The 65,627-nt window shown below is 38.5% G+C and overlaps 2 protein-coding genes across 29 annotated transcripts; one reads left to right on the top strand and one right to left on the bottom strand.

Annotated features, from left to right (window-relative positions):
- The first annotated feature begins 13,196 nt into the window (after positions 1–13,196).
- PCM1 (pericentriolar material 1) lies at positions 13,197–54,044 on the top strand. Of its 28 annotated transcripts, none has more exons than XM_033059865.2 (40): positions 13,197–13,437; positions 16,534–16,652; positions 17,276–17,521; positions 18,647–18,919; positions 19,447–19,617; positions 21,110–21,298; positions 22,969–23,146; positions 24,111–24,220; positions 25,544–25,760; positions 26,988–27,183; positions 27,493–27,669; positions 28,177–28,334; positions 28,549–28,763; positions 30,279–30,430; positions 30,512–30,641; positions 31,336–31,470; positions 31,926–32,119; positions 33,263–33,460; positions 34,363–34,585; positions 34,704–34,849; positions 35,766–35,956; positions 37,104–37,290; positions 37,926–38,284; positions 38,844–39,002; positions 39,776–39,832; positions 40,911–41,083; positions 41,164–41,292; positions 41,868–41,985; positions 42,280–42,417; positions 42,670–42,803; positions 43,753–43,887; positions 44,429–44,626; positions 46,856–46,915; positions 48,093–48,231; positions 48,805–48,950; positions 49,861–49,936; positions 50,861–51,111; positions 51,353–51,445; positions 51,555–51,678; positions 52,833–54,044. In XM_033059865.2, the coding sequence occupies exons 2-40, from the start codon at positions 16,557–16,559 to the stop codon at positions 52,856–52,858; spliced, it is 6,297 nt and encodes a 2,098-aa protein (XP_032915756.1). In that variant the 5' UTR covers positions 13,197–13,437; positions 16,534–16,556; the 3' UTR covers positions 52,859–54,044. The 28 variants fall into 28 exon arrangements, with proteins under 28 accessions (XP_032915756.1, XP_032915764.1, XP_032915763.1 ...); XM_033059873.2 differs by lacking the exon at positions 13,197–13,437 and adding an exon at positions 13,445–13,695 and having other exon boundaries at positions 27,003–27,183; positions 31,929–32,119; positions 37,107–37,290; positions 37,929–38,284; XM_033059872.2 differs by lacking the exon at positions 13,197–13,437 and adding an exon at positions 13,445–13,695 and having other exon boundaries at positions 27,003–27,183.
- A 2,728-nt stretch (positions 54,045–56,772) lies between these two features.
- LOC116996835 (general transcription factor IIE subunit 1-like) lies at positions 56,773–61,226 on the bottom strand. Its single transcript, XM_033060857.1, has 5 exons — positions 61,141–61,226; positions 59,787–60,262; positions 58,320–58,521; positions 57,567–57,787; positions 56,773–57,178 (listed from the first exon to the last, which is right to left on the bottom strand). The coding sequence occupies exons 1-5, from the start codon at positions 61,224–61,226 to the stop codon at positions 56,784–56,786; spliced, it is 1,380 nt and encodes a 459-aa protein (XP_032916748.1). The 3' UTR covers positions 56,773–56,783.
- Positions 61,227–65,627: the final 4,401 nt, after the last annotated feature.

Genomic DNA, 65,627 nt, shown 5'->3' with positions numbered 1-65,627 from the left:
TATGCCTAAAGGAATGTGCTGGAAGAAAAGAAGTCTTAAGGAAATTCTGAACAATAGCCACTAATGAGATTTAAATTCCGCAATATAAATACAGAATCACAGAATGCCATGGGTCGGAAAGGACCTTAAAGACTACCTAGCTCCAAACCCCCTTCTGTGGGCAGGGACACCCTCCACTAGACCAGGCTGCTCAAAGCCACATCCAGCCTGGCCTCAAACACTCCCATCTTAAATTTCTCTGTCCCACCACCCTCACAGCAAAGAATTTATTTTAATATCTAATCTAAACATACTCCATCTCAGTTTAAAGTCCTTCTCCCTTGTCCTGTCACTGCATACCTTTGTCAGTGGTCTCTCTCCACCTTTTTTCAGAATCACAGAATGTTCTAAGTTGGAAGGGACACACAAGGATCATCGAGTCTGGCTCTCAAGTGAATGGCCCACACAGGGATCAAACCTGCAACCATGGCATTATTAGCACCCACACTCAGACCAACTGAGCTACTCTCAAGGTTTTGTATTGCCTTATTGAATACTAATACTTGTTGCAAACTCCCTCAGAATAATTTCTGGTTCATTATTTGGAATCTGGTTACCTGGCAGTACTTCTCCTTACCCACTACATTACATCCACTAATTAAATTCATATTCTGAATTTCAAATCTTTATTAATTACAGTAAATTACTCCTGAGGAACCTACAATAAGAATCATTCAAATATTCAAAATCATTCAGCAAATAATTTTTACTGAGAATCTTACTATGACTAATGACTATTACAAGAAGTTGTCCCTCCTTATTCATGGTGTTCATAGTGTGACTCCTAACTAATAGTTACTCAGTGGGTGGGCTCTGAATTTAAAAAGTGGAAAAAAGGCACGGTATTTTACAGCTGGATTTTTTAACAATAAATAAATCAAATTAAGAAAATAAAATTTTAAAAAATATTAAGGCTTATAGGTAGATTTTTCCATCACTTGAGGGCTTTAAACAAAGACTAGATGGCTAAAATACATGACTAGGGTTCAGCTAAACAAGAATTATATACAGTGTCAAGTCAGAGATTTGTGTTATTCAAGAAGTCTATGTGCTACCCATCATCAGAATGGTTTTGGAAAAATAAACATACTAAATAAAAGATTTTCAAAGGATATACAAATGGACATCACATAAGCACGAAAGGAAGAGAGAAATGTCTTTTTAGACCAGTTGAATACATTCCATACTGAAAACTGGCAAATGTTTGTGAGAGACTGGAGGAGATGGCTGGCTCAAAAAATTTCAAGCTCCTGTGTGGGGAAAGAGGCAGACCAAGTCTTGCCCCGGCAAGGCAACTCTCTGCTCTACATACCACATCCCTGGGGTCTGTATCCCAGCCCCCACAGAGGCTGCCAATCCCTGGCACACCAGAGACCATGCTCCACACCTGCCCCTGGAGCCCCTAACTCAGCTCCTGAGCAGCTACCAGACCAGAAGTCCTGCCTGGGGAAGGGCCCAGGAAAGCCAAAATGCACCCAAGCCAGAGCACAAGGCACACATATTGTCTTGACCCTACCTCCCTGGGGTTTTGATCAGCTGAAACACTGCTGGAACCAGGAGCAGTAGCTATATTTGTATCTCTTCTCCCTTTTGCTTTTTTCTTCCCTAATTCCCTCTTCTCAAAGTTTCCATAATTTAAAATCGGGTGGGTTGGAGTTTCCTTGGTTGATTGGGCTCAGAGTTTGCTAAGTAACTGCTTTGTGAAATGTTTTATGTTGATTGAATGTTGTTTTCAACTTTTCGCCAAAGTTCCCTGATTTTCTGAAGTTTGACTGTAAAGTTTCTGTTGTTTGGAACTCTTGAAGAATATCTGCTGATGTTTTCTGGCACACATCTGACTCAGAGTACATAAAAGAATCTTCATCCCTTTTAAGAAATTCACTGAGATCTGAGGTTCTACAATGCCAGAGACCTTAATGAGGTCAATAAATACTGGATGTTCACACAGATATTTACATTTGCCTTTCTTTGAAGAGTTTGCAGAAAAGTGAAGGAAAACATCGCAAGGATCATTAATAACCCTTCTATCATTTTTTCATAGAATATATATAAAGGATAAAACACTTATTTACACTTCTACTAAATCAAGATGTTTAGACTTCCTCCAAGCAAAGTAAAAACATTCAGTTGTATTATGTCCACTGCATACCTTTTTATTGAAGTTTAAGAGAAAAAGTTAGCAAAAGCAATCAGTGGTCTTTTTCTTCCCATTATTTTAGCACTTTCAACTGGGTACCTCTCCAGGTATTTTAATCTGACAGAAGTTTAACTATTTAGATTAATCCCAGATGAGGATACCAGCTGGTGATGGGTGGATTGAGAGCAAATCTTAAGAGATTGTCTTAGTGCATGAAAAACTAAATATAAAACAGTACCATGTGCTTGCAGCCCAGAAAACAAATTGAATCCCAAGCTGCATCAAGAGACAGCTGGAAGGTCATGGGAGGTTATTATGCCCTTCTACTCTACTCTCATAATAATACCCCATGGAGTACTGCATCATAGGCTCATAGGCCCTCAGCAGAGGAAAGACATGGCGCAGTTGGAGCAAGGCCAAAGGAGGCCACAAAGATGATCAGGGGGTTGAAGCACCTCTCCTACAAAGAAAGCATGAGAGAGATGGGGTCATTCAGCTAGAAGAAAAGGAGGATCCAGGGGGATTTAACTGCAGCCTTCCACTACCTAAAGGGAGCTTACAAGAAGGTTGGAGAGAAACTTTTCTCAAGGGCATGTACTAATAGGACAAGGGGTAAAGGCTTTAAGTCTAATAAAGAACAGGTTTAGATTAGATATTAGAAAGAAATTCTTTATTTTGAGAGTGGTTAGACACTGCAACATGCTGCCCAGAGAAGCTGTGGATGCCTCAACCCCAGAAGTATTCTAGACCAGGTTGGATGTGGCTTTGAGAAACCTGGTCTAGTGAAAGGTCTCCCTGTCTATGGTAGAGAGGTTGGAACTAGATGATCTTTTAGGTCCCTTCCAAGCAAAATCACTATATGATTCCATGATTGTAAGTCAGCAAATAGAAGATAATGTATTCATAATATTATTTTTATCATTCAGACTCAAAAAAAGTTGCAAGCATACAATAAGCTTTAATAATACAAGGAACCATAAATTCTTCCGAGTTGTTACACAGGTTTTAAAAATGAGAAAAAGTACACCTTTATAGATTATGTGTATGATTTTTATTCAGTAAAGTTTTAAATCACCTTCAGCTTGTCATGGAAGAAATATGGAAGGGTCAAAGATTGTACAACCACAACATGGTAAATGTGTTTGTCAATATTTACTTTTATTTTATCTTTTATAAATTAATTTGTTTATGCACTTTTCCACATTGTTTTCATTTGTGTAATGCTAAGGACAAAATAGAGAATATGTAATGTATTTCATTCTAGGATTGGCTGAGATTATATATTAAAAAATGTGCAACCAACACTGTGCATCCAATATAATGAAAGGGTCTTTCACATATGCTAAATCGTTACAATAATAAATTGAAAATATTTTGAAATGGAATGTGATGCTTGGTTTCATAACTTAAGATGCTAGGCTTTTTTTCCTGAGGGGTAAAAGCAAGTAAACAAACAAAACAACCCCAAAACCCATCCTGACCAGCTCTATGAAAATCATGATGTCTGAGTAAAGTTAGTTTTGGAGGGTTTTTTATATGAAATAGTAATTATGTGGATACTCCATACCAATATTTTGTTTCCAAAACACAACAAAGCTGATATAAAAGATAAGCCAAACTCAGCTTTCTGACCAAAAACTTCTGCCTGTTAGTGTTTTTAATGGTAGCCTTTCCAAAAGTATACGTTTTTATAGACTAAGAGCTGCATGTTGTTTTTGCAAGGAAATCCAGTTAAGTAGTTATCATAATTTATGATGTGTCCGTTTACCAGATGCTATTATATCTTCCTTTTTAAAGTGTATTCCACAAATAAAAGCATTGTGTATGAGATTCTCACACACAATGCTGTGGAAGTTTGCATAGCTGATGGATGATTAATGCCTTCCAACATCAGACTACTGTTGAAAGTGAATACAACTCTATCTCCTTAAGTGGAATTACTTTAGATTGTTCAACACCTCACTTCAACTATATTTGCATAAGAGATGATACTGATAATAAAATGCTACACTGTATTTCATTAACAATCTGGACTGCTGTAAAAAAATCAATCCACAAGCTTTCAAAAGTTACATATAGTTATTAGCTGTTAATATTTTGTTTCCTTGGAGACGAGAAACCAGAGTCTATATTACTTACTTCTATATTAATAGATTCCATGGATTTCTTCTTACTAAAGCAATTTGGAATTTCAGTATTCTTTTGGAATAATCTATATCAGTTTAACTGAATCCTCCTTATCAAGTGACAGCAACTTTATTTCATGTACTGTCTCATTTATATACAAGAATTTTGTACCAGAGTATAAAAATAGCTACAAAACAAGATCATAGTTTAAAAGGCATGCTCTTGCCTGTACAAATCTCTAAAGTTCATGGGATGCTGATGACTGACCTCCTTGAGGGAATTCCACTTATTCACAGGGAAGTATATGAAGAAATTCTGTTGTACCTAACACAACAGGAATCAACAGAAGACAGCAGGATCATTATCATTCTCCACTTAGTTACCACTGTTTGCTGAGGGTTACTGATTTTTTCTTGTCTTGGTCTGGGACATTGTTGCCTTCTTCCTGTATTTCAGCTTCTGCTTCTTTCATTGTATTGATTATTAGTAATATTTTACTTTTTCAACATCAATCCTAGATGAGCCAGAGTACTACAAGCCACTACTTTGTTTACTTTTGGACAAATAAGAGGCTTCACAATTGTTTAAATGTCTTCAATTCTTTAGCATGCTATCTTCAAAATGCTTGTCACAATCCTAATGAAAGCAGTGGTAGAAATAAGTTGCACCAAAAATACAACAATCCATCTATAAACTTCTGAAGATTTTGGCATATTATATATTCACCAAACACAGTGACCAGTGCCAGCCTGTGTATGTGTTCTGTAAAGCATGTGATCTCTAAAAGTTACATAATCATATGATCAATTTGAAATGTTACATCAATAAATGCCATTCCCTAATGAGACCAAGATATAAGCAGAAAAGAAATCTTACTATTCTGAAGAAACAGAATGAAGGCACCTTGTTTTTTGATGTATGGATAAAACATACAAAAATAAATGCCAGTTTTAAATAATTCACCTCATATTTTGCAGTGTTCTAAGAAATAGGTGCATAATTTAGTAATTTCATATTCTCTCATTTCTGATATATAATACAGAAATCAGCAGCACATCATTATCATGAAAAATAAGACCAGTAAATTCAACATATTTACACATTATTTTATCACACACCAAATATGGGAAAAAATCCTCAATTCTTATTAAAAATATAAAAAAGCAATACTCCCATCTTTTTCAACAGGCAGTACCAAAATCAGTGCAATTGGCATAGATGGAACCCATCAAAGAGTTGAAGACCTAACAAACCTCTAGGTCTGTACACATCTTTGCAGAATATAGAAAAACAGTGGACTCAGACAAGGCCCATAGTAACTTAAAAAAATTATCACAGTAAGTTCCATTGCTGGTGTTTATCTTCTATTCATCACCCTCAAAATAATAACAAATATGAATTAAACTATGTTATGAGGAAATGTACCTGGCAAAGTGACCCGCTCAAGATCTTAGTGTGAGTGCCAAGAAAAGAACATGGCTCATAATCTTCTGCCTTATTTAGAAGAACAGCTTACATATCCTGCCTTCTCCTGCCTTCTTGACACAGGAAGCTTCCTGTTGGCCTCAGTTTTCCTTTTGCCCTCTTCAAATACATCCTTCTCCTACATTCTACTTTTAGAAAAGTATGGAATATCTTTGGAAAGGTACACCAACTAATCCCTTTTCACTAGTATTGATAAATTTAGTGCTGCTGCCCATCTGTACCAGCCCTAATCAACAGTATAATTGAAACTTCTCTACCACCAGAAAAAGAAAGGAACCAGGAAAGTAATTTAATTAGAAATGTGACAGAAAGATTTAGATTTAAAAAGTTATTTAAAAATTACTCTATTCAAAATTACTCTAATTTAAATCTTTGGAAATATATATATATAGGTATGTGTGTATATAGTCATTGGACATGTAAGGCCTTCTTACTTGGTTATTTCATTTCTTCTTTTTCTACTTCTTTTTCTACTTGCAAAACTGCTATCACAAAAGCAAGTACCTATTTCAAAAGCATTATTGTCAGAAGACAAAATGCAGAACATCATATAATTAATCAACTCTGTATGGCTACAGTGGAACTCCTTATAAAACCTTTTTTATTAGAGGTTAGCATAACTGATTATGAACAAAAGGCCACATAATTATTTGGAATTTTTTCTTTTCGTGGATTGGATGTTTACTAGCAAACTGCTTAGTGGCTGTAAAATGATCCACAACTTCAGCAGATTTCTTCCCATTTAAAGAAATATAAACACATAGGAAAAAAATATTAGGTGGCTTCAAATAATTCACTGTAACATTTATATGCTAACTATTTCAATGCTGGTAAGTCTTCAACATAACTCAAGCCATACAGTGTAAAGAAAGTGCTTAGTTATGAATATACAGGAGTGACTGATATCAGATACATTGCAGATTACCAGCTACAAAGCAAAAAAAATTGGAAGAATCTACAACCTTTTCTCCTTCAAATTTTGATTTGCAAATGAGAGTTCTTCGTTCTGATCATTTCTCTATGCGTGGTGGGGTTGCTTATTTATTTAATATTCTTGTTCTTTGAATCAATTCAGAGATAAAAATTTCTGTGGTATTTTTAAGCTGTGTAATAACTTTCTTTTTTTCCTGCTCACTTTTTAGTTTACTTATTTGTTTAATGTAGCACATATTCCTGTTGTGACTCCAGAAATCTAAATGTGGAAGTGGCTAGACAGTATCATCATATAAAACAACCACCCAAGATATTGTGAATTAAAGGTTATTCCTACTCACTTTTCTGAAGAATCTGCAGACACACCTGGTTAAGTCAAATCCGTCATTTCAGAACAACTGAAGTATTTTGTTTCTTCTTGGATCATCTTTGTTGGCCAAGTATCGCAGTGAGGAGCTGTGGGGGAGGTGCCGCGATATCCTCCGGTAAAGCGTCCTTAGAAGGATGTCTGTGAACCACAGGCACGTCCTCACTCCCAGGTGGAGTGACCAGCTCTTTTGTGAGGCTACGCTTTGGCCGACGCAGGAGAAAGAGATGGGAGCCGCGTACGGAGTTCTAAGGTGAAGTTTATTGGTCTTCTTCCTCAGATGGTCCAGGGACGAACGAGCTCGGGGAGGCTGAGGGAACGGAGTTCATATAGGGTATGAAACTGATGGTCCAGGGGTAGTACAGAGCGGGGTGCCCAATAGGGTACAACAGATTAACACATAACAGAGGGGCATATTGGGGATAATTCTTCCATAACCACTATGAAGATGGAGTGCTTAAGGGCCTTCCCTCCAGGGGAGTGGAGCAATTTCAGTCCTCGGTGGGCCATCAGCCTCCACAGCCAACGAATAAACTGAAGATGTTAATGGACCAAAAAAAAACCAAACATCTAGACAATGTAATTAACAATACAAATATAATAGCAGAACATCCAGATTAAAGTCCATATTTGTATGTTGCTTGCGAAATTTTATTTACAGTAATTTCACGATTATAAGCCACACTTCTTGGTGTCGGCAACTTTTCATTCTTTGTCCATATATAAGCCGCACCTGATTATAAGCCGCACGTCCGGGTGTCAGCAACTGTCTCGGGTTATAATACAGAGTGTGATCAAAGGTATCTATTCTATCACCATCTGTTGAGGCTGGAGGCAGTGATCCTTATCTTGGCAGGAGATATTCTGCTAATGGGCCATCCATTGAAACCAGACAGGGCATTGTTCTTTATCTTTTCACAACCAATCCTTCCTCCAGGGAGTCATTTTCTGCTAATGGCCCATTGAGTCCCACTGTGGGACTGATAAAATTACTTCATCCCATTGGAAGTTGCTCCAGCTAGGGGGAAGAGCCCAACATTTCTTACCAAGATAAAAACAGAGGTTTTGGGACACTAAGGGAGCCCCTTTCTCCACTGGACTCCAGAGGAAAACCGGATTTCTCCACATCACCACTGGACCTCCGGAGGGACACTGCACCTTCTACAGGAGCACTGCTTCAACTGAATCACATCTGTCACTGCAAGGGGACTGTAACCACCATTGAATGGGACTGCTACCAACACCCTGCCTGACAGGGTGTCAGATTGTACTCTGACTTTGTCAGGGTTTGGAGTTTGTTTCTTTGTAGTACTGTATTTCTATTTTAATTTCCCTAGTAAAGAACTGTTATTCCTAATTCCCATAGCTTTGCCTGAAAGCCCCTTGATTTCAAAATTACAATAATTTGGAGGGAGAGGGTTTACATTCTCCATTTCAAAGACAGGCTCCTGCCTTTCTCAACAGACACCTGTCCTCCAAACTAAAACAGCAACTTTTTGTTCTTTGTCCATATATAAGCCGCACCTGATTATAAGCCGCACTCCAGGTTCAGATCAAAATTTTAGTCAAAATGGTGTGGCTTATAATCGTGAAATTACTGTAATTTCTAAGGCGTGAAATAATACTCATAAACTTGGTAACTTCTGTGCTATATAGACCTCTTTTAAAATAGTTTTTAAAATAGGTTTTAATGGAGACTTCAAAGAGGACAATTAAAAAATGTAGTCTTAGGGCTTCTAGGCAGGGCAGCATTGATGATCCCGAAGTGTTCTGGTTGTGTGAAGTAAGTGTGTTTAACAAAACAAAACCAGTTATGTCTTGTGGGTCCATCCATCACTTTATCACGTAGGCTGACTCCAGTCACTAATATTTTACTAGAATGTAATACCTGAAATGCATATAGCAACAAATGTTACAGATTGGTGAAATATTAGCAGTACCAACAGGATTACTTTCTGCGTCCTTAAGGATGTGGAAAAGGTTTCCAATGGGGATCCTGCCCATTCTTCATCAGACATTTTTCCTGGGATCTAAGTTAGCTAATATCTATCTTCCAAATACAGTAATTTCACAATTATAAGCCACGCCATTTTGACTAAAGTTTTGCTCCGTACCCAGAAGTGAGGCTTGTATTCCAGAGCGGCTAATATGTGAAAAAAAATTCTGAAATTTGCCAACCAGAAATGCGAGCACGCAGTAGCCCCGAGCTGACTGAGCCTGTGCGGCCCTGAGCAGGGCCAGGGCCGCCCCCGCTGGCCGCAGGGGAGCGGGGCCCGTGCCGGCAGGGGAGGGGGGAGCTGTGCCAGGCCGGGGCCATTCTCTGGCAGGGGAGGGAGAGCCGAGCTGGAAGTGCGCCTTATAATCCATGTGGTTTGTAATCGTGAAATTACTATACTCCTCTTTCCTTTATGGTTTCTGATGACTGTTTTGCTTGAGTGGATCATCAAAAATACTTTCCTCTTTGTCCTAGTTTCTTCACTAGTATTAAATTGGTGAATCTTGACCAAACTGAAGCTTGGCTTTGTGGTCTTAAATGCCTATGCTTCTCCCCTTACACCTGCTTAACTTGTTATCAGACCTCACAGGGGTAAGCGGACACTTCATCTTCCAATAAAAATCAACTTGAAATTCTTTGTTAATGCCTTAAAAGATCTTTCCAATCTAAAGTTATGCAAAAAAAGAAAAAATGCCTTTAGTACAGTAGCTTGGTAGTCAGTGTGCCAACCATACTATGCTAATCCATAATTTTGCTCAGTTTAAATTTTGAAGCAAAAAGGTCCTTGTCATAAAATCAGGAAAAAATGGACAAGTACTGCTTGAACCAAATGCTCGATTAATTACCATATTTGTTTCAAAACCTCTCTCCCCAGATGCTTCTCACATCTCCTCTGTCTCAGTAAAACCTTTATCTTTCACTTCTTTTTGTCTCCAGTCCTTACATGCCTGTATTTTGTTTGCTTTCTTTACCTTGGAATGATAAAGTAAAACTGACAAGGTACAGCCATCAGCTGTGTAAGGAAAACATAATTACATCTCTGACATGGCCTTCAATTCTAATTTAATTGGGCTATCTCAAAGATAATTCATTTTCTGTGAGGATGCACTCATTACCATGTCTGCTGAGGGAAGTGCTTATAACACATCTTTGTAGGGGGTTTAGTTGCTGTCTGTCTAGAGGCTCATTAGCATTGATATAGGACTTCCCCCCAAATATTTATTTTACTTAATTAATAAGACATTCTTTAAGCCATATGAGTTTTGCCTCATATTCATTCCCAAATCCTGTTTGGATTTGGAGATGCTGTTCTACAATAGTAGTGGAGAACCACCTACTGGAAATAATGGTTCTTGCAGTGCAATCCACGATTCCTCAGTGCCTGTTGTATGCTTTTGAATTCTCCATCCCAAATGAAAAATGGCTACAAGGAGCCCTTTCTAAAATTATAAAAAAAAAAAAAAAAAGGAAAAAAAAACCCCATACAAATATGTTTGAAGTCAATTCCAGAATAGGGAAAGAAAACAAGAAGAGAAAAATCATCCTCCTAATGTCAAGCAGGAATCAGAGTAATGATGCTGTAAGCTCATACTGTGCTAAGGAAAACATGTATTTATGACATATACGGAACTACACTAAAATACTCCATTGTTACTGAAACATACTACAGTCAAATTGATTTTTTTTCGCTTAACAAAGTATTACTTTTTTTTAAAGTAAGTTTGCTTGTTGGGTTTTTTTTCTGCAGGAAACAATAATAATGAGGGAGCTGCATTTTAAGAATAAGGTACAGAAAAAAATATATAGTCATTGTACTAAGGGCAGTACTTTCTTTTAAGTTCTGCCTCTACCTGCCATGCTATGGGAGATTTGTCACTATGACAATAGAAATCATCTTGTCAACAGCAAGACTGCCAATATTGTGATGAATATCCAGACATGATACCTGAGTTCAAAAAAATAGGACATTAGGTAGAAGTATAATAAAAATGCTGATAAACTAATTTCTTTATTAGCTGCAGAATTGCAGTAGAGATTGATAATATATATTCATCACACAGAGAGCTTCCACCAAACTGTTGTAAATTGTTTCCAAAGTGATTTCATTTGTGGTTATACAATCAAGTAGCTTGTGGTAGAAATGGGAGAGAGATTTTGCTCTAATAGGTAGTCTTAAGTTTACCTCTTTCACTCACTCAGTATTGCTCCTTTCTTTGATACGGGGGAATGTGCTGGAGATAACAAAATTTTAGTTAAACATCTTTATTTTGATGCTTTTCCAATTATTTAGTTCCTTTTCTAGATTACAGATAGATTAATGGGTCATTGAAAAGGATTCATGTATCCTTTTTTCTTTTTCTTTAACTAAATACATTGGTATAAGTCCTGACATGGGAGAGATGGGAAACTGTATTTCCACGTTATACCAGTAGAATGTTTCTCTAGCAGGATCAGTTATGAGGCCTTTGTGAATGCTATAAATGCTTTTGCTTTAGAAACTCAGTGTAGTGGAAATGCTGAAAATGCTGAGTTCTTCCATTCTGACAAGGGTCCAACCCCTCCAAATGAAAATCATACAAACGATACCAGCTTCACTGAAATAGAAATGCCGAGCGTGTTATCCAAGTCCAGTCCCCTGAAGGACTAACATCTTCCTTGTGAGGGGAAGAGGAGGGGCAAGCGCTGATGTCTTCCCTGTGGTGAACAGTGACAGACCCAAGGGAATGGCCTGAAGCTGTGTCAGGGGAGGTTTAGGTTGGGTATTAGGAAAAGCGTTTTACCCAGAGGGTGGTTGGGCACTGGATCAGGCTCCCCAGGGAAGTGATCCAAGCCTGACAGAACTCAATATTCTCAAATCCATAGTGTGACTCTTGAGGAGTCCTGTGCAGGGCCAGAGTTGGATCTTTCAGGCTCTCTTCCTACTCAGCATATTCTACGATTCTAATAACAACTTCGGTTGAATACCGAGCACAGCACACAGGCTTTTATGCACAGCTATTGTTTTTTAAATGTCAAACCCTCTATTTATATTTTTCCCCAAAAGGAAAGTATAAAGAACCTACAGTAAATTCACGAATACAAGCCGCACTGAGTATAAGCCGCATCTCTGGGTGTCGGCAAATATTTCGGTTTTTGTCCATAGATAAGCCGCACCCAAATATAAGCTGCTCTGTCGTTCGCAGCGAGGACCCGCGTGCAATTAGTAACAGAACCGCGGGAGGGCGGGGTTTACTGGCTGAGCTAAGGCTGTGCAGGCTCGGCCCGCTAGGGGCCGCTGACGGGGCCAGGTGGCCCAGCCCGGTGCTGCCGCTCGGGGCCGGCCGCCGCTGCCACTGGGCTCGGTCACCCCGGGTCGGCGCTGCCCCGCGGTGGCAGGCAAGGACGGAGCTTGCCCCGCTCCTATGGCAGCGGCGGCGGGCGGGGACGGAGCTTTCCCGCGCCCGTGGCGCCGGCGGCGGGCACGGACAAAGCACCCCGCCTCCTCCCCGGGCCGTGGCAATGGCTGCGCGGGGCTCCCGTCGGCTCCCCAGGCCGCGGCAACGGCGGTGCGCACTTCCCCCCCCCCTCCCCTGGGCTGCGGCAGAGGAGGGAAGAAGAGAGCTCTCCCGCCTCTCTTCCCGCCCCCCGTGCTGCCTGCAGGGAGCCAGGGCAACACGGTAACACTGTAACAAGTGCGAAATGCCGGCTTTTACTGGCAGGTGCTTGGCTCGGCACTCTGGCTGGCACGTCGGGGGTTGTAAATGTCAGAAAATTATTCACATATTAGCCGCCCCCGACTATTAGCCGCACTTCCGGGTTTCCACCAAAATTTTTGTCAAATTGCTGCGGCTTGTATTCGTGAAATTACTGTAAATGTGTAAACTCCATGCCACAAATCAAGGAGCAAAACACGCCGAAGGCTGACAGGAACAGAGCAGTCAACACTGCTCCAAACGAGGACAAGAGCTGATCCTTGTCCACGCTTAGAGTTTCGACATGATTCTACCTCGTCTAACAATCAGGCAAAAGCATTTACAGAGCTCATCGCCGTTTTCGTATTTTATTTTGTAAGAAAAACACACTCGGCGATTCCCCGCTGGCCGCGCAACAGCGAAGGACACCCCCCAGTCCTCTCATGGGACGGGGCCGTTGCCCTGAGTGCAAAACTACCACTCCCAGGATGCACCGCCGCCGGCCCTGGGGGCATCGCGCCCCGGCACAATGCACGTTGGGAGTTGGAGTTTCTTCGCCCACTGCTCTTCTCCCGCCCGCCCCGGCGGTTGCGCGGGGGATCCTCGGGCGCCCCGCGGTCCGGGTCGGGCGGGGCGCGCGCAGGACGGAAAGGCCTGGGCGGACGGAGGTTACCAGGTAACGGTGAGTGTCCGTCCGTCCGTCTGTCTGTCTGTGTCTGTATCCCTCCGCCAGGGACCGCCCCCGGCAGAGTGGTGGCCAAGATGGCGGCGGTGGCGGCTGAGGCAGGAGCGCCGTGAGCGCCTTCGCTAGCCCTGTCCCGCCGCGTCGGGCGAAGCGAGGCTGCGCCGCTCCTCGCTGCCCGAAGGCGAAACGTTCGTCCAGGCAGCCCCGCCGCCTCCGAGAGGTCACCCGGCCTGGCTCCTCCTCTACCGGCGCGGGGTGAGCCGCCTTCCCCTGCCCCTCGCGCGGCGCGCTGCCCCTTCCCCGTCCCTTTCCCCTGGTGCGGTGAGGCCGCGCTGGTGCGGTGGGGCAGGGCGGCGGCCCGCGAGGCAGCGGTCACGGAGGCAGGTGCGGGGCGGCGGGGGAACCGTGCGGTGGCAGCGGGCTGTGCGGGCCGCGCCCCTCGCACAGGGCAGGGCGCGTTATCTGCTCTCCAAGGAGACGCCGCCGCGTTCGCGGCAGTGGAGGCGCCTTGAGCAGAGCCCGCCTACCCAAGCACCCCGCGGCGCCCGGGGTTTGGCGCCGGGAAGGAGCGGGATCGCCGCTCGCCGCCCCCGGCCCGGCAGCGCCTCGCCCGCCTCAGGCAGCGAGCGGTGCGGTCGCCAGAGCCGCCGGGTCATCGCTCACTCCGCCGGCCCCGTTGGCGGCGACGGGACCCGCCGGGCCTGGGCTCAGCGCCCGCCGTGGGATCGGAGCAGGTCGGGACGGCAGAACCTGCGGGCGCTGGGAAGGCCCCGGCGCTGGAAGCTGGAAGTGCCGGGCACTCTGCTCCTAGCCAGGGTGTGTGAGTGTGCGGCTCGTGTGAGCGCTGTCCGGTGGGGCAGGATTGACTGCTCCTATGTGATGGTACTGTATGGTTTGCTTTTAAGGAGTTAATGCCCAATGAGGAGCGCACGTCTTGAAAAGCTAAACTTAAAAAGAAATGGTTGGCTCCATTTTTAGCCTTTGTGGTGGTATGATGGCTTTTTGCGACTTTCTGTTTTCCATTTATTTTTTTGTCAAAAGTTTTCTCTTTGCGTATTAGATGCTCTAGAGAGCTCTTGCATTCACATGGATGCTATAGGAAAATATTCTCAAGAGCATTCTTACTGTAGAAAAAAAGCCTTTTTAAGTATGAATCTTTTTTTTGCTTGCATGCTGAGTAGTGTTCCTTCTGTGCAATCTACATATTGCTGTTAGATGTGCAGATTATGTTTTGACTTTAATCTTATATGTTTATCCTGTAATCTACATGTTATCTGAAGTTATTATTTCTGTAGAAAGCATACCTGAAAGTCTTTTTTTTCTAAAATCCCTGATAAATGTTGTAAGGCATTAGGCACATGCTCAAAAGCTTTTATACAGATCCTATGACTTGCAAGAACCTGAAATTGGCAATGGTTTGCTGTAGATAGATAGACAGGTAAACAGATAATGGGAAGATAGCAAAGCTTTTAGAAGAGAATTTTTTTTAGAAATAGCTAGTGAAATGAAAACAAAGAAAAAATGCATATTGATAAAATGTGTGTGTGGAGGTGGAAAGCATAGCTTCAGGTGAAAGAAGAAAAAACCTTGCTGAACCTCTTTGTGTTTCTCAACTGAGTTAGAGATAAAATGCCATTAGAGCTCTCTGATATTAAACTTGCTTGATTATAGTTCATTTGGAGTTATCAAAGACTATAATAGCAATGTTTAGAAACTTTTAGAAATGGCACAGTGCTGTTGGAACACTTCTAAATCTGCTTGCTGGAAATAATGAAGATATTGTTATTTTTGAGCCATTTATTTATTTATCAGGGCATGTTGGTGTATGCCCAGTCTACTTGATTGAGAGTCTTGTTCCTCAGAATATTCCATCTGGGACAGTGAATTTGCTTCAGAGGTAATGAGGGTCTCCTGCAACAAAGATAGTTGAGGACAGGTTTTGTGAAAATTTTAAAAGAAATGTGAGTAGTCACTTGTATTATGTAAAGATTAATACTGCCACTTCTTTTTACAGTAGATGGATGGTAGGGAAAAACTACCTTTGCTATGGTTTTAGTAGAATTATATAACGTGATGATGAGGAAACAGCTTACAGAATTGGACTGTAAACCCAGACGGCCTCTAATCTTCCTCGTTATGCTTAGTGACAGGTCAGGATACAGTGTCTGTGGAAATGGTGGGTCTTGCACATCTACAAAGCTGAACAGTTAATCTGTAACTGAAGAAAGTTCTCTAAAATCATGGCTCTTTTAAAACTGATAACTATGCATTTGCTTTGAATGCTTGCAGATTTTAGCATGAGCTTCCCTGTGAACTTTTTATAGGATGCTTGTGTTTCTACACGAAAATAAACAAAATGTGAAAGGGCATTGTGTTCTAATTTTCTAACTGAATTAGACAGACTACCTGAAAGTTGCACAGAAGCAACCTATAGTTTTTGTTTAGTCGTAAGTATAGGCACATCAGGAAGTTTATCCAGTTCTAAACTGGTCTGGAATTTTTTTTTTAAATTCTGGTATTATTTGTTGGCCATCTAGTTCATAGGTGGTACCCTCTGGTTGTGTGGCCTAGTGGGTACTTCTGTTGGGATGAAGAAGGGAGTGTGAGTTCTTGTGAGGAACGGTAGGGCAAAGTTCCCAAAGTAGCAGGCACTTAGACCTGTTGTGTGTGTGTTACAATCATGGTTGTGAGATGCAGAAGCGGAATGACTCCTGACTGTGTGACTGTGACCTGGGCTGGTGCACTGCTGAGCAGAGATGTGGTTGTGGTGTGAGGAGTATGCCTGCTAGATTCCATTCCTTTATGAGTTACTGATAGGCTGTGTTTGCATGGGAATACCCCAACAACTTTCATAGATCAGAGGTTAAAAAGCCCCAAACCCACAGCTATTATTTCTTTACTTTTTAATGCCATTTTCTCATTGAAACATTTCTAATGTTAGTAAGAGGTTAGTAAATGGGGAGTTTCCTTTCCTTAACAGCTTTGTGTTTGCATCATATGAATATGTTGTTGTCTTCTCAGATCATGAATGTTTAAAATTTTCTATGTAAACTGATTTTAATACAGCACATTTCTTTCAACTCCTTCTTAGAGATTGCTTTTATTGATCATCTGTCATGGCAACAGGAGGTGGTCCCTTTGAAGAACACATGAATGATCAGGACTTGCCCAGCTGGAGCAATGAGAGCCTTGACGACCGGCTGAACAACACGGTAAAATTGTTCTTTTCTTTCTGTTGCCATTTGATGCTGAACTTTGCTGAACTTTAGAATTACCAGCTAGATTCTGTTAGTGGCGGGTAACAATGCAAACCCCTAAACCATGTCGTGCAGGGCTTTGCATCCAGTACAGCTTTACCTGGAAAACCTGAGGTAGATGTAGGCAAGCAGTGGGTGTAATTCAGAGATTGTGAGGTCTGTAGAGGTATTTATGGCAAGCGTTTTGGGTAAATAAAGTAGCTAGACACAAAAGCATTGTAGGTGACATGAAAGTGAAAGCTGCAGTTTAAAAAGTTCTGAACTCCTGAAAGTGAAGCAGTCCACAGCAAAGAAGAAAAATAGAACTTGAGCTTCATGTGAAATTAATTTAATGCATTTAGGATGAAATAGATTTAAAATTTCCCAACAAGTTATTTTTAGTTATGCAGTTGAGAAAATTTTATTTTGTAAAGTGACGTTTACTCTAGAATACTTAGTGCATATTTCTGTGTAGTGCATATTTCAATGCTATTTGTACTTCTAAAATGGAAGTAAACTTTCTGACAGAATGCAAACATTTGCTTTTTGTCTGTGAGGATAACAAATAGGATTTTTTGTTCTCTGTCCTTCCCCTTAAGGACTGGGGAGGTCAACAGAAGAAAGCAAACAGATCTTCAGAAAAAAACAAGAAAAAGCTTAGTGGTGAAGGTGAAACAAGACTTACTAACGACATATCTCCAGAATCTTCACCTGGAATGGAACGAAGGAAGACCAGAACTTCTCATAGCTTTCCTCATGCTCGATACATGACTCAGATGTCTGTTCCAGAGCAGGCTGAACTAGAAAGGCTTAAACAAAGAATAAACTTCAGTGATCTGGATCAGGTTTGTGTGACTGCTAGCTCCCAATAGAAACGTGACTTCGAAATGTATTCAGTTATCTCTTAATAAATACAGATGAGTAAAGAATCCTTTTACAAGTAATCAAGGTAAAAAAAACCCAACCTTGTAGACACCATGACAACCAAATCAAAATTCTGGTTTTTAACTTCAGAAAATAAGAGAACATTCAGGACCATGGCTTTCCTCTGTTTGTGTGCTAACTGTCTTCACTTTCAGCCATTAATGAATTCCTGGGTCCTTGGAGCAGTATTTCTTACTCATCGTACTTGTATTCTACTTGAAAATAGCTGTTACCTTATTTTGAAAGTCTGTTCTTGAACTGCCAGTTTGTGGTCCTGAACATTGGTACCCTTGTTTGTTAAGGAGTATCATTAAAAAGTGTGCTCCTCAGTAGACTAGAAATTTTTGTGGTACAAATTCTTGAGCCATAGCTACTTTTTTGGAAATACAGTGCATTCATCCTTCCCTTATCCAAAACTAAGGAAAGGTGTGAAGGATTAATTCTTTTGGAACAAGGAATAAATTTGTGTTAACAATTTCAGACCAGAGGCTATTTCATCTTTACTTTGTTGCTAACTTCTTCAGTTGTGAAGATTCTTTCCAGTGTGATTCATTGTGTTAACTTACAGTTTAAAGGCTGGGCGTAATTTCCTCCTCAAGTATATATTAAGGCAACATGTTGCTATTCACAAGGTTTTAAAGAAAAAGCTGAAGTTCTTAAAAGGTGAAGTATTATATTCTGCACAGGAATATGTTGCTCTTTTATTATTGTTAATTTCTCAAATGTACCTGGAGAAGTAGAATGCCTTTTGCTACAGTAAAGGTCAAGGTCACAGCTAAAATGAGAAACTAAATTCTGAGAAACTACAGAATGTTTTTGCTTATCTTTGTTCTGGAAGGATGGATTTGTTTTCTGAAAACTTCATGGCAAAAATTCATTGACACTGTCTTCAACTAGCTTTTGGCCAGTTGGTGACTGATTAGGTAACTTTAAAATTAGTCTAATAATATTGTAGAAATAGTAATACAAGCAGGGAAACAAAGCAGTGTGGAGAACATGTTGGATGAAAAAATAAAGCAATTGTTCTTTCTTTTGTTTGTATATAGAGAAGCATTGGAAGTGATTCTCAAGGCCGGGCAACGGCTGCTAATAACAAACGTCAACTTAATGAAAACAAAAAACCATTCAACTTCCTGTCACTGCAGATTAACACTAACAAAAGCAAAGATCCTGCCTCAGGTTCCCAAAAGAAGGAAAGTGGAGTATCAGCGCAATGTAAAGAGTTGTTTGGAGCTGCTCTAAGCAAGGATTTCTTGCAAAATTGTCAAGTGTCTGCTCAAGAAGATGCAACAGGAGAACAAGCGATGGATAGTAGCCAGGTATTTACACAGCTTATAAAGTCTACAAAATATTGACTCTTAATCTTCAGTGCTGCTTTCTAAATTTCTTCAAAGTATAAATTTTTATTTGAAATATTTTACTTTCTACTCTTCTGAAACTTGAAGAAAATGTGAAACCAAACTTAATCATCTGCTGTTCTTTAGAAATATGCTTGTTGGTAACAGAAATAATAATAATTTTCATTTTAGAGGTTGGTTCCCTTTTATGTGGTTCCAGAAAGTGCGCTCTCAGTTGATTTTTTTTTTCCTATGTTGATGAGCTCAGTTGTGTTTTAGCCTGTGTTGACCAGAAGCCCTGTGCTTCAGTCTTGCAACTACGCGCATGCATAAATCTATCCTTATAAAGGCTGTTGACTTCAACCACTTGTGGAAGAGTGCTCATAGGAGTGAAAGTACTAACATGTCCCCCATTCATTACTCCTTTGCTGTTGCTATCACTGTGTCTTGTGCATTGAATACGTTGCAGTTGTAGCTGAATGCATTCAGTAACTTCAGTGTCTTTGCAGATTGTGAGCAGACTAGTTCAGATTCGTGACTATATTGCTAAGGCCAGCTCCATGCGGGATGATCTTGTAGAGAAAAATGAAAGATCGGCCAATGTTGAGCGTTTATCACACCTTATAGATGACCTTAAAGAGCAGGAGAAATCCTATCTGAAATTTTTGCAAAAGATGCTTGTAAGTTTGAGAACATAATGTGTTTGTTTCTGCACTGTAAGTTTTTTTTAAGGAGTTGACCGTTTATGTTTTGATGGTGCTACTGAGGGTATTGATTTTGGTATTGTAGTACCTTCCATAATTCATTTTTACTGCCCCTTTATATAGCTTTTGATTTGTGCCAATGAAATATTTCAGGCTAGAGAAAATGAGGAGGATGATGTTCGGACTATAGATTCAGCTGTGGGATCTGGTTCTGTAGGTGAGAGCACATCGCTAAACATTGATGTGCATTCTGAGGCTTCAGATACCACGGTAAGCAGCCTTCTAGTAATTAAGGTAGAAATGAGGGCTTTATTGTGGTTTTTTTCATGGGTCGTATTAGTGTCATAATCTGCATTTCAATTAAAAAATAATAAATCCCCAACTACTCCATTCAGCAGGTGTCCATGCATGTGTGGATATATTTTTTTGATATGAGGAAAAAAAGTAATGATTCTGTCACATCAACATTCTGAAGAATCTTTTAAATCTTTATTTTTTCTTCAAAGTACAGTGAAGAATTAAGTGTGTACTTTGGTAGAGAATTCACTGACTTGATGAAGAAGAAATATCTTTCTGTACAATTTTTCATCTCTAGGTTTGTTTCTGTTAGTGGGGAAAACTTGGGTGTTGGGTGAGGGGAGGGTTGGAAATGTGTCATTAGTGGGCTGTTGTCCAAGCATCTTTCTAGTGATATGATAGAGGTATTGACCTAACACAGAAGTTTCATTTCCTGGAAAGATGGGCTTCTCTTTAGAAAATATATTCTGAATTTTATGCTGAGACAAACAGTCCAATCTTCCTTTCTATTTATAAAAACTTTTTTTTTCTTTTTTGACATGGTAAATGTATCTTGGAATAGATACAAAAGCATTTAATTACTCAAGTTTTGTGTCTTGCATTCTGTTACACCTGAGGAAAAGTACCAGAGAGCAGGTATTCTTCCTGGCCAGTTAGCATACTGAATGTCCTATGGATAAAGGGAATTTACCTGCTTGGAAGTAAAACAGTTAAAACATTAAGAAGCTTTTGTAATTATTTTTAGCTTTATAAGAGCTCTTTCTGTCCCTGAAAAGAAATAAATTGATAGACATGGAAGATGCACTTTTAACTTAAAAGAAATTAAATTCAGAAAAATTCAGAAAAAGATAGGTATGTTTTTAAAGAAATATCCATGTAGACTTGCATTTGTCTTAATATTTGCAAAATTTGCAGTTAAGTTTTTTGTTTGGCTCTTAATTTTGCATCTAAGCTCTTTTTACATTAGCTTGAATATTTTATATGCAGAGTGCATACTTCTGGTCGTATAGTGTTGATTGCTATATGGAGCTTTATTACTAAAATGTCTTCTCTCTTTAGTAGATGTTATTAGATGTTTTCATTATTTGACAAGATAAAGTTTGTAACTTAAAAATGCATACTAAGTTGGAGTGCATTTTCAAAATCTAACATACTGAACTATTCAATATAGGAGGTATCTTTTAGTTTGAGTTGTCGGCCCCGCATTGAGGACAAACTAGGGAATTCCGCTTCACGAGAACAGGTTACAGACATTGATGTTACACCAAGCCCTAAAGGGAAAAGTGAGAGAGCTACTCTGAATGACAGGGAAATCTGGCATTATGGGATTAATAGCCAGGATCATGGATTGCTTTCAAAGGTACACTTCAAAATGTTACTTTAGCCTCAAATAGGGTTTACACAGGCTAGTCTTCCCCCTCCCCCCATCTCCCTTGTTAATTGCTTCAAATGTACTTGTTACTTGCAGGGAATGTTTCCACTGGATTTCTCATCTGTATCCAGCTGTCTTTTCACTGAATTAATCTTCTTTGCCTGGAATATTTTTATTTTGAATAGAAATGTTTCACAGCTATTTCTTCTGAATTATTAGCATTGGCAGTTAGCATTGATGTAACTTTGTACATCAGGTGTTGTGATTTTATATAGATCAGCCTTCTAAGTTTTGTTGTTAACTTCTTGGGAAAACATTGTATATGTGACTTTCAGACAACTTGTCGTGGTGACTGTAATATGCCAATGCATATTTAAACTAATACTAAATACCGAAATGAATTAGAAATTAGTAGCCTTAACTTGTTCTACGAATGTTTTTGTTTAGCTGTTGATGTTGTCCTTCCTGTGATTTAATTTTTAAAAAGTCTTCAATCATTTTTCCCCTAAAATAAAATACTGAAATGTTTTGTCAAGCTTACTAGTCAAAATTTAGAACTAAGATTGAAAAATTTGTTAACACAATTTTCATGAACTCAAGCAAATCTGGTACTTTTTGATAAACCCTGGATTATTTAATGGGTGAGTGAGACTGAGACACAAACCCTTGTTACCTTTCTTCTGCTTGTTTGTTCCTGTGCTGATTTTAGTGTGTGATCTATTTTGACTCTGCTGTTTATTATGAAAGGTGACAGTTTAACAGCCATCATCAGTGTGAGTGGCAGTACAACTTCTAGTGACACTTCGTTGAAGGGTTTAGAATTCTGGATGTTTCCAGCTTTCACTGCTGGAAAGTTGAACATTCCTTAGTATGCAGAACTAGTTAATAACATGCCTGCTTCTGTTCTGATATTTGAGTATTTGGACTGAATTTTCTACTTTAGAAACTTAATACTATGTGGATAGAAGATTATGCTTTCAAGTTAATAGTGTTCTTTGTAAATGCTTGTTATTTTCCGTGATTTCATCTACAAAGTGCAATAATGCAACTTCAGACAGGATCAGGATCTTAACTGTAGATGTCTCATTAAAATACTTGAGTAAAAGTTTTGATGCATATCTCCAGCTCCTAATTAGCATAGGATAAGAAAAATAACAGTTCAGCATGCTTTCATTCTTTTCATTATAGGTTAGAAAAGAGCTACTGCCTAAATCTGCCTAAAATATGCTGCTGAAAATTTTAGAGATTTTAGGCCGGTAAATCAATTGAAATTTGTGTTTTATATAGGTCCATGATACAATGAGTTATCTCGCTTACCTTTAGCAGTCTTAAAGGTTAATACTCTCGGTTATGATTTAAGACAGAGGGAAGGTTGGGTTAGTCTTTGGGTCATATTAGGGCAGCTGACTGGCTTTGTAAAGAAAACTTAAACCCTCAGGAGCCATAAAGATGTCTTGGTGGTACAGGCTTCTTCCTATTGCATGTCTGAAGTTTTTAAATCAAGGACTGTCAGAAAGGTGAAGCTGTTTCAATTTTACTTTTTTCATTAACCAAGCTGTTCATTTATATGCAAGTTGTGCTTGCTTTGACACTTTTTTTTACTCGTTCTTGACAGTTAAGTGGTTGTAGTTATGGTAATGTTGTTCCATCTCTTGTAGGCCAGAGATCCTCAGCACGAAGCTAAAGAGGAGTTGGAGAACTTGAAAAAACAGCATGATTTATTGGAAAGGATGCTACAACAGCAGGAGCAATTAAAGGCTCTTCAAGGAAGACAGGCAGCTCTTCTCGCTTTGCAGCATAAAGCAGAGCAAGCCATTGCCGTCCTGGATGATTCTGGTATGTGAAATCATGGTGTCTCAACTTATATCATGCTGTCATGCTGACTGAATGATTAAAGCTGGAATTGTGAAATATACGTTAAAAAGACTTTTTTTACTGCAAAGCCTCTCTTTCTGAAGAGTTGACAAAGTAGCATTATAAAATGTTGTGTCATTTAAAAACCCATAGCTGATTAGTGCGGTTTACCTGTAAGAATCCTAAAAGCGTGAGTTTTTCACATAAGAATTGGTCTACCCAATGTTTAGATTCAAATTCAGCTTATGGCAAAATGAATGCTTTCAAAATTTGAAAACAGTGAAACTACTATGTGTGTAATGAACTCATAATCTCAGGGGAAAATAAAGAATATTTGCGCTTGTCTTATGAACTGTTGGTTTGTATTTGGAGGGAAATAGGAAAAATTATTTGAGTCAACTGCCGCTTGCATATTTAGTACTGTTTGAATATGAATTTTGAAACAGGGGAAAAAGCTTTCTTTAAATTTATTTCTTTCATAAAGGTTTTTGAAGAACAAATCTGTTGCAACTTATACCAATATGAAAGCTTGGTGTCCTGTTAATTTATTATTTTGACAAAGTGAAATTACCTGTTGTTAGTTTAGCTATATTAAGTAATTGCAGTTTTATTTCTAATAAGTTTCTATTGACCTTAGACAAATGGGTTGCTTTCATTTTGCTCTGACCTTTTTAGCAAAACACGGAACAAGCCTAAAGTCCTTTTGTCCTTTGTCCTTTACAAAGCAGCTCTGAGTTGTCTTGCTAGTTGCAGAAGTCAACTTTCAAGAGTAAAGCTGGTGGAAAGGACACAAAATTAGAAATACATGCAGTATTTTTAGAGGGTCAGTATATTGATTTTGTTGTTAAACCACACATTTTTATTTAAACAGCCTTTATTTCATTGCTGTGGAAAATATTTATATTTTCAAAAATACTTATATTTTTCCCTTTTTCCATATGCCCAGTTGTAACAGAAACTACAGGTAGTGTTTCAGGAGTAAGTCTGACATCAGAACTGAATGAAGAATTGAATGACTTAATTCAACGCTTTCACAACCAACTTCATGATTCTCAGGTCAGTCCTGTTTGCCATTATCAGTTTTTATTCTATTTAACAAGGCAGTTCAATGTTTGTCTTGCACATCTGTGTGTACTTGCTAGTGAAGTTACCAAAGTTCGCCCCAAACTTGAAAACTCAGCAAACTTGAAAATTCTTAACGCTTATTAGCTGATGGATCTATGCTTTGTGTCCCATGGGTTTCCATGAAAGTCTAGAGAAGTAGTTTATTGCAATTTACAGTAATCTTACGACCATAGGGTGCACTGGCCTATAAGGCGCACCCCCCTGGGAGTTGGCAAATTTCGCAACTTTGTAGATCGTATAAGGTGCACCGGACTATAAGGTGCAATTTTTTTTTGCAGCAAGGATCAACTGCCGGCTCCCCCTGCACAGTTGCTGGCTGAGGCCCCGCCTAACCTGGCAGCCATGGGCCCCTGGGCCCGCCTCCACCCAGCAGGGCCGGGCTATGCCTGCCGCTGCTCGGCCCCACTTCCCTGGGGCCGGGCTATGCCTACTGCCGCTCCGTGCCGCCTCCCCAGGGCGAGGCTATGCCTGCCGCTGCTCGGCCCTGCCTCCCCAGGGCGCTGGGCCCGCCTGTACCCGGCAGGAGGGGCGCCGTGGGCCCCTAGCCCCGCCTCCACCCAGCAGCCACGGCAATGCGGCCCCGCCTGTACCTGGCAGGAGGGGCGCCGTGGGCCCCCGGCCCCGCCTCCACCCGGCAGCCATGGGGCCCTGGGCCAGCTTCAACCCAGCAGGAGGGGTGCCATGGGCCCCTGTCCCCTCCTCCACCCGGCTGCCACAGCAACGCAGCCCTGTGGGCCCGCCTCCAACCGGCTGGCAGGGCACTGTGGGCCCCCGGGCCCGCCTCCACCTGGCAGCCATGGCACTGCAGCCCCACGGGCCCACCTCCACTCAGCTACCGTGCCCCCGCAGCCTCGCCTCCACCCGGCTGCCACGGAACCATGGCCCCGCCTTCACCCGGCTGCTACGGCCCTGCCGGCTCCCCCCACGGCTCGCAGCTCACACTTCTGCGTTGGCAAATTTCTGAACTTTGTACATTATATAAGGCACACCAGACTGTAAGGCACACTTCCGGGTTTGGGACAAAATGTTAGTCAAAAGGGTGCGCCTTATAGTCGTGAAATTACTGTAATTATTAACTCAGTATATAATTGGGATGTCATTAGAGTGTTTTCAGTATATTTCCCTTTATAATATTCTTTGATTTGGTGTTGATTCTGGTGTTCTGTATAGAGCCTATAAGAAAGCTTTTTGTTTCTTACAATTTATTTGCCTTTTTTTGTAGTACTCTCAATAAAACAGTATTATTCTTTTTAGACACAGTCTGTGCCCGACAACAGAAGGCAAGCAGAAAGCCTTTCACTTACCAGGGAGATTTCACAAAGTAGAAACTCTTCAATGTCTGAACACCAGTCAGATGAGAAGGCACAGCTTTTTAACAAGATGCGAATGTTGCAGGGTAAAAAGCAAAAAATGGACAAACTATTAGGAGAGCTTCATACGCTTCGTGACCAACATCTAAATAACTCTTCCTGTAAGTTGGTATAGTCAGAATGGTATTTTTGTCATGAATACAATGTTTTAAATGTGCATGTTTGTAACGTCATCTTTCAGATTGCAATTGTTAGTGAAATGCTGATGGTAAAAGGTGTGCTGGAGCAATATTAATGTAAATTATTTTTAATGCTGTAGAAGTTTCTGTTTTAATGAAGAACTCTTCAAGTAATGATGATGAGTGTCTATTAGCACTTTGGTTTATAACATTGAAGTTGACTAGTGTGAGGATGTGGTGGGTTTTTGTCTTCATGGCTTGTCTGTGACACATCTGACTTGTGAAAAATATTGCCATATGAACTTGAGTTTTGCGTGTTTTTCTCACAGTGCATCTGCGTTTGTGTACTTGGCACTTCCATGTGTTTGTAGCTTTATGGCAATATGGCTTTGCTCCCTCTCTGTCAAAAAGCTTTCATGTGCATTCGTGACAGGGACTTCAAGGCCATTCTAGAGGGCCTTACCTGTCTGACTGGACTAGAGCTTTGGCCTTTTCTTTTTATGGCTTTGTGCTCTTCTTACTGATGCAGACCCATCCACTTGCTGCTCTTGCCCTCTGTTTCTAGCCAGTGCATTTGTACTGATGAAGTTTGTCCTGTAGCTGGAAACTTCTGAGGGATGATCACAGCATATTCTAGTTAGCGTTGAGAAATGAGGCCTTGAAGCATGCACTTGGAGAAGGACATGCTGATTTAATGGTTAAGTTACTATACCCCAATGTATGTATTTAATGCATATATTATCAACATATTTGGATATGATTTCACATAGCTGGAAGAAGCAAACATCCAGTTTGTTTTGCAGCTAATGGACAAAAAAGCTTTAGCAGAGGTGAAAAATTTGCTAGGATTTTTCTTTTAATCAAAATTCTAAAATGTTAAATTTTTATAAGAAAGCAATGCAGCCTTTAGTAAACCTTTAAAAAACCTCAATGGGCAGATTCACAGCATGAATGCCTCTACTACTGACATTTGATAAAGCTATAAGGGAATAACAGAAGTCTTGTTAACAAAAGCTACCTTATTACTCATTCCCTATTGACATTGCATGCAACAAAAAATAACAAAAAAGTTTTTGTTTTGCTAAGGAAAGAAGTTATTAACTTCTGTTTTGTCTATTGGTATTATTTTCTGTCGTTATTTTAATATAATTCAGTTAAGATGATTCCTTATTTTGAATTATTCACATAAGCTGTATTTATTTTCTGTAGTTTTTCCTGCTTCAGGTTCTCCTCAAAGGAGTGTTGATCAAAGAAGTACAACTTCAGCTGCTTCTGGTCCTGTAGGCATAGTAACTGTAGTCAACGGTGAATCAAATAGTCTGGCGTCTGCTCCCTATCCTGATTCCCTGGTTTCTCAAAATGAGAGTGAAGAGGATGAAAACCTAAATCCAACAGAAAAGCTTCAGTAAAAGTTCTTTAATTTTTTTCACTGTTTGTTTTAGTAATTTGGAATACTACTGTTTTAATAAGTTTTGTTTTAAGTAATCATTTCCATTTTTTGATCTACCTAGTTAATTATTACAGACTACTTAGTAAACAGTTAGTAAACAGTCTATTAGAGTTAACTGAATTCAGAGATTCAAGTGGAAAGTTCTTATAGCTTGGAAACTGGCAGTAAACTAAGAACTTTAAAGTATCTATTTTCTTTTTAACTCTACATAGATTGGCTTAATAAGGCAAAACAGATTAAATGCTCTTTTTTTTTCTTCCTCAGGAAGCTAAATGAAGTTCGTAAGAGGCTGAATGAGTTACGTGAGTTAGTTCACTACTATGAGCAGACATCTGATATGATGACAGATGCTGTGAATGAAAACACTAAGGAGGAGGAAGAAACTGAAGAATCAGAAACTGATTCTGAACATGAGGATCCACAGCCTGCTACAAACATTAGGTTGTTGTATTTTTTGTTATCCAAAGTCTTTGTAGCTGAATTGTTGTGTCAAGGAACTGCAATACATTGAGTCAACCAGAAGTAACTTAAATCTGTGCTTAATACATTAACAATTTTTTTTTTTTTAATTTGAAGGAACTATTACACAGATATTTAATAATTATCTAATCCTTGGTGTCTTATTTATTTAGATTAGCGTAGACATTTAGAAAATCGTTATAAGACTTCAAAAATATGTAATTACTTTCGGTTTTAATACTGAATTTGATTGTTTAAAAAAAAGAAAGTATTCTGTTGGAGAGATGAATATGGAAAAACTCCCAATGTCTGGACTGATTTTCTATGGGATTGGAGTTCATTTGTTTGTTTGTTTGGGGTTCTGTTGGTTTTTTTAGGGGAGGGGTCAGAACACCCATTCTGAAAAAAATCTAGATAGAAAAAGGCTAAAGTAAAATTGTATCCATACCAGTTTTAAAAAGTTACCATGAGTCATTTGTTTTACCCTAGGAACCCTCAAGGCATCAGTGGTTGGAGTGAAATAAACAGCAACTCAAATGTACAGTGTGGAACTAATAATAGAGATGGAAGACATCTTAATACAGACTGTGAAATAAACAACCGATCAGCTGCTAATATAAGGACTCTAAAAATGTCTTCTGCTTTAGGTATGTTCTAAAATCTTCCAATAATTTTGCTTCTTTAGTGCAAATAACTCTGATAACTGCGCAGACTTTGGGATATCCTTGTTTTATGAGCGGAATATTTAAGAGCCTGATTATTAAACTAATATTTTTCTGATTTCCAGTAGTTACAGTTGACTTCAGAAGTTCAGTAATATGTCTTTGGTATTGTTTTGTTTCCTCCTCTCCCTGTTTCCAGACTGTCATAATAGGGAGAATGACAAACACTTCGATCTACCCCAAGGTGAAGATGATGAAGTGGAAGAAGATCGAGTTAGTGAAGATTCCTTATCTAGTCACAGAAGCAGCCTGGGTGATGTTGCTGGAGATGCTGAGTTTGAGCAGAAGATCAATAGGCTTATAGCTGCAAAACAGAAGCTTAGACAGTTACAAAACCTTGCTGCTATGGTGCAGGTATGTTATAAACTTGTGCAAAAAAATCTAGCTTTCATTATTTCATGTAATGTGAAACTTCCGAGAGGGAAAACTTGTTGCAGCATTTAAAGTGCTTGTTTTTAGGCTAGGGAAAAAGAGATAGTGTTTGATTTTTCTGAATCCAAGGGTGCTACTTCTGAAGTTCAGTTTGGGATTTTCTTGGAGGATGCTAGCCTAAGAGAACAGTGGTCTTAATATTTAACCTTAACACTGGATTACAAAACACAAACCAAGGAGGGGATCAGTTTTATTTTTTAAAATATTAGACATTTTTAAGATTATGGTGAACATTCAACATTTTTAGATTTTAGGTTTTACAACGTTGTTCAATCGATGAAAATTTTTCATTAAAATCTTTGGATGTTACAATGTTTAACTCGAAAGATTGTGGTTTGGGGCAGTGTTTTTATTTATTTCGAGAGTTTTGAGGGCCAGCTCTAAGTTCAAAGTGTTTTTCATGTAGAATATCTCATGCTAATTTAGTGATGTTAGCAGCACAATGTCATGAATCTGGTGTCCCTACAGAACGCTCACATTTGAGCACCATGTAATGTAATGTCTCATGCTGAATACACAGAGGTGTGTTAGAAACGAGAAGGCTTTATGTGAGAACCTTAAAATCAAGCTCAGTTGGAACCTGATAACACAACATTGTTATTTCAAGATAATACTCCTATCAGAAATTTCTCAGCATCTAGATCAGTGTTGTTTATAATTGCTATAGAGATGCTACCTGTGCACTGGTATAAATTGGAATTAGAGATGATTCAGCAGCTTCCTTAATAAATAAACTAATTAATGGCATACCTTGCATCATCATATTTCCAAGGCTTGTTATGTGTATGTATTCAGCAAAGGATACAGTTGGTGTGTGTCATTCTTGGTCACCAGTGATCTCTCCTGTTCAGCAGAGTCTTTATGAAGAATGATCGTACTGGAAAATAAAAGCAGCACTGGCTGCAGCTTTCGTATTTTCAGTTTGAGAAATGAAAATACAGAAATTATTAAAAAAATAGAAGTAGAATAGAGAACCTTTAGGACTTTCTCAAATATTTTAGATTTAGTTTTGTTATTAATAAGTTGTTAATAATAATATTTAACTTCACTGACTGCACTAAATAAGCAGTCTTGTTCACATCAGTCTCCTTCTGTTCTTCCTTCTGCCTCACCTGTTATTTCTTCATATGCTTGTATGTTTGTGTCCACTGAATCACAAACAAGTGGTTTATGTGTCCGGAATGAGACTAATCACTCGCATTTGTAGTGGAAGTTTCAGTAGTTGAGGTTGAGCTAAATAACTTTAAATTCTCATTAACTGAATTTTTCTTCAAGTCGTGATGGTGAGAATGAATTCTCAGTTCTTGATTTGTACTAACGATAAAGCTGTTCAGACTGATGAGTTTTGAAAAAATCAAACTAGACAAACTTGACAGAATTGATTTGTTACAATTTTTAATCAACCTGAAAATACCTGTCTTTCTGGCATCCTTTTAGGATGATGATCCAGAACCTCAAGGAACAATTGCAAATGCATCTAATATTGGAGACTTGTTGGGCGAGATGGACGAGGCAAAGCAGCAACCAAATAATGTCCGAGCAAGTTCCAACAAGTTAAAAAAAGATGTGCGACTAAATGAAAAAGCAAGGTGAGCCGTTGTAAGAGGATGGTAGAGCTGTGCTTTAGGCAACTACTTGCCAAGTAACATGTGGGTAACTTATTTACACAGAGAGAAGTTCTATGAAGCTAAACTTCAGCAGCAGCAACGGGAGCTTAAGCAGTTACAAGAAGAAAGAAGAAAACTAATTGAAATACAGGAAAAAATTCAAGTGTTACAGAAAGCTTGTCCTGACCTTCAAGTAGGTAGAATGTATTTCTTTGCTGTCTTAAGGTGTTGAGCAAAGGAGCCTAAAATACCTTGCTCACCGTTCTTTTTCTCTGTGAAAATTGGAATAAACTTAAAAGTGGTAATACTTGTATGCTTTAAGCAGGTGGACTTCTAAACCTAGCGTTCTGTTTAAGTCATTCACTTTTCAATGGTTCTTGTTCAGTGGTTGGTGTATTTTAATTTCATTGTAGTTTTTCTTAAAAAACCTTGATAGTCTTCAAAGATACAGAACCTTCTATCTTATTTTTAGTCTGAAATTTGTCTGTCCATACTGGTCAGTCCCTGGTTCCTTACTTCTCTTAGTAGTCATTTACTGGTATTTTGGAACACTGCTGTGTCTTGCAAGTGTGATCAACACTTAGTTGCATTTTAACTCTACAGGGCTTTACTGTTTTTCATGCTCTTTGATGATTAACTTCTTTTTAGTGAAGTGAGCAGTAAATTATCAACACAGTACATCTAGAACATTACGTAATAATACATAAATTAAGTTATGTTGATTCCTAGGTAAGTTTTGAAATAAACATTTAGCCTTGATTCAAAAATCCTTTTCCCAGAATACTGATTTTCTAGCCTCATAAAGCCTTAACTGTGTTGGGTTTTAACTGCAGGTAAGTTTCAGAAAGCTATTGCGCTCTATTTTGCTGTTTTGCTTTCTCTTTCAGTTGGCAGCTGACCTGGGTAACTGCCCTGCAAACAGACAGACTTCACAAGTAACATCAACTCCAGCCATGAATGAGTGTAACACAGCTGATAAGCCTTTATTTGACTGTGGTGAATCTGTACCAGTAGGCAATGAGGTATTTCATGCTTGATATACAGTAACTTAAAAAGGATTTAGAAAGTAGAAGTCTCAGGTTACCTGGACACATTTTAAGTAGCTGACCTGGGAAGTGGAGTAGTAGCTATATTAACATGTATAAAGCATGTATAACTTCTTTATTTCATAAACTGGAAAGAAGGAAATTCTGACAAACTGGCAAGACATTTCCCCCCAAGTATAGCACTTGTTAGTAAATATTAATGTGAAAGTTGAATTAATTTTGAATTTTTACCATGAACATTTTATTAATATGTACTGTAGGCAGGTAAATCCTTGGAGAAAATTATGAAAGTATTTGTTGAAACCTGATTTATCTTTGCTTCTTCCTTCACCTTTTCCCCTGAAATTGTCTTTAATAATGATCTTGATATTACTTATTCTTTCTTTAAATTATGCTAGCATTATATTCTAATTCTTCCATTTTACTGCAAGCAGTTATGGTCTGAAATGAGAAGACATGAGATTTTAAGAGAAGAATTGCGACAGAGAAGAAAGCAACTTGAAGCTTTAATGGCTGAAGATCAGAGAAGGAGAGAGCTTGCAGAAACGATATCTACTGTTGCTGCATCTGTTAAAAGTGAAGGGTCGGAAGCTCAGTGTACTCCACAGCAAAGCAGGACTGAAAAGTAAGAGCAGAAGTTATTCTGTATTAAGCAATACGTGCTTCCGTTGTTTAGTGGGATGTCAGTGTTAGGGGCAGTTTCCTGTGTTCACCTGAGCACTGAAAGTGATGATTTAACAGAGCAGGAAATTAATGTCTTGACTTGTAAAGTGACTTATTTAGCAACTTGCCTGTTTTATGAGTTTTCCCCAGCATATTTAGTCTTTCTTGTTCTACCAGTGCGGTAGAGAATCACCTAAGAAGAAAATGTGTGGAAAATGCCAAATGATCAGAATAATTTTTTTTCATCTTTACCCATTTTGTAGCATAGTGAAGTAATGCATTTCCAAAACAGACATTAATTTTATTCATCTGTTTGCATTAGTGATAGTCACAGAATGAACTGAGTTGGAAAAGACTTTCAAGATAAGAGTCCAACCTATGACCTGACACAGCCTTGCCAACAAGACCATGGCACTGAGTGCCACATCCAGTCTTTTCTTAAATGCCTCCAGGGACGGTGACTCCACCACCTCCCTGGACAGCCTGTTCCAATGCCCAGTCACTCTGCAAAGAACTTCTTCCTAATGTCCAGCCTGAACCTCCCCTGACTCAGCTCAAGACTGTCCTCATGCCCAGTCACTGGTTGCCTGGGAGACAAGGCTGATCCCCACCTGGTTACAGCCTCCTTTCAGGCAGTTGCCAGAGAGCAATATGGTCTCTCCTAAAACTCCTCCAGGCTAAACGACCCCAGTTCCCTCAGCCACTCCTCGTAGGACTTATGTTCCAGACCCCTCACCAGCCTTGTTACTGTTCTCTGGACATGCTCCAGCATCTCAACATCCTTCCTAAACTGAGGGGCCCAGAACTGGACCCAGCACTCAAGGAGGGCCTCACCTGTGCCAAGTACAGGGGAAGAACCATTTCCCTGGTCTTGCTGGCCAACGCTATTCCTCATATAGGCGAGGTTCCTATTGGCCTTTTTGGCCATGTGGGCACACTACTGGCTCATATTCAGAACGGTTTAACTCTTTTTGGTGCAGCTTGATTAATTTGAGATAGACTTGCAATTGTCAATAGATCATTTTAATAGTTTGTAATAAGCTTGAAAAAAAAATACTCTTTTTCTGAGCACCCCTTTTCTCCCTGACCCTGCCGTGTTCACTAGGACAATGGCTACCTGGGGAGGTTCTACACAGTGTGCCCTAGAGGAAGAAAATGGAGGTGAAGACGGTTATCTCTCTGATGGAGTTGGTCAGGCAGAAGAAGAGGAAGAAGATGCATCAAGTTTGAATGACAGTTTCTCTGTTTATCCCAATAACAATATACCAGAAAATGCCTATTTTGTTAAAGGAAACAGAGATAGGTTAGTAGCGTATTTATTGATCTAATGCTTGTCTGGATGTATTTAGAAGGAGGTGGAAGAAGCATTGCATTAACTACAAGGCATCCTCACAGCAAAGGAGAATTTCTTTCTGCTTGCCAGGGTGCTGTGTGTAGTGACAGTTTCTTGTCTGAGTCTTTGTAGCTGCAATGCATATAACTGATTTGGTGATTTCTTTTGTTTTCAGTCTTATTAAAAGTGTGCCATTGTGTGGCAGTGGCTCCTGGTGTTCCCATTTATTTTTAATCAGCTTGAAAGATAACCAATCTGTATGAAATTTTTGCTGTGATACAGATCAGTCTCTTAAAAGTAGTAGTTCAGAGAATTAAACTAACTCTGAAATTTTTCCCTCTAAATTACTGGCTTCTGTCATTGTGAAAACTATTTCTTAATTATTGTGAATAATTTTAACTCTTGTTTACCTGCTTGACTTCCTTCATAACCTTTGTGTGATTAAATGAAAATGCCATGTTAAAAATAGTACATATATATATATATATATATCTGTAGTTATTCTTCTGGTTTGGATACCAAAATAATTATAGTAGACAGTGGGCTAATCAGCAGTTAGACCTGTCAATGTATTATGTTGGTGGCTTCTATTTTCATCAAGTACATGTTATAGAGCAGTAATGGAAAATACTAAAGCCAAGACCCAGACGCATCCTTAGCCCTTCTTTTTTGACAGTCATATTCAGGTGGGAGATTCCTATTTTCCATTTGTTTAGGATATTGTTGGATTGACAAAATGGCATGTGTGGTTAGCTGGCCTGTGCCATGTGAGTTTTTGATGTACAACTTAAACATAATTTGAATAATGGAAGTATCATTAGATGTTTGAATTGTCTAATTTTGTCCTCATTCTTCATGTTTTCCTGACCCAGGTGGAAAAATTGCCGTCCCCTTTCAGCAGATGGAAATTATCGTCCAGTGTCTAAGACCAGGCAACAACAAAACATAAGTATGAGGCGTCAGGAAAATTTTCGGTGGATGTCTGAACTTTCCTATGTGGAAGAAAAGGAACGATGGCAAGAGCAGATCAACCAGTTAAAGAAACAGCATGAATTTAGTGTCAGCATTTGTCAGACTTTGATGCAGGACCAGCAGGTAGATACAAAGAACAGTTATTTTGTTGTTCTTATTTGCCTTTTATTCTCTTAACACTTTCTATCAATGGCTTCTAGTTTTTGTAATTTGGTCACTGTTACGTATTTTCTTTCCACAGACCCTCTCTTGCCTTCTACAGACTTTGCTTACAGGCCCCTATGGTATGATGTCAAATAATGTTGCATCTTCTCAGATACACCTTATTATGCATCAATTAAACCAGTGTTACACTCAACTGACTTGGCAGCAGAATAATGTCCAAAGGTTTGTATTAGTACTTAACTATGGAATTTGAAATGCTTCAGTAATAGGAACATGGTTATGTGACTAAAAGATTACAGATAATGGTAAAATATGAGACTCTTGAACTTCTGAGTTGATTAAAAACTTTTGAAATTGTATGCAGCATTTCTGGCTTTTTTTTCTCCCACTGCCTCTTTAACGCATTTAAAAGTACTTTTCTGGTAATTTTCATTGAAGAGAACCAAAAGTTGGCAAAAATCTGTTGCAATAGTTATTTTTTAATATGCTTTTGTGTCTGTAGTCTTCACTAGACCTACCTGGCAAGGTTCTGGATTCTGATGGTAATATACAGCAAATAAGTTTTTTGTCCTTTTTGAGTGTTTTGAGTTAGAATTTAGCTTCTTATATTCCATTTGGATGGAATTTAAGAATTTGGAACATTTGCCTTCTGAACGACAATATTTTTTGAAAAAAGGTGTAATAGTAATTTTAATTCATTGCATGACAGTTGAAGCTCTTCATCTCTGTTTTGTATTTGGTAAGTGGTATACAGGTGCTGTCCTCTTACACAATTCTTAAAGTTAATTTTAACCTCAGTTCTGTAAATACTTTGTATATTTGATTGTTTCTGTTGAAGTTTTCAGCTTGCTTATTTCTTTAGTAGCTAGTCAGGTTTGGTTTTTTTTTTGTGCTGGCAAGGATGTTTAACCTGTGTTTACATGACCACTAGTGCAAAGCAGTTAAACTAACTCAGGATTAGATAGAAGTAATTTTTGTCTTGAGAGTTTTTTAATTGGCTAAATAGAGCACTTCTTTACATATATTACATGGTGTAGGTGAAATAATAGGAAACTCAAATTACTTGAGTATAAATTTACAGTTTTCCCATAATATTCTTTTTTTTCCCCCAAGTTGTTATTTTTTTCTTATTTTCAAGGCTGAAGCAAATGTTAAGTGATCTTATGCAGCAACAAGAACAACAGTGTCAGGAGAAACCATCACGAAAGGAGAGAGGCAGTAGTGCACCACCACCTCCATCTCCTGTTTTCTGTCCATTCAGCTTTTCTCCACAACCTGTGAACCTCTTTAGTGTTCCAGGATTTACTAATTTTTCTTCCTTTGCTCCAGGTTAGTATTGCTGTAGTTGTTAGAAGTAATATGAATGTCAAAAATGGACATTTTCTTATTTAATTGAAATGGTAATGTGAACTTAATGAAACTGTCACTTTTCCTTTATATTGAAATGGTCTTAAGCAGAAGTTTACTATTTATTGCTGAATAATTGTATATTTTTACTTCAGTATGATGAGCAAGGCTCTCTCAGTATGTAGTTATACTTGAAAATGCTCATGTAAGGTTTCAAATATTCTTCACCCAACATACGAAAAGTAGTATTTGAAGCTTTTACATACCTTCAGCAATCATTTCATAGTTGAAATTGAGTTCTAAGTGAACCATGTAATTGAAAGGTGGCACTTGGTAATTATTTCTGTTTTTCTTAGAACTTCAAACAATTATTTTTGTTATAAATGCCTGTAAATGGAGCATGTTAACCAATTTTTGTTCCCATCAGAGTTATACAATAACTGTTGACTTGGATACAGTATTCCTAATCTCTTTCTCTAATCTACTTTTGCTGTTGAATTTGGAGGAAGAGAGCATTGGTGTTTTACTGTATAATTCAAAGTAAACAAAGCTGTCATAATATGTTTCCGTCTTATTAGGAAACCAGGAAATAGGCATAGGCCTAGATTAGAACTTTCAAATTACTAAGTCTGTTTTCTGTTTGAGAGCACTTTTAGAATTAAATGGAACCTGCCCAGAATAGTTACATTCAGTTTGCCACTTCCATAAGGTTTCTGATGTTAAAATTGAAGTAGTATGAATCTATGACTTCTTGGATTCTATACGTGCTTGAACCATTGGAATTTTCTTGTCAGTTTGATGGTGATTGAAGTACTGATAAAGTCTTCAGGCAGGCAGAAGTCTGCCTTTTTTTGGAAATGTTGTTATTTTTACTTTCACTTTTAGGAGCTCTTTACTGGAATTTCTTAAAGGACTTTCATCTCCACTGATGGAATTGTAATAACTAGTAGTGTTCAAAACCTGCACTAAATTCTGATTGTTTACAGTACTTTCAGGTTTAAAACAGTTCTTGCTTACTTCCACACTATTTTTGCTTCATAATTTCATGCTACCACACAGTATGCCTCAACTTTGAATTTTACTGCACAAATAAATGAGGTAGGATCTTCTGACTCTCTTGTTTACTTAGTAGGTATTAACTATAATCCAGTGTTCCCGTCTGGTTTTGGAGATTTTGCACATAATATTTCACCACGCAGCAGTGAGCAGCAGGAGCAACAACATCCTCTAGATCATAATACTTCTGGCAAAACTGAGTATATGGCATTCCCCAAACCCTTTGAAAGCAGTTCTTCTAATGGAGCAGAAAAACAAAGGTATTTAATGTCAAAGCACAGCTCTCCGTTAATAATTTCTCCTTCCTTTTCTGGGGCTTGTGGGAATTCATCATTCACTAAGGGAATTTATTATCATATGAACTTTACTTTTCTAAATTCTAGTGTAATTTCTTTCACTTTTTCAGTAGTGTTCTGCTTTCTATATATTAATGTATCATTTAGCAAACATTTTAAAATCAAATCCAATCTTGGAATGGTTTTGTAACACTTTCTATGAGTGGAGGAAGATTCTGTTTCTGTGGGATTGTTTTGAAACCGAGTTGTTTGAATAACTAGAGGATGTAATTTCAGTGAATGCTTATTTCTTTTGTGCTACTCTAGATTGTACTGAATGTTGCTTTAAGAAATGTTTGGACCTATGGTACTATTTGAGCACAGCAGGAGCTGCCAAAATACATTCATGTTGAAATCAGAGATAGATGGGAAGTTCTTCTGTTTTCCATTTGGAAGGGTTCTCTTGAATTATTTTTCAATGTTCATTTGATGTCTAAGTAATAAGGGCAGATAATTTGCATTACAATAAACTGTTTGCCTGGTAATACATGATGTTTCTATCTGAAAGATCAGGTTATGGTATATTGAGGTTGGTCTGTGGGTCTTTTTTTTTCTGCCAGAAGGAATCATAGACAACCTGAAGAGGAAATGGAAAACATATCAACTTGGCTTAATGATAGCCAAGAAATCAAAAAAGATGATCAGTCTCAACTGAATGCAGGTTTTGCAGTTCCAGTACAAAATGTTGCTTCAGGTCATAAAAATCAGTGTGATACGAACAGGAGAAGAGAGTTTGATGAAGAGTCTTTGGAGAGTTTTAGTAGCATGCCTGATCCAATAGACCCAACTACTGTGACAAAGACATTTAGATCTAGAAAAGCATCAGCGCAAGCAAGCCTGGCATCAAAAGATAAAACACCCAGATCAAAGAATAAGAGGAAGAGTTCTTCTCAGCTGAAAGGCAGAAGCAAAAATACTGGTAGGTTGTAGTCTCAGATTACTTTACTGTAATTTACATTTACACTTACATTACAGTACTTTACGTTTACTATGGCAAACTTGGATTATAATCATTATATTCCAGATAATTTACTCTCCATAAATGGTACCGATAATAATGAAAATAAGTTATTCAAATGACTTCATTTTATATACTACAACTGCATAAGGTTTTTTTAGGATTTCAGTAAATGGAAAATAATCAATTAAGATACTATGATTTAAAAGGATCGTGGATGCAGATACATGTAGATTTGAAGTAACAAGTAGAATCTTCTTCATGTTCAAACTGGATTTGCTGAAAAATATGCTTCAATAAAATTCTGAGATGAGAAGGAGAGTACTAGTTAGTATAGTAGTACACTTGGGGTTACTGAGGATTTAATACTACTGAATGGCTTCAGTGTACAGAAGAAGATTTTAGTCTAGGAAACCTCATTAGTATTTTGCATCTTTAAGGGTGCCCTTGAACAATTTTTTAAAATAATAAAAGCATTTTGTAAGCTTTTTCTTTATTCCTTTTCATTTCCTCCCATTAGGTTATGAAAGTGCAAGTGCTTCTAGTGTGTGTGAGCCCTGCAAGAGCAATAAAATCAGACACACTGATGACGTGGTTCATGCAAAGGTGTTCAGCAAAAGGAATCAGGAGCAATTGGAAAAAATAATTAAATACAGTAGATCTACAGAAATGTCTTCAGGTACTCTTTTCTAAATGTCAAATTATTTTGTCAACTTCTATGAGTAAGGGACCTTAGTTGCTATTTAAATGCAGTGCATTTTGACAGGAAGACAGGACTGTATATTTAGCATGTGGATTTTGCATTTTAATTTCTAATTATGCTGTAAATGTAAATGTGTTAAAAGCTGGATACTAATTGTTTTGGGTGTTTTCTGTATATTAAGTACTTGATTAAAGTAATTTAGAAAACTGTTAAAGTACAACAAGCAATAATACAGCCAATCTCACCCATTTGTTGGTGATTTTATGGAAAGTAACTGCTAAACTGATGAAACTTTGCTTAGTGTTTAAACTGTGTTCTGTACTGCATACATGTCTTCTTCCTGTTCGTGCTTAAATGAGCTCCATCAAATATCATTCAAATTGAGTTTTATAACATCACATAAACCCTTACATTTTTGCCATCTGCACTGCTTTTCTTGTATCTAGATCATAAAACCTCTCCTGTGCCTTTTTTGGTTCTGCCACTATTTCTGTTTTGTTTGAGAGATGCAGAAATTTTAATCATTGTAGCACAATATAAAGCTTTGCCAGTGTAGCTGTGTCCACACTAGGAGCTGTTTATTGGTGTACATAATAAACTTCACTGGTCAAGTTCTCATTCTCACAATAAGCAGCTCTGATGTGGTTTGGATAACTAAGAGTCTTCCTCCTGCTGTTTTGTATAGACCCTGTCTTTATTTCTGGTGCGCATTTTTGTGTTTATCACTGTCTATCCCCACTTTCCTACAGCGCATGCTAGGAGAATTCTGCAGCAGTCTAACAGAAATGCATGCATTGAAGCGCCAGGTAATGCATTCACTGCTTAGCTTCAACAATATCCTTTTACTTTTTTTTTTCTCTTACCTTTGGTCCTATAACTCACTGTTCAGCAGATGTTCAGTATTAGTGCTATTGCAGCGCCTTCTCTATAACCAAGACAAGAGAAGTAACTTTGCATAAAATGGCAAAAGGCTTTGAATTACAGTTGTGGAGAATGTGGTTGCCACATTCTTGATTAATAACAATTACAAATAAAAAATATGGTGGTAACTACTACATCAGAAAACTAATTTCAGTAGGCATTTTTAGTATGTTTAAAAGCTGCTATTACATATTAGTAAGGGGGGAGGCAAGCAATTTGTGGCCACTTTTCAAAGGTTGAAAAAGCTTGCCTGTGCTTAAAAGATTGGTAGACTATTTGCAGATAATCAAATTGCACGGTAATGATTACTGTATTGCTAATAACTTTATTTGAATACTAACAATTACACATCTGTTAAACTGAGTTTTCCAAATTTAATTATATTTTCATTCAGCACTTTCCAGATAATGTATGTAGTAATTTGATTGTTGTAATGCAAGGATAATCCTTAATTTTCAAATACTAGACATGTATAAGAACGTAGCATTTATGTCGGGAAAGAGTGGCTTTCTTGAGTTCAGTCTATAGCTTTCTTAATGCTGCTTGTGTCGCAGAAGTGTGGACTGCTTGTATTCTATAAACTTGAGACCTTTGGCTCTCTTTCTTGAAATGTCTTAAAACTCCATTATTGGTGTTTAATGCCTATTCAAAAAGCTTCATTGTGGTGTGTGCAATATTCTGTTTTATAAAGAATATTTTCTAAAAGTATTGTTCAGAAGTGCAAAGAAAAGAATTTTTATGATTGCTCTATGTGGTATTTCATATATTAAAGATTTTGTAAGGTACAATTTAAGAATGTTTACCCTTCAGGAAATTAATAAGCTTTATGAAAGCAGCTTATTGGGGAGCCTGCAAAGACTGAGACATAATTTGTATACCTGTAACTTGCATAATTGATAGGAAGTTGTCTGTTAAATGGATGCCTGTCAAGGACTTAACAAGTTCCTTTATTTTTTTCTACAGAAACTGGTAGTGATCTTTCTATGTTTGAAGCTTTGCGAGACACAATTTATTCTGAAGTAGCAACTCTTATTTCTCAAAATGAGTCTCGTCCCCACTTTCTTATTGAACTTTTCCATGAGCTTCAGCTGCTAAATACAGATTATCTGAGGCAAAGGGCTCTATATGCTTTACAGGTATGCACAGAATTTTTGATTTTGTATGTGTATCAAGCAAACCTTAGATCTTTTTTCACAGCATAGGTTATCTCTTCCAGGATATAGTGACCAGACATTTATCTGAGAAAAATGAAAAGGGAAAGTGTGCAAAATCACTTAATTCTGCAACATGGGTGGCATCAAATTCTGAACTCACTCCTAGTGAAAGCCTTGCCTCTACAGATGATGTAAGTTTTTAGATTCAGAAGCTACTAACAGCTTTTCTTGTGTTTGCACACATGTATGTATTCTTGTCTGCTGAAATATACTAGGGATTGAATTTTGTTAAAATTAGTATCAACTTAAACAGATTTTTCTAAACAACGAGTGGCAAGAGAATCGATGCGAAAGTGATAAAATATGGTAGGATTCCTGGTACTGCAAATGAGTGATGTGACAGGGATGAATGAAAAACATGGAGGCAGATGTAAATCTGGAAACTGATACATTCAGAAGCCAAAATCCTCTTCTGAGTAGGGTCAGGGCAAGTACTGATCACACGATTCTCCAAAAATTTTTATTTTTTTGTATTTAAGAAATCACCCTTCTGTTCAGTTTCTTACATGTTTTGTACTCGAAGTATTTGAAGCAAGTGTGGTAGATTTTCCTAATCGATTTATATCCTGGAAGTAGGGTTGTTCTCCAGTCAGGCAGTCTGATGACAAATGCTGATACCGCAACAAGTCACTGAAAAGAGTTGTTCATACATCTGTGAGAGTATGGTGTGTTCCTTCTTTGTATTCAGTTGTCTGGTATTTTTTAGGAAACTTTTGGCAAGAACATTGCAGAAGCATGTCAAGATTGTGAACAACCTGATGCAGACAATGGGAGTATTATGTCTACTTCTTCAAATTTTGAACCCTTTGCCACTGATGACCTTGGTGAGAATCCTGTGACTTAGTGTTTTAAGTGTTGCTTCCTCCCTCCCTAATTGTCTGCACTTATTACACTGTTACTTGATTTTTAGTGTGTAATCACACGCCTTGTGAGACAAAACATAGTTAAATTAGCTAATTGGGAAACACTGAATTTATCAAAGTGTGTAATAAAATATTATAACTAGTTATAAGTAGATTTCAAAGCTTGGGGCATAAAAGTTATTTTTATTATTGTTTATTTGTCTATCAATTGAAAATTTTTATTTAGATTAAAAAGTGTTTTTATTCTAAATATAGGCAACACAGTGATTCACTTAGATAAAGCTTTGTCTTGGATGAGGGACTATGAGCGTATGAAAGTTGAACCTGAAAGTACCCTTGACTCTGAGGGCTGCTCTAGTAATTTTCAGGGTGCTTCTACTGCTAAATTAGAAGGTATGCACATATACATATATTTTGCTTAGTTTTAGATAATAATTATAATAACTTATCAAGCTAAATTACTTTCCTCTTTATTTATATTGAAAACTTAGCAAAGTTTGAAAGAATATTTACATACTTAAGGAAATAAGTTGGTTTTTTAAAATAGAAAATAAGTTCTTGGAAGTGGTATCTCTGTAATAGTAATGTTCAGTGTATTAAATGTACTGCTTTTTTTTTTTTTTTTTTTTTTTAAATTAAAATGAGGTCCAGGTACTGGTGAATGTCAGTCTGTGCCACAGTCAGGTGATGTTTCTGCAGTTCCATGTCCTCGTATAGATACTCAGCAGCTTGACCGGCAGATTAAAGCAATTATGAAAGAGGTCATTCCTTTTCTGAAGGTAAGGGGTCTTTATAATAAATGTGTGTTCAGTTGCAGACTCTGCTGAAGATGAAGTAAGAATTAGATGTTCGCACGGAAAGATTCTGTGTATTTTTAAATAGGAGAAATAAATGGTGAGGTTTCTAAGTTTCATAGGGCAGGTGGACTTGACATCAAAAAGAATAGATGTTACTTGCTTTGGAGCTGACAAAATTAAATATAGGTATGTTTGAGAATATACTTCTGAAATATTTGGTGCCTTTTAGCAGACAGAACTAAGACTACTAATTAAAACTTACATATGCAGTGATAAGGTATTTTTGAAGAATACCTCTGAGTAGTTGATTTTTAGCATTATTTTCTCCTGTTTATAAATATCTTTAGAGTTGTAGAGAGCTTTTTAACTTCTGTGACTACAGAGAAGAAATGTTCTTTAAGGAAGAAGTAATCACAATTCCTCCTTTGCAAGGTTGGAGAGCGGAGAAGATTGAGTTGTAAGATGCTTAAGGCCTATCCCTGTTCCCTTTTATAGTATGCAGAGTGTATAAACTTAGGTTTGTCTAATAAGGTATTTTGTTCGTGCTAAGTTTAAAAACTATATTGTTGACATGGCAGAGTCAGAGTGCCTGTAGTCTTGTTTTTTATTTGCAATTTTAAGGCTGCATATAAAAGTAGAGATCTTAATATACACTTTAATACACTTGTGTACACAGCCACAATATATGAAGCTTCTTAGTTTGACCAAACATTATAAGATGGCAAATACTCATGTACTGGAAAACTGAGATAAATCCTTGTGTATTGTCAGTCATTCAATAAGTATGGTGTTTGTGAGATTGACTTTCTTTGTGGCATGCTGTTCTTTCAGTGGGCAGCTGGTTTTTTTTATAAATCATTTCTGTATTTAGGTTGATGGCTAGCTTTTCTCTCAAAGTGGTAACAAAGTTCATTCTGTGATACTTGTGTAGGAACACATGGATGAAGTATGCTCTTCTCAATTACTGACATCAGTAAGACGTATGGTCTTGACTCTTACACAACAAAATGATGAAAGTAAAGAATTCGTGAAGTTCTTTCATAAGCAGCTTGGCAGTATACTTCAGGTTAGTAGTTTTTCAGTGCTGATTTGCAACACTCAAGTTGGCTGATGAGCAACAGATAACCCAGCTTCTCTGAAGTTGTATTTTACACCTTGAATGGCATAGCTGTGGTTCTCCTTCAGCTTTTTTATGGTGATGAGGTATTACCTGTGTTCCTAAACTAATGATTTACTGCACACAGACGATCTTTTCTGTCACGGCCAGGTAGTGAGAGGTGTATGTTTGGCCTGTGACTGTCTTCAACGAAATCTCTGGTGATCCTTTTCATGGACATCTTGTGTAAATTCCCTAAAATCTGTTGTCTGCACTTTTTCTGTTTTCTTTTCTACAAGCATGGAGTTTAAATCATAAGCTTACTAAGTTCTGTGTTACTAAGTTCTGTGTGACTAGAGATTCCATGTAAAATCTGTTTAAGATCCTTACCTTTTTCAAAAATGAGCTAATATATACATAACTGATTCTAAATTATTAGAAATATGAAAAATACTTAGTCTTTAAAACTTGAAGCCTGTTGCAGAAACTGAAGAATTATTTCTCTTCACAGGATTCACTGGCGAAATTTGCTGGTAGAAAGTTAAAAGATTGTGGGGAGGATCTTCTTGTGGAGATCTCTGAAGTGTTATTCAATGAATTAGCTTTTTTTAAACTCATGCAAGACTTGGACAACAACAGCATTTCTGTAAAGCAGAGATGTAAACGAAAAATAGAAACTACTGAAGGAATGCAGTCTTATGTTAAAGAGGTTTGTTTTATTTTATTTTTGAAAAATGTAGCTTTTCTGACATTGCTAAATACGTGTATTTTCTAAACTAGTTTGATTATTTTATACCTTATTTATGTTTATTTATTTATGTATTTATGTTACCAGCTGGTGTGTAATCACAATATTGCTTGTGTAGGAGTGTGAACTGGTTTTCCTCAGTAAAGGCAAGTCCTGTGTTACAGATATCTAATTGTATAGACTTTGTTCATAATTCAGAAGAAATTTCTAATGGTTATATGTGAACACAGGGAGGAATGAACAAGTGTTGAAATAGTTTTAACACCTGGGACCATTGAGTATATTTACCCCAGCAGGCAGCTGAGCCTCTCACAGCCACTCAGTCCCCTCTGTAGCATGGGGAGACAATCAGAAGAGTAAAATGGAGAAAGATCATGGGTTGAGATAAAGACACTTGAATTGGTAAAGCTAAAGCTTCACATGCAAGCAGAGCAAAACAAGTGTTCAGCTACCTCCAGGAGAGCAGAACTCCATCACATGTAATGGTGACTTGGGAAGTCAAACACCATCACTTTGCATCTCCCCCCTTCTTCATTCTTTGTCCAACTTTATATGCTGAGCATGATGCCCTGTGGTGTGGAACATCCCTTGGGTTAGTGAGAAATCATCTTCCCTGGCTGTGTCCTCTTCCAAGTGCTGTGGACTCTGACCTCTTGCTTTTGCGGTGGGGTGAGGAGCAGAGAAGGTCTTTCTTGACTCTGTGGAATGCTGTTCAGTGGTAATGAAAACATCCCTGTGCTATCAACCCTGTGTTCAACACAAATTGAAAACACAACCTCATACTATCTACTGTGAAGAAGTTTAACTCTGTCCCAGTGTATTGTTTTTGCATGTCCCCACTACAGCCAGCTAAATACTTTGACATATTGGAGGTCCCAGTTCAGTATCTCTTTAGGTTTGCCTGCTGGTTTCCTTGCAGTAACTTAGTTAGGCATCATCTTTAACAAATTGGAGTAAATCCTCTGAAGTTTTCATGTAGTTGGTTAGTTGGTTTGCTGATGCAGAAAGAATCATTTTCTGGACTTGGTGTGTAAAATACATATAAAGTCTTCAGAAATATTTGAGACTGTAGGACATATCCTTGCTCTAAAAAGCAAGCTTTGGCTAGCTTTCACACCATTTACATTATTAATTTTAGTATTGCTTTTATTGGGAACATAGCTGCATTTTTAAAAGTTATACGATCTGTTTACAAAACAAATGATAAACCAGATCATTTCGTGTATTTATGATTTCAGTGTCCTTTCAGCTTTCTTCTAGAAACACAAATGCCAAAGCAAACCCTTCATTAATTTTTAAATTCCAGCAGAAGATACTTTTTTTAACCTGTTATAAAGTCCTACAAGTATTTTTAGCTATATTACAAGATTATCAATTTAGATAAAATCAATAGCATGTCTGGTGCGAGGGAGACTGTGGAGTGCCTTGTAAAGAGACCAGAGGAGCATGCTGAATCCAGAAAGATCTAGACATGACTTCCTGTTTTATCTGAAGTTGCCCACTGGACCTTTGTTACATAAAGAGTTGGTTTATACCTGCTATGAGAAAGCATGGAACCAACTCAGATTCAGCATTTCTTCTCTCGTGGAAGATAGAGCTAGGGTTAAGGTCAATGTTTGCTTCATTGCTGTGGCAGAGGTTCAGGTTCAACAAAGCCAGAGATGAGCCAGAAGGGGTAGGTCCTGGTTACTTTACAGACCTGCACAATCATCTCTGTATGATCTTCTCACAGCCCTCAACTCTAGAATCCTGATGCAGACATATTTGATCTTGCTCAATTTTCTGTCTTTCTTGAGCCCGGTTAAGTAACTGCTGAAAATACAGCTCCTTGTCTTGATCGGAGTTAGAATCATGAAGTGGTTTAAGATCATCTAGCTTCAACCCCCCTGCCATGATGTATCTAATTCTATATGCCAGATATAATTCAACCACAGACTGTAGGATTAGCTGAATATAAACGTAACTGTTGAAATTAGAAGGGTTAGCACAGATTTTTTTTTTAATGCTTTGCACCTCTGAAATTGTGAAGACATCTGTGTGTACAAAAGTCTCTGTGGCTTCCTTGCTGTTTTGAGATAGCAGTTCTTAGTAAAATTAGCATTTCAACCTTGCTTTCATGGAGCTGTAGTTTGATTCAGTATTTCCAAATTATTTCAGTTCAGATTTGAAGACAGTTTGTGTTTCTTCTAGGCAAAAAAAGGTCTCCAGGTGGATGTCTGTTCTTCTGTTGAAGATGTTGATGAGGACAAAGTATGTGTATGCCTTTCAACTGTCTTTATTCCTCAGATAAGTTTGTAGGTCACTTGGTCTTACTGTTGTCTGTCATAGGAATCAAGTATCTATAAGCAGCCCATTTTCCAGTCTTTAGAAATTTATTAATCTCCTTTTATTTTCAGTGACTTATCAAAGTAACAAAGTAAATTTTACTTTCTATTTCTAAGACAGCTTAACTATTTTTAGCAGTTAACATTTTCTATTTTAATGATACGGAATAAGTTGATTTACTTTCCATTTTTAGGAGAAGGTAGATGTTCTGAATTGGTACATGTGGTCTCAGAGTCCAAGCCTGACTGTGCTCTGAGTATGAAATGTCAGTGCTCAGAATTTGTCCCTTCTTTTCAAGTTTCTTTTGAAAACCATTGAAGTTTCTTTAGATATCATTGGTGAAATGTGTATGAAGCTTTAAATGGTCTGCTAAAGTGTTCTACTTTCTCCAACCGAGGGCATGATACAGGTATATACCAAGCAGAATATTGATTGCTTTCCTAAATGGATATAGGTATAGGAGTAAGCATGTGTGGGAGTGGAGTCAGTGCTTTCTTCTAGGGCTTGGAGCTTCTGTCACGCTTCTTTGGAAGTAAAAGTAGGAAGTTGTACGCCACTTGTTATGGTTGCTTTACTGTAGAAGAGTCCTTTCAAGATCTAGAGCCAAGCTCAGGGCTTTACTTGAGGTTCATATAGGAGCAGCAGAATTATTCAGCAGGGAGACTGCTGAGGAAACACTGCCAAAGAAATGGGAAGGTGCAGTTAGGAATATTTTTATTCCTCATTTAGGAGGAGCAGGGAAGTTGCTGGAAGGTAATAATACAGGTGTGTCTAGCTTCTTGATAATGACAAATCTTATTTAAAAGATTTTTTTTTAACCTAGCATGCTGATCAATGTCAGCCTTTTCAGATAATGACAAACTCAGTAGCTATTTAGGTCCTTGAAAGCTGTGTCTGAACAGTGCCTTGATCTCTTACAGGAAGTTCTGATGCTCTGTTTTACAAGTATTGTTCTGCTGTATTCATTTCAAGGCTGTAAGGACTACTTAAACAGACTTTCAGTAGATACTTTTTAGTTTTTGAGAAACAACTCCTTTATGCAGAAACCTTAGTGTAGTCTTTAGATAAACATGAAATTACACAGCATTCCATGTTTTCCTAGGATAAGGATGAGACTGAAACTGCTAAACAAGCACCAGACTCAGAAGTGCGTGCTGGTAACGGAGTGCCTGAAAGTATTAGATCTGATGCGTCTGATCAAGAGGAAGATGAGGAAAGTGAAAGAGGTCCAGTGGCAATAAGTAAGGCACTTTTATGTAGTTCATTATTCAGTGCTTCCACTGTAGTTTTGACCAGCTAATTTTGCAACAGGATTTGCATGAAGTGTCATGTCAATGTTAAATAGTGTTATGTCAATGGTTAAATATTCCAATTAGAGGAGTTAATTTTTTTCACAATAAGTAGTCTGTAAAAATATATTAGAAACAGATTGATTAAGTTACATATATTGTCTCAGCTTAACTTCAAGTTTATCAGCCTTTAACCTGAATGATGTGAAAGCTGTGCAAATTTTATGCAATTTTTCTTTTAAATAATGTGGCTTTTTAAAATGTAGTTTTACTTTAAAGTAAAACTTGCATATATTTATTTATGTCCTTTTTTTTGTCTTACACCAACTACTTCTGACTTTGACATTTCACACGAATACAGGGGTATTGGTTCATAATATAGCTGCTGTGAAAGATACAGTGAAAGTTAAGTTGTTATTGTATCTTAATCTTAAAGAGTGTTTTGGAGTTAAGGGGTATCATTGCACTAAATTCCCCAGCAGGATTTGGCAATTCAAAGGTGGTTCTACATTGATTTGCCTTTAGGTTTATCAAAGGCAGAAACCCAAGCTCTGACTAACTATGGCAGTGGAGAAGATGAGAATGAAGATGAAGAAATAGAATTTGAGGAAGGACCTGTTGATGTGCAAACATCACTACAAGCCAGCAGTGAAACAACTGAAAACGAACAGGTACTGTAAAAATTGTAAAAGCAGAACAAACCTTTGCTAGTGCACAGATTTTCAGTACATATTTATATGTACCTCATTTTTTCTTGTTGCGCTGTTTTCATGCTTTTCAAAGTAAAAGAATAATACAAGGAATTGTATGATACCAGTAGCAGCTACATGCAAAATGTAGCATTCGTCGCCTAAGTTTATTACAGCTGATGCCAAGTGGATGGATGGACAGAGACAAAGCTAATGTTTACATCTGCTGTGAGAGAGGAAAAGATGTTAAAGTGAGAAAAAAGATGTGCAAGTGAGAAGTTAAACTTTCAAAAAAGTGTCATTTTAAACCTTTAAGTAGTTCTTTCTCTGTGTTTGCTGAGATCGAGTCATAATTGGGAATAATTCACTCTTTATTGTAGCATGTCTTCTGTTTGTGTTTCTTCCCTTTTCTGGAACGACGGTGAAATGTTATTGGGTATGACTGTCATTTTACCATTAGTTTTCTTAAAAAGATTTAAATATGTGGGACCTGGTTTTGGAGAATTGTCAGTTCTTTACATATTAAATAAGATTGACAATCTGTTGAAACTTATGTTTCCTCAGCGGGTATTAACATTAGGCAGGGATATAACTGGAACATTTTACTTTAAAGGCTAAAACAGTAGAACTTTAAAGTGCAGCCAGAGTTTACCTAGGAACTACTTCAGTGAAAAGAAAATGTTCAGATAAAACATGCCTATCAGAGTTAATGATTTTGTAAACTGTTGCTGACTAGCTGGCAAATAGGAACTTGCTGTCTTTATTTCAAACTAGTGAAAAGACAAATTAATGGAGCAAGTGAACAGTTTCTTTCTAGTTAGTACATTAGCCAATAAACTATGATGCTGATGAGTAGAATTTTTTTGTAACTCATTTTTACCTTCTCCAATAGACTTCAAACCAAGAATTGAGTAAGGCAAAAAGCAGTGAGATTTTGTCATCAGAACAAGAATCTGTTAATGTTAAAGGTAAGCCCTGTATGCGGTCACTGAGAGACTAACCCTTCCATATGAATTTGCATATGGTGAGAATTGTCGCCTGTAATACATGTAATTAACAGAAAGATGATCTGGACTGTCTTTTTCATGGAACTGTATCAGTTGCCTGGATGTACCTGTGTTGATAGTGACACTATAAACCTTTTAAAGAGGAAACATGGAATAATCTTACTTAGATAGATGTGGGTTTGATGCTTGACATGAGCAAGAATTTTAGCTGATTGTTGCAGCTCTTGGCACACACACAACTGTATCAGAATTAATGTGTTACAGTGTTTTAATGTTTAGATTTGTACTTGTTTTTTGTGCTATTACCATTTACTAGTTATTGAAATTACTTCAAATTTCTTTTCTGTGAGTAATGTAACTGATTAAGAGGGAAGAAATTGTTTTCCATCAGAAGAAGGAAATACTGGGTTGTATGAATGTTATTTCTAGTGTAAGTGTTGTTACTACCACCTTCCCTGTGTTTTTCTGTTGCAAACACTAGTTTTGTTTTTGGCCTCTTTTGTAGACTAAAAATCAGTATTAGAGTGGCAAAATATTGAGGAATTTACTGTTCTGTATTATATCTCCTCATACCTAGAATGAATATTTTATAGTAGGTCACTTAGTTCTGGAAGGGTTTTTTTGTGGGTTTTTTAAAACTTTGAGTCAGAAATCAAATCACATACTCTCATGGGATAAATTGTTTATACTTAAGTGTGTAAGGGTACAAATAAATGATATTTTACTTCAGTCAGCTTTGTGTTGGTCGAAGAGACTATAATTCACTTTTAATGCTCATTTGTAGCTTAGGATCATAATTTTTAAAATAATAATAATCTGCATTTTTATATGTTCAGAATATTTTACTATTATCTGCCTAGTTAAAATACAATTCTGTGGTTTTAGGTGGACAAGATGTGGCTGCAGTTGTGCCTCATTACCTCAGTGTCATAGAGAATACACCAGCTTTAACAGTCAATACCTCAGAGTCCTTTATAACAGCCACTGTGAAAACAGAAGGATCAAGCTCATCTTTAGCAGTGAATGAAACTCCAACACAGGATACCACATGCGCAGAAAACAAATCTGGTGCAAGTTCTGAAAGTTCCATGGCTGGCAGTCCTGATACAGAGTCACCTGTGCTAGTAAACGAATATGTGTGTATATTTCAGTTAAGATGCATCCAAGAAAAACTATAAGCTTTTTTCTATTTCAGCGTTATTTCTCATTTGCAGTCTTTTTTTCCATCTGCAAATTTGTTTGGGTTTTTTTTTTTTCTTTTTTGTTTCCATCTGCAGATTTGTTATGCACATTGAGTTTTTTTATGTACTTTAATAGTTTTGGAGTGAAAAGAAAACAAAATAGCACTTCTTGAATAACCACAGTTTTTATTAACAGGAACCTGGTTCTGGAAATGTAAGTCAAAAATCTGATGAAGATGACTTTGTGAAAGTTGAAGACCTGCCCCTCAAACTTGCTGTGTATTCAGAGGTATTTTGCTATTATTTGTGGGATTGTTGTTCAGAAGTGCATACCCTAAATGTGTTACCATCAGTAAAAATTACCCAGAATTTTGAGATTTACTGTTTCTGTTACAAAGGCAGAATTAATGAAGAAGATGAAAACAGAGGCCCAAACCAAGAGCTTGTCTGATGAATTACTGGGTGGAAGTGGAGCTCAAGATCAAGAATTAGCAGGAGATGGCCAAACATTGAAGGAACCTGGTAATTATTTTCTATATTCTGCACACATATTGGGAAAACACTCTGGAATGCTAGAATTTAAGTATCACTGATTGAAGTAAGCAGTTATTGTGGTGCTGTAAAAATATTGGGTTTTATTATCATGCATTTGAAAATGATGCATTGATATGAAGGGGTTTTATCTTGCTGTCCATCTCCCTTCTATATACTTCTTTAGATTCTGTGTCTGATAAAGTCATAAAAATTAACATACTTAAAGTGTATGTCGCAACATAATGGGTTTGAAACTTATCCGAAGTAGTATTTTTGTTTCTTGTTACACAAGCTTGGGTTTAATAATACTGTAAATTATAATTGCTATTATCTGATTTAATGGCACTCAGTATAATTTCCTGGCAGACTGCTCAGTGCTTTTGTGATAGAAACATTCGAGAGACTTTTCAGAATAGTAAAATATCTCCTCAGGGAGAAGGAAATTATTTTTTTATATGAAGTGTACGATGTGGTAGAAAATAGTTCCACTATGTATGGTAGCAATACATTTTTTCAATTTCATGAAATATTTTTTATGCAGATACAAAATCTTAATGCAGGTCAGGGAAGAAAATATTGTTGTTTTTTTCTATAATATTGTGACAAAATTACAGTATTAAAGACTTCTATTTTATTGTTAGGGGTATAATTCTCCAGTGGAGTGTACAGTAATGGCATATATAAAGGCATGAACTGGGTATTCTGATAGTAGCAGTTTTCTGCTAGTTTGCCTCCTTCCAATTCCTCAAATAGTATAAGCTGATTTAATGCATTTGCAGTGATTTGCATAGATTTTTTCCCAGAACAAAGTGTGAGGGAAGGTGCATCTTTCCTTCCATTTCAGTCACTACCTGTCAGCATTCTGCTTGTCACAGCTCTGCCAGCACAAGCCTGTTGTGCCCATTTGGTGGATGCTTATGCCTAGGCCTACTGTGGGAACAGTCTGACCAGGAATGCCATGCCATACTAAAGTTGTAGCTAGCTCTAAGCCATTCTTAAACTGTGTATGGGATAATGGCTGTAGCTGTTCAAGTAAGCCATGGCTGAAAATGCTTGTGAGAATGAAATAGCAGTTGAAATGTGGTCATAAGATGTTTGATGCCTTGTAGATGTTAGACTATGATTTTATTCTTATTTTACAGAAACTTTTGGAGCTCAAAATGCATAAGAATTATCCGAAGATGTCTGCATTTATAAACTCTATGTATACAAATGCATATGGAAGATCAGCACTAATTTCCCAGAATTCTGGAAGTGTATAAAAATGTAAAATTTTTAACACACTGCCTCTTAGGATAGGTATGTGATCTTCTGCCTGTGGCAGTTTAAACAGCTGGAACTGAATCCACGTCTCTTCAGTTTTGCTGCAGTGTTCTTTTTCTGTCTTAATTTTTTATTTTTTATTGTGACTTGTTTGGTAATTTTAAAATTGTTCACAATGGTAGTTTTAAATAAAGTTTGGACTTGTCTGTAAATATTCTCTTTTGAAAAATTTTCTTTGGCTTACAAACTGGTATGCTGAGTTTGTTGCCAGAAGTTAATTGACTTGTTGGCATGCTTCTAGCAGTTTGCTCTTCTCTTACAAGAAACACTGCTAATTTTCCTGGGACAAGAAATTCGCTAAGTTTCGTTCATCATCGCAAAATATAAGGTATAGATACAGTACATACCTACATGTTGTCTTTATAGCCTAGAGTATAGGTTGTCTGTTATAAAACGTTCCTGTTCATGGCCTGTGGATTTCCTTTCTATCATTACATTTATCTGAGATGAAGTTGAATACCCTAGGTTTGTAGTTAACTGCAGAAACCAGCTGTATTTTTTCTGCTTTTGCTGAATCCTTTTGATGTTCAAAGGATTAAACCTGTCTGAAAATGTTAGTATTTTTTCATAGCTAACACTTAAAATTGCTGCAATTAAAGGTCTGGAGAATCTGTTCTAAATTGTTTGACTTGGTAATGAAATTTAGGAAACTACAATTAATGTTTTTAAAAAACAGTTGAAGTCAGCACCTCCTAGAGTCTCATGGTAAAGGTGGAATTAGAATTACAGAAAAGTAGATTGGAAAACTTAGTTCCATTTTTCAGGTCAGAGTTGCTAATAACACCAAGTCATTAAACTGAGCTACAAGAAGCTTATTCAGCAGACCTGCTGCATTATAAAGATCCTGTTTACCTTAAACACAAGGCTTTTCTGAAAGTAGTTAAAAGGCACTGATCATCTTTAATTCAGGATTGTGTTGCTTTTGAGGTTAGTATGATAATATGGCTATATACTGTGGGAGACAGTATAGTGATGGTGAAGCCTAAATATGCTTGAAGCTTAAATAAAATGAGAATGTAATTCTTCTGTGATTTTTTTTCTAGTTTGTTTGGAGTATCTCTAGGTTTTATGAATGAATTTTGAATTGGCACATTATGATCACATGCCTCTCATGCCCAAGGATGAAAATAGATTTGCAAAAGGTTTGAAGATAGTTTAGTTACTCTGCAGGTTTATAAACTGGTGGTACTACTGTACACAGAAAAAGTTTTACCATTTTGAGGACCAAAGAAATACATTGTGACAAAGGCAAACCTAGGAAACTGAAACAATCAAAGTTCTAATTACTAATTTAGCCCAAGAATCACTCAGACCTAAAATAGGATATTTTTTATAAAGTAGAGTGATATTATGTGTGCAGATTTCAAATAAGGCTAGTTTATATGTTTAATCATTAAATTCTAAGCTCAAGAAAGAACCTAAGCACACCCCATTTCTGAATTCTTGTACTGGAATGGTGGATTTAACCCTAGCCAGCAACTGAGCACCAAGCAGCTGGTTGCTTACTTGTCAACCACTGGGATCAGAGAGAAGTGGAAGAGTGAAAACAGAAAGAATTCATAGTTGAAAGAAAGATTAATAGGTAAAGCAAAAGCTACACATGCAAGCAAAGCAAAATCGCAAGCAGGTGTTTAGCCATCTCCAGGAAAACAGGGCTCCATCATGCATAATAAGGACTTGGGAAGACAAATGCCATTGCTCCAGCTGTCCCCTTTTCCTTCTTTGAGCTCTATATGCTGAGCCTGATGCCCTATGGTGGGGAATAACTCTTTGGTCAGTGTGGGGCAGCTGTCCCTGGCAGTGTCCCCTCCTAACTGCAGCCCCAGCCTTCTCACTGGGGGCATGGGGTGAGGAGCAGGAAAGTCAGGACTCTGTGCAAGTGCTGCTCAGCAATAATGAAAACATCTCTGTGTTATTGACACTTATCTTCAGATTCAAAACAGCCCCATATGAGCTACTGAAAAGAAAATTACAGTAAATTCACGAATACAAGCCGCACTGAGTATAAGCCACATCTCTGGGTGTTGGCAAATATTTTGTTCTTTGTCCATAAATAAGCCGCACCTGAATACAAGCCGCTCTGTCGTTCGCAGCGAGGACCCGCGTGCAACAAAGTTGCCAAATACTAACAGAACCACGGCATGGCGGGGGGTTTACTGGCTCGGCTCGGCTCGGCCCCCTAGGGGCTGCTGACGGGGCCAGGTGGCCCAGCTCGGTGGTGCCGCTCGGGGCTGGCCGCCACCTCTGGGTTTGCTCACCCCGGCCCCGCTCCCGCTGCGGCGCCAGCCGGGCATGGAGCGCCCCCTGCTCCCGCCACGGCAGCGGAGGGCAGGGGCAGAGCCCCCCCCCTCCTCCCCGAGCCGCGGCAATGGCGGCGCGGGGCCCCCCCGTCTCTCCCCCGGGCTGCAGCAGAGGAGGGAAGGAGAGAGCTCTCCCGCCTCTCTCCCCGCCGCCGGTGCTGCCTGCAGGAAGCCAAGGCAACAGAGTAACACTTTGTAACAATTGCGAAATGCCGGCTTTTGCTGGCAGGTGCTTGGCTTGGCGCCCTGGCTGGCACATCTGGGGTTGTAAATGTCAGAAAATTATTCACATATTAGCCGCCCCCGAGTATTAGCCGCACTTCCAGGTTTCCACCAAAATTTTTGTCAAATTGCTGCAGCTTGTATTCGTGAAAATACTGTACCTGTCAAAACCAACAGTATGTGTACATGAAAAATGCAGTGAAAGGGTGTTTCTTTGGTCATACCTTCTCTCTACTGTTTTGTCATGGAATGGTCAACAGGGACCTCTCAAGGTCATCTTGTGCCAGCAGGGCAACTCAGAGCTGTTTGCCCAAGTGGCTGTTGAGTATGTTCCTGGTGGGAGACTACCACCTCTCTCTGAGCAACCTCTGCCAGTGTTTGCCACCTTTACAGCAAAGTGTTTCTTGACAACCAGAGGGAACCTCCTGTGTTTTGCTTTGTGCCTTTCTAGTCTGCTTTCATTAGCTCTTGCTCAAGTAATGGAACTGCTGAAATTAAACTCGCGCCTAATGCCAGTCCTTCTAGTCCATGTAGGTTAATTTCAAGCAGAATTTGCTTTGTACTTAAAAGGAACACAGGGGAGTGTGGGAGTGAGATGGGAAAAGCAGAGTCTTGTGCTTGAGACATTGCTTGCTCCCTTACTGATCTGGACCAGAATTAAATGTTACATTTTACTGTCCAATACTCCCCCAGTTCACCACTCATGGTGGTTCTGTAATGCCCTGAGTACAAAGAATTGGAAAAATTACCCTTAGGATGAAAGGTCAGAGGCCAGAGTTGCTGGCTCTTCCCTTAGGAGGAGGTTGCTGTGGGACATCTGTCCTTTACTGTTGTACAGTGAGTGACCTAATGAACCAATGGAGCATGTGTATGGATCCAAGTCATACTGGATTTGGACTCCTTTACACTACTGGAAGTAACTTATTTCTGGGAGGAAGGTAGAATAATTATTTCTTACTCTAGATTGCAATCACTGCTTTTCAAATGTTATTTTAATCAGATCCAAATGTATCCTGAAATGATTCATGCTGCAAAACTAATTACATCATCCACAAAGTCTAAGCATTACAACAACAAATAACACTTGCTGTGGCTGCAGTGATAATAATTGAACTGTAGTTGCCTACTAAAGGATTAGCATCTTGCTTAAGAGCAAGTTCATACAAAACCCTTCAGTGGTAAACTTTGAAGAACATGTCAGAAGCCTTAATCCATTCTACACAAGGTTGGATATTCCTACAGTAGTAGTTACTCAAAGACAGACTGGAACATTTCTTGTCCTACTTTTATATAAGCATCTCTCTCTTCATTTGTCATGAGAGATACAAGCTCTGGGTTTTCACTAATTTCGCCATATGAATAGGGCTGGCCAGCTACCATTAAAATAGGACCCAGAGTTTCCTGTTCCTCCTCTTGTTCAAAGTTGCTGCCAGCTACTTCGATTCCTGCTCCTCTTGAGTGCTTGGCATCTTCTTCAAACTCACTGTTATCACTGTGTGATCCATGGGGTCTGCTTTTGACAATAGGAGCCTGGTCTATGCTAGATGATGGCTTGGATTCATGGATCAGAAGAGTCTTGATTATTTCATTATCAGTGACAGTTTCTTTAACATTTTCTTCAGTTTCTTCAGAACCATTTACTCCTAATACACAAATATTAAGTGTTAGAGGGATCAATTGTTCACAGTTACCACAGGCATCCCATATAGATTATTATTTTCAACTCTGGATCTCTTTTACCCACACTAGAATTCTCTTGAAAGTACAGACATTTCTGAGAGCTTTCCACTGTAAAAATTACCACTAAAATTAGTGCATGGCTAAAGTCAGAAGTTTCAGGACCCACCTGACCTCTGGCATTAGGAATATAACCTCAATCTTAAAACTAGATTTTGGAAACTAAGGTCTGATAATCACTAACACAGAATTGAAACACTACCTTCTAAACCAAGCTCACTACATTTTCAGTGGGAAAGCTGTACTTAACTGCACTAAGGCTGCTGAAATAATTTGTGAATTCACTAAACTTACCAACACTATTGTTGGTGGCTGTTGCTGCTCCTTCCACAGTGCTCTGTGACAACCAGATAGGTTGCTTTTCAGGTGCTTTTTCTCTTCTTTTCTTCTCATGCTTTGAGTCTTGGACATCAATATTAAAGTTTTGGGTGTATGTAAGGCCAAAAGCAGAACTTCTGTGTGTCCATTTTTCAAGGCGGCTGCAGGATTCCAGCACACTTGAGCCCAATGTCAGACTGAAGCCAAATGAGATGTACAATTTTGAAGAGGTAGAATTCAGGCAAGAACCCCTTCCAGTTCCCATTAAAAAAAACAAACAACAACAATCACAAACAAACAAACCAACCCCAAAAACATGTTTTGTCAGCAGACTAGCTTTAAAAAGTGCTCTAATAATTTACGTTCCCTTTTACCTCTCTCAGAGGCAAGCGGTTCTGAGCCATTGGTTTTTGCAAGGTCTTTTCAGTAGTGCATCTCCGGATGAAGCACACTTGGTAGAGAAAAGTTTACTTTCTTATAGAAAGGGCTATGAACATTACCTGAAGGAGTAATCTGGGAAATAAATTACTTATAAAAATCAAAAAACTAAAAAGGTATAGCAATAATTTAGGATGCCTTAGATATTACAGACTTCCTCATTAAACAGCAGACTACTGAACAAAACAGAATGGAGTACGTAGGCTGCAAGTTCAGTATTTCAAAGATTTTACAGCTGTAAAGTTTTGGGGGGATTTGCATTGAACAGAAGTTCTAGGGTGATGTTCATACCTTTCTGATAATTCTGGTATTTCTGTTGGCTGAGGCTCCAGCAAGTCATAGGGCAGCACAATATCTTCAGTCTCACGCAGCAGCACAAAGATAGGCTCAATCTGCTCATTGAACTTTGCCAGCAAGGTTCGAGCGTCGTGCTTCGGAAGCCCTGAGCCATCTTCCTCTACTTCAGTGTTGCAGTAAGTGCAGCGGAAAGTCTCTGCAACATTTTCCAAAGTGAGAATGCTCATGTTCATAGAATGCAAAAAGATCAGTAGTACCTTGTTAAGCAGTGGGCAGCCTGGATACTTACCCAGACGTTCTGACTTTATCCATTTGTTCAGATTAACTAGGGGAACTCAATTCTACAGGCAGACTTGAAACAGAGTGGTATTTTATGCTTGTTATGCAAGTGAGAAATGTCTCAGGAGAGGAAGTTAAACTGGATAGACATGTATTGTAATCAGTTTATTTTTTTTTTATTCTCCAGCCTCGTCTTCTCAGTTCTTAATGTAAGAAAATATATTTTCAAGCATAAGTAGCATCTGGTTTTAGTTGTTCCAGAGTCAGAGTCAAGGCATATGCTAAAACCCCATATTTATGCCTTCACAAAAACAAACAAAACTTCAAGCCTATTCTGTGAAAATATATCACCAGCCTCAATGTTTGCATTTCAGTAACTTGACAGAGTCCCATCATTTGGAAGAAAGGGATGATTTTGCTAACTGGCAGAACACAAATTTCACCTTTGGAATTCCAGGTTAGTCATATATAAAGCTCATTCTGCCTAGCTGTGGCCTCCTTTGCAGATCCCATGACCCAGATGTCAGCACAGTAGCTGTGCTCTGAGTAATATATTGCACTATGATGCCATTTTGATTAATTTTGAAATAATACTCTTTTTAGTTACTTTGATTTTAGACAAGAAAAGTCCACAAGCTCTGACACCACTTCTGCTATGGATGTGTTGTGTTGACCCATGAGGAGCCTGAACTTCCCAGCCCCAGAGTGAGAGAACAGCTCTGCTCTGATGCCACTGAGCTGCAAGATTATTACAGTAAGTGACTGCAAACAGTTTTACCCATCTTGTCTGTCAGAAGGGCTGACCACACAAATGGATTACCCAAGAGATTCAAAACAGAGTAAAGACAGTACTGTGTTCATATTTCCACATGAGGAAGTGAGACTCACAAGACTTGGATGAGTGAAGATCACTCAACCACGTTCAAAGTAAAACTGAGGCCTGGAGTCAGATTCTCAACCTCAGCTCATACATTCAAGATTAATCTTGCTTTTGTTTTGCCTGTTCTATAGAGGCAGCACTTCTCTTACCCGCACCTCCCTGTTCCAGCCCCTTGTCCACCAGCAAACAAGAAGCATATTCTAACAAACATGCTTTTACTGCAAAGTTTGCTTATGAAACAGTTTTGTACTATCAGGGTTATTCTTTACAATAACAGCAAATAAGCAATATAAATAGCACACCTGTAAATGCATCAAAGAGCTGATTGACTTCAAGGTCCGTGTACGTGCTAGAGCAAGATGGACATTTAAAAGAGGATCTGGTGGTTGAATCCCGCTCATCCGCTTCTATTTTCCGGCGCATATGATCCAGTTTGTATTTTACCACATCCACCAGCACCTTGTAATTGATGTAATAGTAATTGTGCCTCGTACTCTTCCCATTAGGCCCCGTTTCAACTCGCATCCGCAGCTTCACCAGCTTGTCCACCTTAAGCGTGTTGAGGACAGTGCGCAGCTGCTTACGCTCATACTTTAGCAGCTGTAACAAGTCATCTTCTTTCACGCAGGGGTAGCGGATCAGCACATCCAGGGCCAGGGAACACTCCACACCATAGAAACCACGCACTATGTATTTGGCCAGGCGCTTTAGGGCTGCTGGCACCTCGCTGGGAGCGTTTTGCTCCATCAGGAGCTGAACCACTGCCAGTGGAGAAGTGCTGTACAACAAAGAGAGGGGAGGTGAGCTGCAGCAAACCTTTCTTACCCCTCACAGGCAGGTGTAAAAGAGGTCATTGCTGTGCTGCCCTTCTGCAACAGTCTTCACTGAATGGAGGAATGCAAAATCCTTAAACTGCATTGGGGGATGGGGAAGGTATTAATAGGTATCAGAAATTATCTAATCTTGAAGTATAATGGTTACACCTGAAATATTAATATCCTCATGTAAAAATCAACAGACAATATCTAGGAAAACGCATTACAGAAAGTTCATAATCCTCCCAGAAGACAGCACATTTAATTTGCATGTCTAGGTCTGCCTGCTTGCATTCACAGCCAGCCAGATAAGAGCAGAAGTGAAAGTAAAGCCTTCAAAAATAAAGTTCAGTACTATAAATCTTAGTTGAAATTTTATCTGCCTTAGTGGCAAAGTCACAAGAGGCATTTGAGCACATGTTCACATGTGCTTTCTGATATTTCTGCTGTGATCAAAAGATCTTGCAAAGCTGGGGTGCAGGATGCTCCAAATTATCTGCCCTCAGTATAGGATATTTGGGGTAGCACATTTTCTCTCTTGATGCTCTTCTCCTCAAGAAGTAGGACTTCTGGCCATATTCCTAATGTCATTAACAAGAATGTTACTAATTTTAATCAGCCCAACTTCCTAACCATTTCTCATTTGTAAGGAAGGAGAAGAAAAAACAATAAGGTATGTTTCAACAAAGCTACATCCCAACTCCCTTCTTTGAGGCATGTTAAAATCCTACAGTAGTATTTGACATTGCCACCTCTAGCCAGATTTGCATGCAATGCACAGAGTGCTGGTGTAGCCACTGGCTCAGGAGCTGGTAGAGGATGACATGTTATGGCACACTACATCCAGCCCTGGCGCCCACTGCAGAGGGTGGTAAAGCTCCAGCCCAGGTAACTGCATACTGCTATCAGAGCTTCCAGGGAACTCATATCAGAATTCCTGGTTAAACAAACAAAACCACTTGCACTAGCCTAGTACTTGGGCCATAATTAAATTTGCACTTCACACAGTGCACCTTATAGAAAACAAAGGCAATGGAAACCTGCTGGTCTGAGTCTGGAAACCCTAAAGGTGATAGCACCACACTGACCTAAATTTCCTACAGGAAAAGTGAGAGAACACTGGAATGGGCTGTCCAGGAAGGAGTCTCTGTACTTCAACAGGAAAAGAGCTGGAGCAGACTGACATGGCTTTGAGAGTTGTTTTGCCCTGAGCAAGGGACCAGATGGTCTCCAGATCCTCTTCCGAACCTAAATTCTTCTGTTCCAAGAGAGTTAACAGCAGTAAGGAGTGAAGTTTTGGCAATGTCAGTCTATTCCTTGACAATCTTTCTCAGACTAAGAGCAGCACTTCTGTGCTTTTTGACAAAAGCCTTCATGAATAAGCACTTTTTAAAAGTCATTGTTTTTGTTGTTATTATTATTTTTATGCTCTATCACTTCTTCTTTGCCCTAATCCTCAAAAGAGGCTTAACAAATTTAATCCACAGAAAAATTTGCTAATTTGTGCTTCTCTTTCTGACCTGCCTAATTCTGAACTTTTTTCTGTGCAGTGCTTTATAGTTAGCAGTAAGGAAAGGGTAGACAATGTTCTCAGCCAGTTCCAGAGAAGATTAGCATGGCTTTGAGTTTCCTCAGGGAAGCACTCTGGAGAGCCCTAAGCCTTTTCCTCCCACACTGGGCAGAGTCCATAGAATGGAGGCACTGCAGCCTCTAGGACAGGCCCAAAGGAAAGCAGCCATCAGGGAATTCTGTAACCCAGCCCAGCCCTGCTGAGGAGCACCGAGGGCAGCCCCAGCTTCCGTATTGGCAGTGTTACCTCATGTACATTGGTCTGGGATACATCTCAGAAAGCGCTGGGTGCCCTCTGTGTGGGTTAGCGTCATATGACCTCCAGCTGGATTGTGGAAATATGGAATAAGACTGTTTATACATCAAGTTCTTGGCAAATATGTCAGCAGAATGCAGACACTTAAAGGACTTGTACTAGGTATAGCTCTCACGACTCTTTTTTCTTACCCTAAGTCAAATACAGAATGAAATTATTTCAAAGGGAGTGTGATGAGTAGGCAAAATCATTAGGGAAGAAGTAGGACCTGAACTGTAAGCAGGAGTCTTTGCTGACCTATCAATTCTCTGGATGACTCCTCATCTCAGACTGGCACTGTGTACTTTCATCTCTAAAGCAAGCACTACTCTGAAGTGTTTCTGAGCACTTTGATGTTGAAAGCTTGTCAGGTACAGTCTTACAACCATATAAAATAGTCATGGAAAGAAAAAAAACAACCAAACACACAGAAACCCCACAAACTTCGGGAAACCCCACCACACTCATACAACAGAGCCTAACCTTCCCCCCTGCCGTACCTAAACACATAGTTTAAACATCATTAACTCGTTCGGGGATACAAGTGAGCAGGTTTTTTCAAAAACAAATCCATAGAACCTACTGTCCATTTACAGGGGAATTTTAAATCTGCAAGCCTTTGGTTCAATAGAAGGAAATGGCTTTCTTTTACAGAAATGACTGAATTTGACCTGAGTAAGAGACACTTATGGATAAAACACCCTCCTCAAGAAATCTTCCTTTAGGCTACAAAAGAATCAAAAGTGGATGTGTTTTATAATAAAAATTGTTTAAAATAAAATCAGGGGGAAGTTTTTTTCTACCATGCTGTTATATTTAACATCATGTAATCACCCAGTTTGAAATCCCACAGTTCATAAAGACTACTTATTTTCAGAAGTCATTGGGGAGTTTTCAGTTGCTAGGCAGCAATTCTCTTTTGAGAGGAGCTAGAGACCACCCTTACCAAGGAAAGGAGTAGGAAGTGTGTAGCAAGAAGGGCTTTAGACAGAAATCTGCTCTACAGCTGAGTTACAGTCTGTGTTAAGGAGACAGGTATTCTGCTACTCAAGTAGCATTTCTCTCAGCTGATAGCATGGGTGGACAAGATATTCTAGAAGTCAGAGCTTAACTTTGCACTTTTTCTGCTTCTAAAGTATTTATTATTATGAGGGGAGGAGCTACCTTCTTGTTGCATTAATTATTTTTAAAATTATTCAATAACTTAGATGTTTGAGGGGCCCTTCTGCTTATCGCTTATATGGAGCCACAAGCAGAAACCGCATTTAGGATCCCCTTTTTGCTATGGGAAACCTACACAGAGTTGCTTGTTGTGCCAGAAGGCAACTATTAAAAGCAGGATTTCAACTCAAGAGGCATCATATAAAGCCAGTTTTGCAAGGTTTCTCTGAAGCCAGTTGCTTAATTAACTCTTTTTTTTTTTTTTTTTTTTTTGTTTGAGCTGACTGAGAAGACAAAGTACCCATTTCACAATTTAAAAGGCATTAAACCGGAAAGATTTGGTAGGATTTTGTCAGATTTCAAATAACCCTATCACTTACAAATCAGTTAAAATCTTATCATTACCTCTTCTGTACAGGCAGAAAACTTCAGGCTGATGTTGTAGAGAAATTGCTTCTTTCCTAAGAGTTCAAAGCAACTCCAAAACAAGCTTAAGTATTTCCCAGCCTTTTCCTAGACCTATCTGTGATAAGCCCTAATCATCACCCAGCTGGTGCAAGAATCCCCAAATCACATTTGATTAGCAGCTGAATGAGTTCAGCCTTACATACGTTGTGTCATGATGAAGCTATAAATCTTATTGCTCAATGAAATCCACCTACAAGAGGCAAGGATTGAAAATGTGACTGCAATCTTTGATTAGTATTTTCATTAGCATAATTTTAGAAGACTAAAAGTAACATAATCATTAACTCCTTTTGTTGTTGTTGTGAACCAAGTATTTAGGATAGGTAATTTACATAATTTGTTTAGAAGCTTTCAGAACCAAATCAAACTGGAAATTTTAATATCTTAAAGGAAAAACTGGAATGTTTACTAGTTCCCATATTTTTACTTATTAATCATTTTAGGTGGCTTTTGTCTTTAAAAGGAAAGAGAGGGCAATTTTTCACTGTATTTTTCTAGATGACAAAGTTATAGATACTATTTTATGGATTAGATTTCTCTGTTTAAAAACAATGTTGAAATAAGGTTGCCAGACATTGTACAGTACAGTGTTAAAATACTGAATTCTATTAGGATTGCAATCATCATATTTCATCTCAAATCTGTGCCTCTCTCAGAATTGTTTTTATATATGCACAGTGAGGTTAATGTTTTGGAGTGACACGACTTACATCTCCACTGTACGTGTTGCAGCATGTATTGTGCTTTTGTTACTGCTCTTGGTTGCTGGATTTCTGACTCCCTGACTTATCAGGCATGTGGGTCCACTGAGGACTCAAGGTGTGGGTGTTTGTCTGCATAGGACAGACTGTGGGACTGGCATCAGTAATGCCACTACAGAAGGTAGTGCCTCTGAGAATTGGTAGATACCAAGAAAAAAAACTCATATTTTAACAGTTGTAAGCAGGAATTTCGATGCAAAAACTTCAAAGGTTTGAGATTGCTTTTTAGAAACTGCAAGAAGAGGTGACTATAAAAAAAAATCTCTTGAGATTACCTCTGGTCTTGCTTGCAATTTATAGTAGCAGAGATTGGTTTAATCCCTTATGGTGGGAAAAACTCTGCTATTGCTCTTTTTTTTTTTTTTTTCCATTAATAAGAATCCACTTGGAGGATACTCAGAGCTGAGAAGTGTATTTGGCATAAATCTTCAACTGCAAACACAGAATGTCCACAGGGCAAAATTTAAGAGCTATATCTCATTCCATGTAGTAGTTATTGAGCATGCTCCTTTGTTGTCATGTTACACTAGAAAAAGCAGGGGAGCAAGACTGCTTGCTGCTACCTGTTTGGTTTAGTCTGTGGGAAATGTTTACAAAAAACAGTTTCTGTGGGTTTCCTTGCCCAGTGGTTTGAACAGGGAAAGTGTCATGTAACCTCAGTGCTGTTATCCGTGTTACAGCCCTCAGCCTGCATGCGGAAGTGTAGAACCAGATGACAACAAAACAGCTTTCTAAATTAAGGAGAGGGATGGTGTGGCTGGTAACACTGCTTTCAGAAACAGGAAATGGCTGTCACCTGTCATGCTGTGGCTGACAACTCCTTTGGCAAGGACAGCTAACCCCCATGTAGCAGACAGAGGTGCTTACTCAGCTCTGCACATTCAGATCCAAGCCAAAAAAAAAAAAAAGGAAAAAAAGAAAGTGTGGTCTGAAAAGGTATTTCAGACTGCAGGTAGCCTTGGCACCAAGAGGCGTGGGAAGCAGGATTTGTGCTGGTATGTTGTTGTGATGTTGTGTAACACAGACATTATTGAAAGTGGGAGCTTGAGATAGGGATAGGCAAAGTCACTTGGC

This window comes from Catharus ustulatus, chromosome 5, assembly GCF_009819885.2.
Source record: "Catharus ustulatus isolate bCatUst1 chromosome 5, bCatUst1.pri.v2, whole genome shotgun sequence".
Classification (NCBI taxonomy): domain Eukaryota; kingdom Metazoa; phylum Chordata; class Aves; order Passeriformes; family Turdidae; genus Catharus; species Catharus ustulatus.
The sequence above is the reverse complement of the archived record's forward strand: the minus strand, read 5'-3'. Positions and strand labels throughout refer to the sequence as shown.

Excerpts from the sequence above, each read along its gene's own strand:
- PCM1 (XM_033059890.2), top strand. The coding sequence starts at position 16,557 with ATGGCAACAGGAGGTGGTCCCTTTGAAGAACACATGAATGATCAGGAC. Across the intron at positions 30,431-30,511 it reads CGACTAAATGAAAAAGCAAG|AGAGAAGTTCTATGAAGCTA; the intron begins GTGAGCCGTTGT and ends TTATTTACACAG. Across the intron at positions 34,586-34,703 it reads CTTTGATGCAGGACCAGCAG|ACCCTCTCTTGCCTTCTACA; the intron begins GTAGATACAAAG and ends TTCTTTCCACAG.
- LOC116996835 (XM_033060857.1), bottom strand. The coding sequence starts at position 61,226 with ATGAGTTCCCTGGAAGCTCTGATAGCAGTATGCAGTTACCTGGGCTGG. Across the intron at positions 60,263-61,140 it reads AGTGGGCGCCAGGGCTGGAT|CACTTCTCCACTGGCAGTGG; the intron begins GTAGTGTGCCAT and ends TTTGTTGTACAG. Across the intron at positions 57,788-58,319 it reads ATACCAGAATTATCAGAAAG|TCTGACATTGGGCTCAAGTG; the intron begins GTATGAACATCA and ends ATTTGGCTTCAG.